Source organism: Colossoma macropomum, unplaced genomic scaffold (assembly GCF_904425465.1).
Source record: "Colossoma macropomum unplaced genomic scaffold, Colossoma_macropomum, whole genome shotgun sequence".
NCBI classification, from domain to species: Eukaryota; Metazoa; Chordata; class Actinopteri; order Characiformes; family Serrasalmidae; genus Colossoma; species Colossoma macropomum.
In genome coordinates, this window is record NW_023494785.1 from 20,010,667 (window position 1) to 20,082,755 (window position 72,089).

General features: G+C 38.1%; 3 protein-coding genes across 7 annotated transcripts in view; 1 reads left to right on the top strand and 2 right to left on the bottom strand.

The window, feature by feature from the left end:
- Positions 1-16,132: 16,132 nt before the first annotated feature.
- Positions 16,133-38,070, bottom strand: hace1 (HECT domain and ankyrin repeat containing E3 ubiquitin protein ligase 1). Of its 3 annotated transcripts, XM_036586381.1 has the most exons (24): positions 37,786-38,069; positions 37,263-37,317; positions 37,060-37,149; positions 36,762-36,866; positions 36,399-36,474; positions 35,964-36,095; positions 33,639-33,721; positions 31,145-31,241; positions 30,965-31,066; positions 30,761-30,867; positions 30,518-30,668; positions 28,453-28,769; positions 26,937-27,005; positions 26,748-26,835; positions 25,930-26,041; positions 25,712-25,809; positions 25,409-25,496; positions 23,874-24,023; positions 23,581-23,777; positions 23,019-23,150; positions 19,191-19,289; positions 18,759-18,829; positions 18,133-18,246; positions 16,133-17,802 (listed from the first exon to the last, which is right to left on the bottom strand). In XM_036586381.1, exons 1-24 carry the CDS (start codon positions 37,874-37,876, stop codon positions 17,700-17,702), a joined length of 2,727 nt encoding a protein of 908 aa, XP_036442274.1. In that variant the 5' UTR covers positions 37,877-38,069; the 3' UTR covers positions 16,133-17,699. The 3 variants fall into 3 exon arrangements, with proteins under 3 accessions (XP_036442274.1, XP_036442266.1, XP_036442282.1); XM_036586373.1 differs by having other exon boundaries at positions 30,965-31,241; positions 37,786-38,070; XM_036586389.1 differs by lacking the exons at positions 33,639-33,721; positions 36,399-36,474; positions 36,762-36,866; ... (1 more) ...; positions 37,263-37,317; positions 37,786-38,069 and having other exon boundaries at positions 35,964-36,076.
- Positions 38,071-38,166: 96 nt separating this feature from the next.
- Positions 38,167-60,270, top strand: LOC118818873 (protein lin-28 homolog A-like). 3 transcript variants are annotated; one of them, XM_036586402.1, is made up of 5 exons: positions 38,167-38,805; positions 42,220-42,271; positions 45,707-45,894; positions 52,826-53,013; positions 59,324-60,270. In XM_036586402.1, exons 2-5 carry the CDS (start codon positions 42,238-42,240, stop codon positions 59,643-59,645), a joined length of 732 nt encoding a protein of 243 aa, XP_036442295.1. In that variant the 5' UTR covers positions 38,167-38,805; positions 42,220-42,237; the 3' UTR covers positions 59,646-60,270. The 3 variants fall into 3 exon arrangements, with proteins under 3 accessions (XP_036442295.1, XP_036442305.1, XP_036442313.1); XM_036586412.1 differs by lacking the exon at positions 38,167-38,805 and adding an exon at positions 39,035-39,250 and having other exon boundaries at positions 42,223-42,271; XM_036586420.1 differs by lacking the exons at positions 38,167-38,805; positions 42,220-42,271 and adding an exon at positions 45,109-45,264.
- A 2,961-nt stretch (positions 60,271-63,231) lies between these two features.
- Positions 63,232-72,089, bottom strand: part of bves (blood vessel epicardial substance) — a 13,277-nt gene continuing 4,419 nt past the window's right edge. The window contains exons 4-8 of the mRNA XM_036586432.1: positions 70,156-70,343; positions 69,157-69,265; positions 68,799-68,966; positions 67,155-67,296; positions 63,232-63,850 (exon numbers count right to left, since the gene is read on the bottom strand). Of these exons, the coding sequence (XP_036442325.1) occupies positions 63,723-63,850; positions 67,155-67,296; positions 68,799-68,966; positions 69,157-69,265; positions 70,156-70,343 (735 nt within the window). The 3' untranslated portion in view covers positions 63,232-63,722. The remainder of the gene's footprint in view (positions 63,851-67,154; positions 67,297-68,798; positions 68,967-69,156; positions 69,266-70,155; positions 70,344-72,089) is intronic.

Sequence of the window (72,089 nt, forward strand, 5' to 3'; positions counted from 1 at the left end):
AATATCGCAAAAAGGGGAGAGAATCATTCCTAATTGTCTAATTCAAAACAACATGCAAGATTAAATTTATATTTCATTCCTGCTGGTGCCATGGTAGCCAAAATATGACTCCAAAATGTTTTCATTTTAAAATCGTGTTATTGATGTCCCCACCTCTCCTACCAAGTGTGACTGTTTCTATATGTCTAAGGGCTTGAACACTGTGATTTGACTCTATAAAGTGCTTAGCCACTGGTGAATTAAGGTACTTCCTCCTGATGCAGCTCTCATGTTCTGACAACCTGGTTTAATTATTACACCTTCATTTTTTCCTACAATTTTAATAATTTTACCTACAGGCATATTTTTGTCTTTGTGAAGTTGTTAATTCATTTGCATTTTAATAAGAGTGTTTTGATTAATTCATTAGCATCTTTGATAAGAATGTTTTGATAAAAGATTTTTGATTGTACTGGTGTTTAGTTCAGTGCAACAGATAGATGAACAGCACCTGTGGATTTAATGTATTCGTTTGTGTTTTGAAAGCAAGTGTTTCATTATGAGCAACAATCCCACACTATTGACTCAGTTGTTTGCTTTTGCTAGAAAGAGATGCATTTTGGTGAATTTAGTTAAAATTTTGGGATTTGTGTAAATAAATAAAGTAGGATTTCAGGGAATGCGCTGTAGCCATTGTAAAAACTGTAAATACAGGCACTTCATAAAATAAAAACACAAAACAAAAATTTGTCATCAAAAATAAAAAAAACTGAGTAGGCATTGAATTTAGTTTATCAATCCATCCTGCTAAAAGAAAAAGTTTTCAACATCAGGATTTATAATAGCACACGAACACAATTCATATGACATTTTGGACAAATTCCCAGTAATTAAACCCTAATGCAATCATTCTGTGGTTCAGATGTCAATAAGATGCATTAAAGTAATCATATAATCACTCTAATGGTCTCTCCAGAGCATTGCTGGAGAATATTCAGAAACGTCCTTTGTAATGATAATGCTGACCTGAGTGGTAATATAAGAGCATAATATCTGTATCTCAAATCATTGGGTAAACACACATGATCACTGGCATTTTTACTTTTTAAGGTTGGAGTTATTCAACCCCGAAAAAAGAGCAGGACTATAAAGTGTGATCATGGGGTGAGGTGCTTACTCCAGGACAAAACTTGCTTTTCAACTTGATGGATTGCCCATTTATATATCATATTAACATATTATCAGTGTACAGCTATTTTTACGACGAAAATAAGTGTGTCACATACAAATACTTTGTAACTCAGAAAAAAGCAAGTGCATTCATCCCAGGGCAGTGTTTAGAGGTGATGACTCACCTGGGTCCACTGCACGTTTAGCCCTCCGCTTTAGGAATGTGACCAGCCTGCAAGCACTGAATAACTTTCACTGTAAATGAGGGATCGTCTTTTCCCCCCACTTTTTCACTTAATACACACTTTATAGAGAATAGAGCCTTGGCCAGCCCGATCTTTGTGCAATTGGCTTTTTGTTAAAAAAAAACAAAAACCACCATACAAAAAAAAAATAAAAATCTGAGCAGTCTATGGATGTTCCTGAACTTCCAGAATTATTTTTGTTTACTAATCTGTTGTCCCCAGTTTCACTAGTCATCACAGTCTCAAACTAACATGATGTCACCTTTATCTGCTGTGTGACGGAATGATGAAGGCATTCTAATTATCCAGCTGTGGCACACATCAATCATGAGTCTTGGAGACCTTGCAGAGCTGCTGAGACGCAGATGAGGGAAATCCGTTTGACCTGTCCGAGGCTGAATTAATTATCCAATTACTCCTCTCCAACTGACTGTGCTGCCCCGATAACTTCAGAGCTATTTACAACTGACTGCCTCTCCAAGATAACAAAAGGCCCATTTGCCGCATAATCACCTTGAAGAGTAAACGACTGGCGAAAACTCCACAGACCAAGGCACCTTCATCAGCATTTTTTTTCACCAGCAACACATAATAAATAAAGGACATGAAAAGTTCAAGGAGTGAGATCATGAGCCAAAAATTTCCTATCTTTCATGTGTCAGGCTTTAATGTTAAATGTTCTTGAACACTTTGTGCTGCTATAAATAATTGAATTAGAGTGGCCCCTAGTCGTGTCTGTTCTTTTTATCTCCTGGGCCCAGTTGGGAGAACTTTTTTATCCTTTGCACCTGTGTCTTGTTTGTTTGTGTATAAATAAAGCCTGTATTGCTTTCAGTGGTATGTTAAGTTTTGAGTGCAGTAGAAAGTGTTTTCTCACATGTTCCAGTTTCAGTCTTCCTGTGTTAATGTGTTTGAGTACATCTTTCTGCAGCTACCTGCTGCTGCCTTGTTTCACTTCCATTGACCAGCTGCAGTTATAATGCCACAGCACTGCAAAGCAGCAAGTGAAGAGGAACACCTGTAATCATCTTGTACTCTTGTACCAGCATTCAAATTATGGGGCAGCCAACTCTAAAAGTAAAACACAATTTGAAGCTGGATTATCTGAATGTAGTCTTGGTTTATGTAAAAAATATAACTTAGATCAAATCAAACTCGAGACATCCATCTCTCTCGCATTTTTCTGTATGGGCTCTTCTCCAACAAGGCAGTTGGAGTCACAATTCCAAGCAGAATGTGAAATAAAGATGTGTGCGACGTGAAGTTCTCTTGTTCTCTTTATGTGAGTAAAGGTAGGGAGATGTTAGATTTGATCATGCTTGTGTTTGTAGGGGTGGGTTCATATATGATGTATTGATTGTTATTGGGGAGCAAAATTGTGCAGTGGGCAGCACTATAGCTTCACAGCAAGAAGGACTTGGGTTCAATTCCCTGGCCAGGGTTATTTCTGTGTGATGTTTGCATGTTATCCCTGTGCTGCGTGTATGCATTTGTCTGTGTGTCTGCGCTCTGACGGACTGATGGCCTGTTTCGGGGTGCTTCCTGCCTTCTGCCTTCTAGGCTCCAGCACTCCGGACCCAGGAGTGTGTGTGATTACTCAGTGGTCAGGTATATTGTTAAGGTTTGGTTGTTGCCTTGAATTTCGTTGATGTTCTGTGCAGTGTGCTGCACAGTCACTGATAAAAACAATATAATGCAAGCTAGTAACCTCAGTGGCTAAAAGTTAGACAAAATATGACAGTAGTGTAGAAGTGACATGGCCACATTAAAGCATGGTATTGACATTGTGACATTGTGTTCCCTCGCAAATGTTTTGCATTCCCTCGCAAAATATAAGCTTGTCAGATAGCAAGCAAACATAGGACCAGAGGTGCCCAACGACATTGCCTACATAAGAGCTGTGTTTTTAGCATAGCTAACGTTAAAAGCTGTTTTCCCAGTTTCACCAGTCTATGCTGAGTTTATTCAGCAATTGTTCTCTGCAGTCTCTGTAAATGTAGCTTTTACTGTATGATGACACTCGATCTCACTAATAACATGATCGTGTTTAATTTTGAGAAGTGACACTATGTCTTTATATTTCACTCCAAGATCAACGTAAAATTCAATGAGCTGCTTCATGTCTGAGCTTAAGCAAAGCACAGCTTTTGCAAGCAAATGCAAACCGTTGCATCGTAATGCAAAACATTGCATCGAACGCAATGTCAAACTTTTTTTTAAAAAAAATTTTATACCACCGCCCCTTAGGGGCTCCGTATTTTTCAAAACCTTAAACACACATTCAAAAACTCTAAATCCATCAAGCATCTTATTCCACCTAAAGCAAACAACTGAGTCAAAAACATCTTCACTCATAATGAAATTAACCATAACAGATAATCAACCAGACACTAGTGCAATCAGATGAAAGCATTGTTTTCAAAGATGCAAATGTATCGGAAACAACAAAAAAAAAGTATACATTTACATATAGAGAAACTTTTTATCTGTGTTTCCTTAAACTAAGTGGAGTTTTGAGTATTGAATGGCAGAGCTCTTTGCATTATAATGCCTTATAAAGAAACTTATGGCATAAACTTTTGGCAAAAGATTTTTCCTTTTGGTAATTGATAAAAAGGTTTGGGGAACTTTTAGACTATCAGTTCTTGTGTGTTAGCAATTAAAAAAAAACTGTAAACAAGTAAAGAGCTAAATGCTCTGCAAATAAAGTCAACTTGGGAATTATAGGACATTTCAAAATAAATGTTATAAAAGTGTGATTAAGTCTAGATCCTTTTGTGCAGTAGAAGCACATCAGAGCTGTCACATCAAAACCATGCAAAACCATAAATTGATTATTTTAATTTGATTTTTTTTCTATTTATTTATTTATTTATTTATTTATTTATTTATTTATTTATTTAAGACCAGCTACCCATACATTGTTTATAATTGAATGATGAATGGACCAAAGGACTTGGTCTAAAAGAACATTTATCTCCACTCCTTGAAAACCTTTTTAAACACATAGAAGAAGGTTTTGTTGAAACAGGGCCAATATATTCTCCACAGTCTCCCACTGACACATTCTCCTCTACATTAATTTCACATGCAATTACATTAATTTATAAAGCATCTTTGCAGAACCTCACTTACAAAATGTGGAATTTCACAGCAATCTTCGACTATCTATGGACCCTTTGTTTTTTAGCCTTGCTTCTGTTTATCCAAAGTGGATCACTCATAGCACGAAGAGTTTTTTTCCTGCACACTGCAGAGGAATTTGATGTAGAAGTGTTTACTGACAACAGTGTAATCTATGCTACTAAACTACACCTAAAGGTTAGTTATCCTGTTATTGGGGATTCTGCTGCCCTCTGGAACTGCTCGGCCATTTTTGAGCTATCTGTACGTGCCATCACCTTCATGCTGCAATCAAAGCCTCAGCTGGATGCCCCAGAGATTATAATGATCATCACATGCTTCTTGAACTTCACATGATTTGTAATTAGATTCATGACTGCCAATCCACGCAAGAACTCCAGACCTGTTTCTTGCATTTCCTTACCAATCATGTACTCATATCTCTAACATCCTGCGTGTCTGGAACAATAGTAGTTCATCAACAGTTTTCAGTTAGACTTGCAACAATAGATGATGTAATGAGACTTTCTTCTGTTTGATTGGATTGCCTCCATTAGTCTCACTTGTAATTCGGTGCTGTTTGTGTTGTGCCCATTTGAGGATGGGTCCCTTTCTGAGTCCTGGTTCCTCTCCCAGTTTCTTATTTTCTTCTTCTTAAGGATATTTCCTGCCATTTGTACCCTTGTTTGCTCATTAGGGGCCTGGAATAGGATTTCTGCAAAATTGCATTATGAAAAAAACAAACTAAACAAATGCAACAAAAGATAAAAGATGATCATATAAATTTCTAAAGCACCTGAATGTTGTACCTCTCTCTTTCTCTCTCTCTCTGCCAAGAGGACATCACCATTATTATTCGTTAACCTTAGTAAATTCTTAATCAGTAGTGAACAAGAAACAGAAACAGGGCCATGTTACAGATGTTTAAAAGCTCTTAATGGTCTATTACATCTATACCCATCAGATTAGCATATACAGCAATCAGCCATAACATTAACAATCCTTGTTTCAAATCTCATTGTCCATTTTATTCATTCTACTTACCATATAGGAGCACTTTATAGTTCTACAATTACAACCTGTAGTCCATCTGTTTCTCTGCATACTTTGTTAGCTCTATTTCACCCTGTTCTTCAATGGTCAGGACCCCCACAGGACAACCACAGAGCAGGTATTATTTGGGTGGTGTATCATTCTCAGCACTTCAGTGACACTGATGTGGTGATGGTGTGGAGTGTGTGTTGTGCTGGTGTGAGTGGATCAGACACAGCAGTGCTGCTAATGCTTTTAAACACTGTGTCCACTCACTGTCCACTCTATTAGACACTCCTACCTTGTTGGTCCACCTTGTAGATGTAAAGTCGGAGATGATAGTCCTTCATCAGTGGTCACAGCAGTGGCACTGAGGTGTTTAAAACTGATAAAATGGACAATGAATGTAGAAACAATGAGGTGATTTAATGTTATTATGTGCTAAGTTGAGACATAATGTCCATATAGTGCAGACTTATGTCAAACATAAGCGGGTAGAAACAGCCTTTTGTTGCTACCCACATGGAGTCTGACATTCACTTTTTGTGGATGTTTGTCAAGCATCATCAGTTAAAAGATTTCAAATGCAACTGAAGATATATTTACAGAAATTAGCCTTCATTAGACTGTTGTCAACTGTTGCCTATTAGAGTCATCATTTACTCTCTTTTTTCTTTTTTTTGCCAGCCTCCTTAGTGAGTAATTTTTAGTTTCACTGATTTGTGTAATGAAATTGTTGCCCTTTTGTTGGCTGTTTTTCCTCAGTTATATTTAAAGCCAAATTAAACAAACACTGTTATATTACAATTTCTTCTCATCTCTCTCTCGCTCTCTCTCTCTATCTATCTATCTCTCTGGTCACGAAGAATCAAAAAGATAAGGGTTTACAAGTATTGTAATACACTATTATACCAAAATTGGTGATAAAAAAGAGGAGTTTGGTATGCTGTAAGACTCTCTGACATTGAGTTGGAGGGATAAAGTGACCTGATCGATATGTCGGGCAGGCAAGCAAAGCCCTTTTAAGCAAAACTCCAGACAGCAGTGAATAAAGAGGATGTAGAGCATAGCAGCAAGAGGGCCGAGCACTCAGAACTCAGCACATGAGAGCCAATGTCAAACAACGGTGCAACGAATACAAACATACAAACACATTTAATGCTTTGACCCTCCGACCTACGGACTCTGCAGAGCACTGATGTGTATTCATGAGTGATAGGCACACTAAACACTCAGTCTTTCTCTCTCTCTCTCTCTCTCTCTCTCTGATCTCACAATTTAATTTTTCATTCTACTATTTAGTACTTAACTAAACAATTAATACAAGGTTCCCCTCCAAATATTATGAATGGTACAAATTAGAATCATCTTCATATTGATACCTTCAGAAAAGATCCACCATCACATACTGTATATTCTTCTCTTAAACCATGCTGTGTTAAAATAGCAGCCTAAACCTACATAAACATTTCTAAACACTTTTTTAATAAGCGTCATTTGTCATAAAGGTTGTATTTGCCAGTTTTGATGTCAAGTTGACATAACATGTTTATGTCAGGTGACACTGATGTGTTTCTGACATTAACTTCAGTCAGGACACTTTCTGGGGTGAAATGACAGACTTTGTAGATCAGTGTGTGTCACACTGACACAATGCTGATAATATGACACAGCCTTCCAAGTCGGGCTGGTTAAACAACAGTGAGCATTTTCTGTGGCTCTTAGGTAAAGTTTCATTTTACAATTTATCAGATTTGAGCTATGTCACATCATCAGCATTATGTCATTGTGAGATATGCTAAGCTATAACAACAGTTATTATAATGTGCTATGTCACTTTAACCAGAAAGTGCTATGACACAACCTGAAATCAGGAAAAAACAATGTTACCTGACATATGTGTTATGTAAATTACTATGTCCATTAGAATAAGTCTTTACTGTAGGGCAGTGTAAAGTGTTATCAATAGGTAGTCATATATACCACACACACACACACACACACACACACAAAAATATACACAGCGCATGTATATGGATTCATCTGTAGAAAGTCTTGAGTCTTGATTTGTTGCCAATTTAGATTTTTTCCTACTTCATTGATTGCTTCTAAACCCTTATGCACCTGCACAGCTACCCACTGACAAGAAACTTCTGCCAAGAAAGTTATCTCTGGAGTATGCATAAACCATCAGGACGATTTGAGTTCTGTGAAACAAAAGAATATAAAGTGCGTGGTACAACCAAAGAATTCAAAACAAAATAGCAAAATCCTCATCTGCATCTCATCCTGTGCGCATGTAAGCATTGAGTTAAAAACCTGGATGGCTGAGAAAACAAGTGCAGCTGAAGAAAGAAATCTTTACAGCTCTCAGTAAAACCCCTTTGGGTGGTCCGTATACCTTACTAGCAGTACCAGTAATGCACAATTACTGATGGAAAACTCTCTATCTGATGGAAAACTATCTATTTATCTATGCACATAAATACTGAATATCGGACTGCAAAACAAATGTGAAAACAACATATGGACTGGATCTAGACTGGAAGCAGTGGAGTCAAGAAAATGTCAGCTTTACTCAACATTAAACTATACAATGCATCCGAATACACAACAATAAATCTGACAGAAAGGACAACTGAATGACTAGAGAAAAACAGACTGGGCAGCTCTGTGATTCCGTAAATGGATGTATATTTTCCCTAATTATCTGTGTTATTTAAGACAAAGTTTACATTTTTGATTCAAAAAAGAGTCAAACATTTCTGATATACCTGTCTTAGAAAACTTGATGTAGAAAGTGGCCAATAACATTATTCATTCGACAAGCCTAATGAGAGCTTGACAATTCTGCTTAAAGATGGCCTTTAAATGGCATATAAAGTTTTTTTTTATAGCTAACCAGCTATACTCTGAGTAACAGTGGCTTAAACTACCTAATGTTATCTTACAGAATTGGTATGCTTTGATACAAAGGGTTATTCACCAAATGTACTGCTTGCCATTAAGTGAAAGTGATTAAAACATCAATCATTAAGCAAGGGTCTCAACTATCCACTCAAAGTCTACAAATGTAGCACTAGAAGTAAATTACACAACTGACCTGATACATTTCCTTTATTTAAGTACAATGCTGTAGTGCTTAAGCAAGTTTTTTTTATTAGTATAGTGAGTTAAATATTATATAGGCCCTATAGAGATAGTTCTGAAATATTTCATGTGTTTAATATTTCATGAAAAGTTTATGTTTTATTTTTTATTAAGCAGTGCTTAAGTTAAGTTGCTTAAATGGAGGATCTGCACCAAACATTTTCTGTCTGTGCTGAACTACAAGCTTTTGTTATCTGACTATTATCACCCCTTTCATGCAACACACTTTCTCAAGTGAGAGTTTTATTTTATGAGAGGGAGGTCATCTGTGCAAGGACATACATGGTGATAAATATAATGGACATTTTCTTTCATAGCAGCTCTGGTGCACTGCCTCAGGACTAAACAAATCCAGATAGTGATTGCACATTAACTAACATTACATTCACATCCATTTCACATATTGAACATTTAACTATGGCTTTGTTTTAAAATAAAGTCTGTTGTCGGGACTATAAAAATGTTTGTAGGATGCTTTGCACTAGTTTAAAAGAGCAAAAAGAGCTGCATGTGTTGCTGTTGGTTAATTTTTGAGTAATCACTCGTATTTCTACAATTTAAGTGAGAATTTAGAAATAAGTAAATTTGACCAGCTTACAAGGTCCAGCTACTAGAACCATACTGGGTTTCTGAATCATTTTTATATTACCCAGTGAATACCTAGAAAAACAAGCTAAGCTAAGAAACATTTAAAAACTAAAGTGACTCGAAAGAAGGCACTATGTTGTTTCAGCATGTTAAAGGTTACAGTCATTGACTTTATCCTGGAGCTATATACACTCTAAGGCCAAAAGTATGTGGACACCACTCCTAATTATTGAGTTTAGGTGTTTAAGTCAACTGTTACTAACAGGTGTATAAATGCAAGCACATTGCTATGCAATCTTAATAAACAAACTTTGGCAGTACAATGGGTCATATCAAAGACCTCAGTGAGTTTAAACGTAGCACTGTCAACTGTGTCACAAGTCAGTTTGTGAAACTTCTACCCTGCTAGATCTGCCCCAGTCAACTGCAAGTACTATTATTGTTAAATGTCTAGGAGCAACAACCGCACAGCCATGAAGCGGTAGACCACACAACTTACAGAGCAGAGCCACTAAGTGCTGAAGTGAGTAAAAATTTCTAATCCTCCATTGCATCACTCACTAAAGAGTTCCAAACTGCCTCTGGAAGCAACATAAACACAAGAACTGTGCATCGGGAGCTTCATGACATGGGTTTAGTGGCTGAGCAGCTGCACACAAGCCTAAGATCACTATGTGCAATGCCAAGCATCAGCTGGAGTGGTGTAAAGCACATTGCCACTTAAAAAACTTAAAGTTTAGTGGAGGAGGGATAATGGGTTGGGCCATTTTTCAGAGTTTGGTCTCGGCTCTTTAGTTCCAGAGAAGGGTAATGTTAATGCTACATCATACAAAGACATTTTAGATATGTATACACTTCTTATGTACTTCCAACTTCATGGCAATAGTTTGGGGAAAGCTCTGTCCTGTTCCAGCATAACTATGCACCTGTACATAAATCAAGGTCCATACAGACATGGTTTGATGAGTTTGGTGTGGAGGGTGTGGAGGTCTGCACAGAGCCCTGACCTCTACCTTGCCAAACTAACTAATTATTATGTTATGTTATGTACTTTATTGGTCCTAGAAGAGAAATTTGTCATTTTGCTGCCTAACCATTCCTAGTCTTGGAGCAGCACAGCATCGTCAGCAGAGCAATGCTGTCTGGTGTAGCTGGGGATTAAGTTCCTTGAAAAAGGGCACAACCAGGCATACCCAGTCAGTCCTGGGGTTTGAACCCTGGTTCACCTCTCTTACAACTAAGCTACCAGCCACCACCGATTATGCGCCAGGCCTTCTTGTCCAGCATCAGTGCCTGACTTTACAACTACTCTTTTGACTGAACGGGCACAAATTCCAGACACAGACACCATCCAAAATCTTGCTGAAAATCTTCCCAGAACAGTGGAGGCTGTTATAGCTGCGAAGGGAGCTGCATATTCAACTCCATATTAATAAACATGGCGTGTTAAAAAATATACAGCCTTTTGTTTCCAAACAAAAAAAAAGAAAAAAAGAGGAGTATTTCTACAATACTTACAGAATTTATACATATACATTGAATTAAAATGATAAAAATGAACTAAAAATTAAAGACATTCTTTTTTTAATTACCAGAAATTTTAATATTTTGAAAGTTTTTAGTTAGCATAACATTTTATCTCACTTGTAGTTATATGTGGTGAAGCAATCAGTTTAGTCTAAGAACATTTTCTCCTGAGATATTAGGAACTTTAAGCATAAGCGGCTATTGGGATAGCTAAGGTGACCAGAAATAAATCTAAGTTAGTGTTGCAGCCTCAGAAATCAAAATCACTGAGCAACATGACAGTGGATTTAAGGGTTTGACAGTTTTTCCCCACCTGATAACATATTGAGGTGAAAACCTACAGAGACAAGTTAGAACTGGGTATATAGTAAAACGCTGATTTCAGTAAGACTGCCGTTGACACACTGCTCAGGCTCAGTCTTCTACTGTAGAGGAAAGCTCCTCCTCAGTCAGCAAATCCTGTACTACCAAAGTGATACAAAGCTGACAGAACAAAACGATATGTATGGTGCAAAAGGAAACATTGTGTCGAATGAGAGAACAACACTGGTTATTGCTTTTTGTTCCCTTTCAAATGTGTTTGTATATCAGAGAAGGAGAGGAGAGATGTGCATATGTGTGTGTGTGAAGTTACCCTTGTTTAAATAACAGCGTGACACTGTGAATTCCTGGATGGCAGCAGAAGATGGTCTGGGCAAACATTCACTAAGCATGTCAAAAGCAATTCATACAAGAGGACGGACGGTGCATATTCAATGGCGCTGCAAACGATACAATCTGGCACCGTTCTTTCCCCTGTTCCCTCTGTCTGGCCCCCAGCACCCAGCCAGCCGGCGAGCAGGAGCGGGCGAGTGAATTAACGAGAGAAAGCAGCTCCTGTAACGAGGATGCCAGAGCACGTTAAGGCTGCTGTCCAATCACAGTAACCGTCTGTGAGCGCTGCAGTCTGCCTCCGCAGGGCATCGCAGGCGGGGAAGGTGAGAGGAGCTCCTGCATCTGCGGCCCATCGGATCCTACTCACCTAATAGTGTTCATTACCACATTCCAAACAATGTAAAGAGGAAGCAATTTATATTACTGAAATCTGTTTTGGAGAGCTGAATTTAATCCCCTCATTACTAAATTGTCATTGCCTCATGTTGCCAGATACACTGCGTTTCATCTGGACTGTTTTCGCACATGGATAATTTTGCACTGTCCCCATGATTTGAATTGTGCCATCCTTGTAAGTCACCCCACGTTAGGCCAGCTGCCAGATCACTACAAAGGGCAGTACACAATACAAATGGGATATACTGGCTCCTGTTGCCAACCACTGTAAGCTCTGCGTCAGTCCAGCCAAAATGCAATCTGGTACCTTATTTTCTGGCCTACTGATCCAAACATTTGTTTTCTTAGCTAATGGTGACGCTGTTGTGAGAACTGACCCTGAAACAGCGATTAAGGACAATGGATGGGCAAGAGCTGGGTGGTCAAAGATGTGCCACTGAGCTATGTTTAATGGAGACGCAATAATCCGCACACAGAGGAATGCTGACTAACTTTCCCATTTTAAAGTAACATTTGATTCAAATTCTGTCAAGGAAGTTAAGAAGTGAGAGCTAGAACGCTAGAAGTAATATGCATAATTCAAATTTAGGGAAACTAGCTTTCACTTCTTATTAGCCATGTTAGCATGCATGGCAAATTTGATTTTGGTCAAACTATAAATGCTTACTAAGCTCCGAAGTATCCCTAAACGCCCTTCCGACTTTCACCCATAATTTGATCAAATGGATTGCAGGGACAAGGTGAAGCTTAATAGCAATTTATCCTCCCCAGTGAGAATTGTGCTGGCTGCAGCAATAATTAGGGGGGACAGAAGAGGTGTGATAGTGACAGCTCACCATGATGTCATTAAATACCATTTCTGTATACATTTAAAGTGATGCCGTGGGTCACTACACTTTACTCTAATAAAGTGCTCAAATGCTTACAGAATTCTTTAAGAAATACAAGAAGTTGGGCTTGGGTGACACTTTATTTTGAGTGGTCCTTTTAGATGGAAAAAACATTCTCAGTTACATGTCCAAAACATATGAGGGTTAGGGTTAGGTTTTGGGTTGAGTTTAAGGTTAGGGTTAGGATTAGGGCCAGGGTAAGGGTTAGGTTTTGGGTTGAGCTTAAGGTTAGGGTTAGGATTAGAGCCAGGGTAAGGGTTAGGTTTTGTGCAATGAAGGTAACACATTAGCAATACATCTACTTAATGTGTGTATTGTGTCAACAGAACATCTTCAAGATATTTACTTCAATGTATTCAGATGCTTCACTACTGCTGCTTCACTGATATGTTGTTGATGTGTTACTGATAATCTGTTAAGAGTTTATTAATCATCTACAAAGGACCACTCCAAATTAAGTGTTCCCTGGGCTTGTAGCATGTTTGCATTAAATTATGCATTCATAATCAAATTCCAATGTACTGCATTTTGATGCAAAATTTAATGTGTCAGAAATTTCTTTCCCATAGGAAAGAAAAATTGGAAACAGATCTCTTTAATATCTGCAGTTTGCAAGTTTAGTCATATATTTTGCTGCTGGAACAAAAACTTGCATCTCCAAAATGCTAACCTGACAGAAGAAGGAAAAAACGTTCTTAACTTTGAATGGAAGTCGAGTTTTTTCATGTAATTCTGGACAATTTCTATTGGTCCATTCATCATGAATATTTAACACAATAGGCTGACTGGCCACCTCAAATTAAAAAAAACAAAAAAAAACAACAAAAAAGACAAAAATGGAGATATAAGGTTTTTCACACGACACCGACTTTTTGCAGCTTCACATACACAACAATGAGATGAGATGGAAAGACAAAGGAGACTTTAGCTCAGGTCTCCTCTTGCTCAGATGTTTCTTCTGAACACAAGACCTCAGTAATTTCACATCTAAGGTTCAGTACAGATCCCAGTAAACTCACATACTGTGCTCAGATTGGCCAAGATAATAACACTCATTCTCTTTATCCACAACCAAACTCTCATCTCTCCTTCATCTCTCCAGTATTTAATGCTATTTCTCCTAAGGCATTTTAGGAGAATCACCATTAAGTCTCCTGAGCCATCGAAGAGCAACATTTGAGCAGGAAAATTCTCTGTGATGGAAACAGATCTAGAGTCGCAGTTTCATTGTGAGAACAGGAGAACCTTCGGTATAATGAAATGGAAAAAACATTTTCCTCTCTCTTTCCAACCTTCAGCTGCTTGTTATCCGAGCCTCAGTGCCCAGTGCCTGTCTCCAGCAGGCAGAGAGAAATCCTGCCATGGCCTTGAGTCATTTATCTGGACCTAGACCTACAAGTTTCAGCACATATAACACCCAGCAGCCACTGCATTCACAGCACACAGAATCAGGTGCACATTACCGGAGTGTGTTACGCACTGTAAGTGACACAGTGTGAGGGAAAGTGTGTGGGTGTGTATATAATAGAAAACAAAGGAGATCAAGAGCGAGCTGGCTGGAGGTAGTTAGAGAAAGAGTGAGCATGCATGAGATAGAGCTTAAAATGCTAGTAGCTGACTTTCAGCATGTCACTCAAGCATAGTGTACCTTATGATCTCTCTCTCTCTCTCTTGTTCTCACATGCAGAGGATGCGATCAGCATTTCCTGATAGAGAGGTAATAACTGCATGGGGTACAATAGAAAGGTGCGTTTACCTCTGTCAGATTGGCAGTTCAATCACACAGCTGATGAAGAATTAAGAGTCAAAGGTCATCCATAGCAATCTCCAGCACCATGGGAACAGGGCAGCAGCAAATATGAAATCTTCAGATGTTGTGGATATTAGCCTGGTGACAACAAAGTCACCCCCTCTGAGTGTGTTTGTACATGTGCCCTGACCTCTAGTGAATCAGGGACACCTGTGATTATAAAACAAACCTTAACAGAGAGAGCAACAAGATATCTCAATCCTCGGCGAGTCAGAATGGGGAGAGTGGATGAATGATTGTGCTTGGGGTCTGGGAGATACCCCCAATCTTTCCGATTTCATGGGCTGGGACTTCAGTTGAACTGGAACAGATAGAAATGGAATTGGATGCAAGAGTTAAATCCGCGTGTCTCGTCAGAAGGTGGGGACAGAGCGGAAAGCCCCACCAAACCACGATGACACACACAATACTGCTCTGATCTGCTGCCTGTATTCGCCTCAGCACACACACACGCCCTCTCTTGCTCCCTCTGCTTCTTGCTCTCTTTCTGTCTCTCTCTCCTCGTCCTGCCCATTGTCCCTTTCCTTTCTGTTTCTTGGCTGTCATCATGACATATGTTGAGCTCACACGGCTCCCTCAGCCCAGGGCCAGCTCCATGCTGAGTGGGTTTTGGATGCCGTGTTGCCATGGAGAGCCAGCTGTAATTTCAATAGCGTTGCCATAGTGAGCAGGTAATATCAAGAAAGTGCTCTCTCAATACTGAGCGCCAGAGCACAATATTACAATGGTGTACAAAACCTAATAAAAGATACAGTATTTGCATGGCACTTGAAAGTTATTCCTTTTTACCTACCCGAAAACACTTTTAGTAGAACCACTTCTTGTTGCTCTTCTTTTTTAACCCTTTTTCTTTTTGCAAAATCTCCTACGCAAAGGAAATATATTTTCATGTATTTTTCAAAATATGTCAAGTGTGTAATTTTGCCATATAAATATTCACACTACTACATATATTTTATCTATGTGCACAGATTGCAACATATTGACATACACAGTTGAATGTAAAAGTTTGGATATCCTGGTCATATTTTGTTTTATTGATTAAGTGAACTCTACAGTAAACTAATTCAAATATGGTAATTTTCTGTCAATTTTAGTGCCATTTTCTATTTAGTTGAATTTCATAAGAAAAAAAAATATATATAGTTTTTTCCAATATGTTAAATTCAGCAAATAGTGCATTAAAATGTACTGAAGATGTACTTAAAATGTTGTGAAAATTTTATTTTCACTTAGAACAAAAAATTAACAAAACATGTACTTTGATCAGTGGTGCCCAAACCTTTGCATGACTGTATGTGTATATACTGGTATATACTGAAATATTAAAAAATGGCACAGATTTATAATATATTTAGCACATATATTTTAAAATGAACAAATATATGTACATATATTTTTCCTCCATTTGGGATAAAAGATGCTCCATTTGCCTTTAACTGACATTCAACTAAACATCTATGCAATTTAACCTTTCTGTTACCTTAAACTTAAACCAAAATCCTAAGTCTACTGCTATGTATAATGAGCAGATACTTTAACATTTGCAGATAAGTTCAAAGGGACCATTAAAATAAAGCCTGTTTATTAAAACCAATTTCATAATTTTGAAAATAAACAAAATGGAGAAAAATGTTTTAAATGTGGAGAAAAAAATATGGGCGTGTTACATATATCCTATTTTCAGTTCAAGTAAAATTTTTTATATATTAAAAATTTAAATAGTGGCACATTAAATTGTAATGTGTCACTATTTACTCATTTATTTATTATTTATTAATTTGTTCTATTTTTCAGCTTTTGGCAAGTTGGCCAGTCCTTAGAGAGAGAAACAGCAGCCAGCTTTGGGCTGTAATAGTCACTCATAACATTCATGACCATGACCTTAAACAGAACACTACAACGCATGATACATGAGAGCGATAAGGCAGCTCTGATGATTGATTCCTGCAGTATATAACATGCTAAGTACACCATCTACCAGTGCAGGCTTGCCGGGCATGAAAGGCTTAGCTGACAGCAGCCCAACTGCAATTTAGTGCACACTTCCGTATGAACAGCCCCACGTCTGTGACCCATTACCCTTATACAGGGTATAACTGTCCGAAGCACTCATACACTCACACAATCAATGAAATAAAACTCTGAAAGTAGTAAAATACATACTTCAATATTTGAAATCATCTTCCCAAAGGTCCTTAAAGATTATGTATACAATTAGCAGTCTGTTTACCAATGAGAACAAAAAAAATATACAACCAAATTAAAGCGATCCATTTTAAGAAATATAAACCTATATCCACATTTACATATGACAGGATTCACTTAAAATGTAAGTCCTACAAAGGACACAATTTCTACATTCATAAAATGATATGACATTGTCCCTTTTTTACAAAAACCTTGTCAAGAAAACAGAATCTGTAGACTTGCATTCACAAGGAGTTTTTGGCACCATTGATCCAATTTGTTCTCTCAGTTTCACATGACAATTGGGGAAAAAAAACCCTACATATTGAATGATATGAACAAATGACAGTACAAAGGCTATAGCACAGCAGACATGACACAAGTAGGGAGGTTCTAGATTATTTTTCAAGGCTCGTTGCCAGCGCACAGGAGAAGAGGGTACATATGTATACGAGAAACCAGCACTGTCATGCTGCCTGACATACTCCTTGTTCTAAAATGACTACATTATTTCCAGCCATGTTTCGCACTCTCTTAGAACGGTAACACTGTAATATATGAGCGTGTGCGCACACACAAACATGTCTTACAGGTCTAACACAGCAGAGTAAACAGCATGTATAAATAAAACACAGCATATATCTTGGAATACAACTTAGTAAAGTAAAGAAACCTTTGACACATAACACTGGCAGTAGAGATTGGAGTCACTGGCACACTGATTTTTAGCGTTAAGTATTAATCCACTTTTCATGTTTGCCCTTAGTCTTTTGTATTTGCGTATCTAAAATAATGCCATATAGTCAAACGAAGGCTTTTGAGTAAGTCAGAGGAGTGTGAAGATATCCCTGAAGTTAGGTCAACACACACTCACGTGTGTGGGCATGTGTGTTTGTGTGTGTGTCTATGTAACAGGCGTCACAGCAAAAAACAGATGGGCCAGCATCATGCCATAGTGTAACCATAACTCCCACAATGCAGTGCAACGAGCAGTCGGTCGCGCAGGACGTCCTTGCTGGGGTATTCGGGGAGTTTCAGCATGTTGATACTGGAAAAGATGGAAAGACAAGTCAGAGTGATTCGGTTGCGGATTGAGGAGCAAGTCAAACAGGGTTGCATATGCTTGACTTGCACCATGACACAAAAACTGCCCTTTTAAGCACTGGGTGGCATTTTTTGTTCTGTGTCTTCCTGCTTTTTTTTCCCAGTCTATGTGATCGTTTCTCTTATATCCTTGTTCAGGCTACAGAGTAACTGGTGTTCAGTCACATAGCATGAGTGCTAGACTCTCAAAGAGCCACACTGCCCTCTGCTGCTCCTAGATGCTACAATACCAATTCTGGTGCATAAATGGACCGTTTGTCTTTGTCTTTCTCACCAGGTACTAGAGGTAGGCAATAAGTTGGATGTGTAGGGCACAGCAGCGATGGTAAACTTCTGTAGGCCGCTGCCCCCCATGAGAAAAGCAAATCCACCGTGTGGAACACGGGAGCTAGGAAGAGAGGAAGAAAAAAGAGAAATGAAATACAGAGAACTGAGAGATGGATTTAACCTTCTAAACTATGCCCATATTAATTTCACTGTAGTTACTGAACAATTTATAGCAGCTACGGAATAATAAGGTTGAAAGTAGGGCTGGGCGATATGGCAAAAATATCTTATCACGTTACTTACAGACATTTTCACAATGCACAATATGTCTTTTGACCCAGACACAACACACTATGCTACATTTAAAATCTAGCATTAAATAGTATCAACACAATGATTTTTATCCAGTGTTTCACATACTGCATTGCACAAAGCATTGTTCAATGTATATATGTACTGATGATATGCACAATACTCAAAAAAGTGTCAAAATGCATCACAACAATGATAAAACATGGTCAAATTGCCGACCTCTAACTAAAGGGGTGCAAGCTCACAAATTCTGTTTACAGTTATTTATGTAATTTACCAACACATTAATGGACATGAATAAGGCATAATAAGAACTCTTACCTTCCGGTAACAAACTGTAGTAGAAGAACCCTCTCCTCTTGAGTGAGACTCTCTACTACTTCCCAGAACCACTGCAAATCAAGAAAGCACACATTACTCCTCAAATGCACCTGTGATGTCAGATCATGTCACTCCTACATTCTCAAGGTGACAAATCTCAGACAAACTTTCTGGGCAAATAATTTCTTGTAAAAGGAATCAGATTCTAAAATATAATCCTACAAATAGACCCTAATTCCATCTACATCTGAATCATAAGTTCATAACTTAATCCTAAACAGAATCATGTTGATATACCCAAGTCCACACAGAATTTTTGGCAAAATTTGCCAACAAATCTGCATAAATTGTCTCATTGTCCTAAATCATTAGAGATGGCTCATTAGTTTAAGTCAGTGAGCGTGATGTTCATGTGGCATAGCAGCTGTTAACCTGGATGACTGGCTCCTCTGTATCATAGCCACTGGTGTACTCTGTGTTTCTCTTCCAGTCCATCACATCAATCTCCGGCATGCCAGACAGCAGCAGCTCCTGCATGCACACACACACACACACACACACACACACACACACACACACACACACGCATGAACACACATTCACGTTTAAAACCAGGAGTACAGCACAGAGCTACGCAGCTCATAACAACAGATCTAATCAATAACTCATCCCGCTCAGGCTGACTCATAACACGGCCATGGTTTTGCTCCCAAAGTGTTCGACATTTCCCACGAACTCCTTCATAAAGGACACGCACGCAAAGTACAGCATGGAGGAGAGCTTGGAAAAACGCCTTTAATCACTGAACATGCACTCTGCGTGAAGGGTTTCGCTGGTCGCTTGCTGTTCCGTTTAGACGGGTAAGAGACAGATAATAAAGACACAGAGATCACGGGACTAAAAGCGCTTTGAAACACAGGCCCTCATTAGTTAGCCCCTCTGGGCCCTGTCAGTGGGCTTGCTGAAGCTGTGTGACCAAGGAATGGGCCCACACATATATGTGCACTGGAGGCCCGCCGTGCGGTAATGGCCCTAGGAGAGCATCGATCTGGGGCAGAGCAGGGGGTGAGAAAAAGAGAGAGAGAGGGAGAGAAAGAGAGAAACTCAGAGAATGCGAATGAGAGGGAAACAGCACACCTGCGTTCTGGAACATACACAGAAATAGAGGCGTGAAATAGAATGAACGGAAGGGCCCTCAAGGTGATGCCTCAGAGAGAGAGAGAGAGAGAGAGAGAGAGAGAGAGAGAGAGAGAGAGAGAGAGAGAGAGAGAGAGAGAGAGAGAATGTCTCTCCACAAGACATCAGACATAGAATGAAAAAAATAATGAGAACTGTGTTTTTATTAAGTCTGATAAATACTAAGCTGAGATCAATAGTTTCTCTACACAAAGCTGAAAACCTAATTCATGCTCTTATAGCCTGGCATCTTTCTAAGATCTATGTATGTCTGGCAGATGTTCCACTGTACTCAAACTGACTCCAAAGTTCCTCCAAAAAACAGCGTTCACAAACAAAGACTAGATCTATAAAGTTTGAACACATTAATTCCACTTCATTACCTTCCACTGGCTACCTAATCATTCTTATCACACCCATCATAATCCTGCACTCAGGATTCAATCAAAAGGTGAAGGCTTTAGCAATTAGCATACAGATAAAAAGGGCAGGTGGAAGGGCTTTTTCCTTTCCACTCTAGAACAGCTTTTCTGCTAACAGACAGGACTCATATAGATGCATACAGACTCTCATACATCCGGTAGTGTTTGAATCTCACATCTTTAAGTATATGCACATATAAAACAGCTTCTTGGTCAAGAAAACACTTATCTTTACTGGGGTTCTATCTCTGCTCAAATCTACATTAAAGCTAGGGGTGGCAAAAACATATCAACACTTAGAGACAGTTTCACAATACAGAACACCCAGCAATGTTTTGTTTTTTCTGAGGTTTGATAAGTTGGAACAGACACACCAGCAGAAAAGCACTGCCACACTTAAAATGCTATCAAAAGAACATAATGATAATATTAAACCCTCATGGACTTTTTCAGAATTTGGACTGGAATCTCAGTCAATAAGGCGAAAACTTAAATAGCTACACCAATTGGGAGTCCTTGTTAAAGGGGTATCCTGGCTCAAAACTAGAATTTATTATGTTATTTGTTATGTGTTATTTTGTAGTGCAGAAAATACATCCTTCAGTCTCATCAGTTTGACAGAATTCACAAATTTGGTAACGCTTTATTTGGAGTGTTCCATTGTAGATGATCAATAAACTCACTAAATCACTAAACAGATTATCAGTAACATATCAACAACAGATCAGTGAAGCAGCAGCAGTGAAGCATCTGAATAAACTAGTAAATACTTTGGAGATGTACTGTTGATACATGTCTTACATTAAGTTGATGTATTGTCAATATATTACTTCCACAACGCAAAACCTAACCTCAACCAACCTCACCCAAAACCTAACCCTAACCCTAACCCTAATCCTAACCCTAACCTTAACCTCAACCCAGAACCTAATCCTAACCCCCATATGTTTTTGACATGTTATCGAGTCAGTTGAGTCTTTGTTTCATCTAAAAGTCTTAAAAAACACTCAAAATAAAGTGTCATGACAATTTTGTATAGTTTTTGTGTTTTTGCCCATCAATGTTCTCTGACTACAATACCCAGCATGCATTATGCAAATACATCACACAACCAGTGGGTATCTCTAAGATACTCAGCAAATCTTGGCTGCTAGCCACATATCTCGAGGCTAATAAATATATCTATATTGGTAGCTAGCGTTAGTGATGATACACAAACCAGTCTTCTTTACACTGAAGGAATAGTTCAGTTGAAGAAATAGCCAGTGGAGGGAAAAACAAATCCAACAGCCTGGCCTCTAGTATCCAACCCAAAGGTCTGTAAGAAGGAGGTAGGCATGTTTACAACAGGAGTTTCCCTTTGAATGTCTTTTAATGAAGTATGAGGTTGATCGATGTTCCTAAAGTATTGGCGACATCAACGAAATACCTGGCTTAACATGCTAATTTACCATGAGTATGATCATATAGTCATGTTGCCCACCCCTAAATAAAGCAGTGATGTTGGACTTTTGTTGGATATTTCTGGTGAACTGAGTCATCAGTGATGTTGCCTTCACCATTCACATGCACTGATTCAAGTTTGCGGACAGCATACAGAGATGCTGATGTCTCAAGGAGTCTGTAAACCCACACTGGCCTCTAGATCTCGCTTTTAATTATGTCATCATCATTATGCTTATCCCTTCTAATTATGCCATAAGCCTGCTGGAGTGGCTAACATAAGGTGCGCATGGTGGCCTAAAAGCTCCCAACAGATGTAACAAGCTATCTGTTTCCTCTTTCTTATGTCTCCTCCTAGTGGACCCAGCCATGTCATGAACCAGCCACCCATACCTTAGCATTACCCACAAAAATGCCGGCACATCCTGCTTATGTAGTTGTCTGCCCACGTATCCTCAGTCGTGGCCCACTGAATATGCCCCAGCACTGCCTTGGAGCTTCATTCATCATACCATGGAGGTTCTCACCACACTAAACCCTGTTATTTTTTTCCCCACAGTATCATTTCCTGCCTTTGCAGATTCATGACTAATGCATATCTCATCTCCAATTCCTTATCCGTGCCCTAGGGTCATGCCCATGAGATTTAGATATGCAACACTGACAAGGGTTACTCAGATATCTTCATTTCTTCAAACTTACCCTGCGCAAATACAGCACAATATAAAAACTAGTAATCCTCAGTATACATCTCCTAATATTTAAAATGTATCCACCCAGACTGCACTTTTCAATTTAATCTTTACTGACTAAATTTAATAAATCTGTCTGCTTCCAGCATGAATCTTCTAATGCCACAATATCTGGCTTTCTGTATAGTCATAGCCAGAGGAGAATGGATTCCAACTTCTGAGTGCTGCTTCCACTCAAGGTTTCTTTGACTCTCTGCGAGAAAGATATTCTTTGTCATTGCCATCTTTGGCATGCTCACAGAAGATTTTATCCCTAAGAGTTTGTAAAAGTGCTTTGTAACAAATGAAACAAAATTAAATCGAACTCATTAGAGTGAAAAAAATTGTGAGAGAGAGCGAGTGAAAGAGAGAGAGAGAGTGCATAAGAAAGAAAAAAGTATAATAAATAGTGTGGAAATTAACTAGAAGAAGAAGAAAAAAAGAACTGAGAAGAGAATGGAGCAACCTCGAAAGAATCAGCTACTGACCAGCTCGTACTCATCAAAGAGCTGGATGAGTGAGGGAGGGATGAAGGTGTGGAAGCCCTGCAGGAAAGCGTTGATCTGAGGCTGAATGGCACGAGTCATCCTCAACTCTGTTACCAGCTGCACGTACTCCGCCTGTGCAAGCGAGAGAGAAACGGGGACTGAGACAAAGCCGGACAGCGTCGTCACTTTTCCTGAGGGTGAGGGTTGTGTTCCGGAATAAAACCTAGAGAACTGCATGTACTGCATTAACATCTGGATAATACTGCCCTCTATTGATCTCTCGGTTAATTACAGCTTTATACAACAACCACAGGCTGACATTTTCCCTCAGTGGGAATACTGAGGCAACCTTCGTCTAAAGGTTTCCGCTAACTCAGCTACTGTGCAAGCTCTAACGTCATACGTAAATGCTGTGCATGCAAATACATTCACATTAGCAAATAAAACCAATTGAGAGATTTGGCCAAACAGTGGGATGTCAATATGTGAACTGCCTACGTTTTTATTTTTCCTTGCTTACTGGGGTTGGCAGTAACTGAAGCATATCTGTTTACAGTCTCACCTTGTTTTCTTGGGTGACCTGAATGCTGGTTCCTCCAGGCTTGAGAGGAACCTCTTCCATGGCTCCAAACACATCTGTCTCTACAGAAAAAGTGAGCTCCAGGCCCAGGTCACTGATGTCATTGTCCAGTATCCACTGCAGGTTCTTGGCATACTCTGGATCAATGGAGGACACGTCCTGGTAATTCACTGGGATACCTGCAAATATGTACACATACAAGCACATCCTACTGTGGTCTTTTACTTCAATATTTCAAGAATATTACCATGTCTTTGTGTTTTTGTGTGCATTACCCAATATGTGCTTATAGAAGGAGCGGGTGAAGTAAATGTTGACCAGCTGGCGGTGATACAAAGCCAGTCCAAGGATTTGACCAGCAAATCGGAAATAGTTCAGATGGTCTGGGTTGACAGAGGAGTTACTGTTGGGTTGAAATGTAGTGCCTGTAAAAGACAGTGTACACAAATACACATGCCCAAGTGCCCACGCACACACACACGCACACACACTCCAAATGAATAAGAACAAAGGACTGTAATCATGCAGTGGTGTATTTCTGAACAATCACAGGAAAAAGCTTTGATCTGTAGCACTCCTTTCCCATCATATGTAATTATCTATTACCTCTAGGAGAGACAAAGATTCAGAGGCTCAAAGTCACTGACACATAACCATCAGTGACCCTATAAATACACGCCAAAGTCATAGCAACAAGACTTGCAAACTTACATCAGAACAGAAAAATATCAAAGACTCAAGAAAGGGAACACACAAAAAAGGGAAGGTAGGACAATATGGCAAAAATATAACTTCACTATATAAATCAAATATTAAATAATACTTCACTATATTCAATTTTTAAAGATAATGTCAAAATATACAATGACCAAGAGCCGGCAAAACAGCAGCGCTGCATTTAAAGTACAAGAACAAAATTCAGAAACCCCTCTTCTTTATTTCCAGTCAAAATGGCCACTGAGTACAAGTTATTCATTTTCCAGCATCAGAAAAAAAGCTGAAAACATATATTTAATAGAACAACTAAGTATAATATCATTGTATTCAGCATTTTGTCTGTCCGTCCTTTACCTTTATTACAGTTTCCATTCTGTCTAATTTCTGATTTCAGTTTTAGAAGAAATCTGCAGGGACATTTTTCCACACCTCCAAAGTTCAGCCTCAGAAGTTGCATTTTCTGCTTCTCACAATCCAAGTAATCCCAAACACATTCAATGATGTTGAGTTCTGGGATCTGGAGTAATCAACCCATTGTTCTGAAAACACTATCCACGTCATCGTTTGGTTCTTATCTGTTTTTTTTTCTTTTCTATTTCTTTTTCTCACCAACATTTTCATGACAGCTACACATCCTTTCAGACTCAGTGTTGAGTTGGCTTTGCACAGTGGAAGCATGGACAGAAACACCTGTGGATTTTTTTCCAGATGTAAAAAATCATTTGAATTCTAGTTTTGGAAACTCTACTTTTTCCAGTTACTTTCCTTTGACTTTCCCATTTCTTATAACAGTGGATTATCTTCTGTGTAATTTCCTCATTGTATGTAAATTAAGTAGAAAAATAAAACTATTGGTTAAAATACATTAATGAAACATGAATCGGTGTTCAGTGTTCTATAAATACTAAAGGTTCTCATGATATACATGATAATCTCAATATGATGATGACATATTGCCATGTTGCCCATCTCTACACATACACACAACACTCACGGAACAAACAGAAATACTGCATTAGGCTAGCACAGAGCTCAACAAAGGTTCATATTAACAGTCAGCACGTTATACAGTTATGGTTACAATGTTGCTTACCATCTGCTGATTGTGTGAAAAGAGCATAGTCTGGATTGATGATCTCATTAGAGAGAATGTCAAACCACTCTCTAACCACCCCCTGACCCTGAGAGAAAGAGGACAGTATGAGCACCATCTGCCAATGTCACCAGCAGAAGATTGTTTGTAAACGCTGCATCACAGCATGAACAGCAGGCTCTGATTATTCTGATGGTGCAAGCATTCTGATGTACAATGAAGCACAGCAAAATTGAAAATAGCTGAAGAACTTAAGATAGGTGTGTCTGTTGATGACTCGCAAGCGATGTGTTTCAGACTGACCATTCCCTCTTCACCATGGAAACGCACAGCGATGCCCTGCTTGAGCTTCTCATTGGCAGACTTGGACACAACCTCACAGCTGCTGCGGAATATAGACTCTGAGAGAGGGAGGATAAAGAGGGATGGATTAAAGCTCTTGAGCTCTAGAGAGTGAGTACGTAAAGGGAATCTGCTCAGAGGCAGAAGCCTTCAAACACAAACGGTATAAATTCCAGCACCTCTGTGAATCAGTAGGATGTCGTTCTCATTAACCGGCCGATGGACCATATCCGAGTCAGGCTGCCCGGCTAGAAGATGCTCGTAGAACCACTCACACCTGTCCTTAAAGGGCTGCGGAGGAGGTGAGCAAAAAAGGTAATTAAAACTTCCTCATATTGATTAGACTCTGAAGCCCTATACCTGAGCCTTAGAGAAGTCTGGTCTATTAATCACCCACTCATTACACTATAAAGCACAGAACCTGCCTGAGTAAAGGAGAGATGATGGGGAAGAGAAACTCTTCAGCTACATGGAGGGGGAAAACTGCAATCCATTTGCATAATATTTGAATGGCTTTGTTCTTGATGCAAAGAGGGAGAAGTCTGCAAGAGGTAGAAATTAATCCGACTGAAAGGAACTCCTTCCCCCAGGGGCACCAGGAGCGCAAGAAGAGGAAAATCAGGAGATGAAATCGTATTCGGCAGGTTAAAATCTGTAATTAAAACGGCACCGTATTCCCCAGCGGACTATAATCTGGAGGTAACGAGGCTCAGAGTGCTGGCGCTCAAATATGAATACTGAAAACTCGGCGAACACTACACAGTGAAGCGGCACTTAAAACTTACAAAGCTATATAACGGGACTTAAGACAAGTGTTATCTGCGGCATAATAACACAGTTAAATGATCCTGGCAGAGAGAGACAGGTGTTTGAAAGTCACTCCAGCACGAGCCCCAAGAGTGCTGTAGCATAGAAAGTCACTTCAGAGAAATGAGATGAAGAGCTACACTGGAAACCAATCAGAACACTGCTTTAACCTGCCCGTCACCCAGTGTACCTGGCCTTTGATAATGTGCATGAAGCGAGACATGAGCTCAGGACACTCCAGCAGGAAATGGAAGTGGTTAAAGATGATCTTGGGGTTCCTGTGGAAAGAGAATGAGACAACAGAAGACGCAAAGATGAAACATTAACAATGTGGTGGACAGGGAGACTTCAAAGTCACAGAAAAGCAATCTTCACTTACCTGGTGACAAAACACTTGAGCACCTCATCATGTTTACACACAAACTCAATGAACCGAGGGGACGTCATGCTAGGCAAGTTAAGAGAGAAACAAACCAAGAATAGATTTTTACATAGACAAAAGGCTGGTGCACAAAGTACTAGGAAAAATAGCTTGTCTGAGGCCTGAATCAACGCAATGGGCCTCTAATTATACAGATACTCTGCACGGTCTCAGTGCAGCCATTGATCCCTCAGCAAACACAGAAATTAAAATAATAAATAAATAATAAATAAAGAGAGGAGACATCTCACTAGAATTTGCCAATAAAGAAATCAGCAATTTCAGTGTTAATTAAAGACCTATTTAATGTTCTAATTGCGTGCAGTTAGAAAGCTTCAGGGGAAACTTGTGGAGATAAGTGAGAGAAGACATTATTTGCTCATTTATTTCAGTGATTTTTACACAGAGGGGAACTCTGATGAAAAGATTCATGTTGTTTAGGCGAGAAATAACAGTGGAGGAAAATCTCATTTGTGTTCACATTCTCTTACTCCAAACAAAACCTTTTATTTTACAGTACACTTCACAGTTTTTTTTTTTGGTCATAGCTTTTCTGCTGCAGACACTTTAAGCTGGGAATGACCTTAACACAGTATTAAGCCTGTAGAATTTTGACAAATACAATATATGTGCTTTTTAAAATACCTAACGAGAATGGCACACATTGCTCAGCACACTTACTGCACACTCAACAGAAATGTCTGTAATTCACTAGCAGCCTCATCTACATATATTTACATTCACATCTGTATCTATTACACCAAATGAAGTACATTGGGTCTGTGAGCAGAAGGCTCCTATAACATCAAAATAACCATCAAACATTGTTATATCTTTTGTTTATGTACGAGATCACAAATTTGTCCAATTGGCTTATATTTCCTGCTGTAAAAATAAGCAATTTGCACTTTCTTGCTATCTATTACGCAAGATCTGGCCTACAGTAGCATCCCGGCCCCTCATCTGGTAAGCACAACTTCCAGGAAAAACTGGAGGCAGATTGTTTTGCTGAGCACTGGTGGAAACAGCCTGTGCTTGCTGCACTTTTGATGGACATTTTGATACCTTTTGGAGTTTCCAGTACAACACAACAGATATGTATATGTATAGGATAGGAATATAATGTATGCCAGGTGTTCAGTAAATATGAATGTGAATAAAACAATGACCTTAACACTCAGAAAAGCTGTTATCCTGTTAATCATCAACACATTTAATTGTGTAACAGATGGTTCAAAAATTGAGCAATAACACTTCCATCTACAATAGAAATGTAGATAATTGTATTAAAATGATTTGAAATCTAGTATCACTTTGGACTAATTTTACACACTGCCTTCTTGGTTTAAAATTTCCTGCATATCTAGATCGATTAAGATTCATGAGGTAGCGAATGTATGCTTTAAGCGGGTTAAGCTAAGGAATTAACTCTAAGGTCTAAGGGTGAGGGTGAGTAGTGAAGGGTCACTCTTACCCCTGTGGCATCTGACATGAGCAGCACATGTAGAAGGCTTGGATTACAGCACTCAGACGATTGGCGGTCATAGAGATGACATCCTGACCATCCACATAAGCCTCCGGCGTCTTCATGACAACCTCAGGGTCCAGCGAGGGGGGCAGCAGGGCAGGGGTTTCCGTGGAAACAGAGGGGTCAGTCTCCCTTTGCTTCAGAAGCAGTGAGGCAATTTCACTACCCGGAGAAGAGGAGGCGGTGTCTCCACACTTCCTGTCCAGCTCTGTGGAGATGAGCACCAGCCACTCATCCAGAGAGTGCCACAGCAGCTCCAGAGGCTGAGGAACAACAATGATATATCAGAGGCAGGGCAAATCTGCATGTTTCTCATCTTAAAAACAGGTAGAAAGGAACATGAGGTAATTTACTCTAGACAAGCAAAAAATAAAAATGTCTGACAACCGTGTACTTTAATGATCAGTTATTAAAGTAAAAAGAATTCAGTCAGCTCAACAAAAAAGTAGATTCCTAAAATACCTTAGTATAACCTCATAATGAATAACTTTCAGCAAAACTTCTGACAATTCTGTTGTCAGTTTTGTCAGATTCTGCCTGTTAGACCACCTCTTATTTTCTTGTCTTATTTCAGGCCATTTTTCTATGTTAGATCATCAAGACTTCCACTCATCTAAATTTGATTGCATCACCTAAAAGTAAACATTTCAAGGCAGCTGAGTGGGACAGGTGTATGAATATTAATGATATAACCAAAATCCATCCACAGAAAGTATACAGAAGATATTTTTTTCCAGCATTGATATCTTTGATGGGGAAGACCGATAGCTTCAAGAGGAGAAGGAGGAATATATAACACTACTGTAGGACCTTTGAAAATGATCCTCAGAAATGGCAAATGTTTGCTTAGAGTTTAATGGGGAATTCGAACCATTTTTCATAATTTCCATAGTTATCATTGAGATGTAAACAAAATCATTCAGAGTGGTTTGATGTGAAATGGTTCATTGTAGAGAAACGTACTTATTCAGATTCCTTTACAGTGGTGGGGTGATAGGAACTAGCAGTTTCTGTGTCTACAACACAAATATAACTATTTTGGTTACTATGAAAAACTACCTGTGAACCTACATGTGTCTTCTGAGTTTTATATATATATATATATATATATATATATATATATATATATATATATATATATATATATATATATATATAAATAAAATAGTCAGATAAAATAAAATAGTCAGAAGTGTGGGTACTATTTTGCATTGCAACATCCTTAATGTACCTCTCCATCATGCATGGGTTTTAAAAATACATTTCATAATTGACACATCAGGCTATGTATTTCTTTTATGATTTCATGTAATAACTTTCTGCAACGTAACTTCCAGAGGCATTAAACTGATATGTCTGGTTCCTGTCATCACCGCTGTGAACAATTCTGACAAGTTTCTCTAGAAGAGCAGCTAGCACCCTCTTCAGGAAAAATTGCTCCACTGCACCTCTGATGCTAAAAAATGAGTTAATGTTAATACACTACATCTCCAAACATTTGTGGACACCCCTTCTCACTAGGGTGTACTCACTGCTGACTCAGGGGTTCAAATGCACACAGAGCTTGTACGATCTCCAAACAAAAGCATTGACAAAACAACAGGAAGCTCTGGCACATGAGCCTAAGGTCACCTTGTCCAATGCCAACCCGAAGGCTAGAGGGGTATGAAGACCTCCAGCATTGAGCTGTAGAGTAGTGGAACTGAGTCATGGAACAATGACCAATACCTTTGGAGTGGCATTTGTGATCCAGACCTAATCATCCAACATCAATACCTGTTATCACTAGTGCTCCAGCTGCTAAATACAATCAAATTCTCACAGCCATGTTCCAACATTTAGTGTAAAGCCTTCCCTGAAAAGTTCAGTTACTGCACCAGAGGGGGACAAACTCCTTTTTAATACTCTTGATTTTGGAAGAAACATTGGATGGACACTAGATGAGCACAAACTTTTGGCCATATAGTGTAGCTCCTACTGTAGTAAAGATGACAATGTGTCACACACTGACCTTGAAGACCTGACTGCGTGGGGTTTTGTTCCCATTGTATCCCATGTCAATCCCATTGTTAGGGGATGATGGACCGAGGCGAAACACGTGGCAGAAGATCCGCACGATTCTCAGCAGGCTTTTCATCTGGGCCTCATAATTACTAGACAAACTAAAACGGAGAAAAATATGCAGGAGAAGAATGCTTTACAAAAAGCTTTGAGAGCAAGGTAAAGAAACTTTAGGCAGAGGGTAAAGCCTTACCTGAGCAGCTTGTGTCCATTGGTGGTGGCCACCTCAGCCAGGCTGGTGAGGATTCTCTGATAACTGGAGTCACTTTGCTGAGATACATGCTCAAGAACCTGCCTGAGCTGAATCATACACATATACCACATGTACACACATATATTGTTGTTGTATATTGTTATAAGTATGAAAATATTAAAAAAGGCAACATAAATGTCTCACCATGTTCTCCTTTATGTCATCATTTTGAGTCATCTGAATAAGGGTCTGGAAAAGCCTCCCGTGATGCTGAATCAGAATCTCACATGTCTCTCCATAACCACCCTTAATAGGGGCAGAGGATGATGAGATTGTGTGTAAAAACCTATATCTGTGTCTGTGTACACTGTATATGCTACTCACCTGCACGCAAAGGTCAAGTGGCGTGATTCCATTCTTGTCTGGCAAGTATTTGGCACCCCTGAGGAGCAGGATTTGGGCTGTGTCCCTCTGGCCATGGCTGTAAGACAGAGAGGTAGATGATATCTTGTTTAAGCATGTGAGATGCATGCTATCTTGATGCATATAATATGTTCCAGATACCAGCATCACCTACAGTTGTATGCAAAGGTTTGGACCAAATTACACATTTAGCTGATTTTCTTAAGTGAAAAGAAGTATTTGAAAAAAGGAAGAAGACTTTAAAAAAAAAAAATCGTGGCATGTGAGTCTCTTTGTGATAAGTCTCGTTGTGGTAAAACTCATTAGGCCTTAAGTGACTTGTTAGGACTGGTCAGGCAGGTCAAGAATTGTCATTAGGAACTGAGGACAATTCCAGAGCATAATAATCTCTCTTAACCCTTCAAACCTTGTGCAAACACTCAACAACCATGGGTTTCCCTAAGCAGCAGGCTCTGAGGATCTGAAAATGAAACTTTTCGATGCCTACAACTCAGTAGACAGCTATAGAAAGGATACCAAAGTGCTTGCACCTTGCAATTTCCACTGGAAGACAAAGAAAGCTCAGACAGAATTGCTCGTACGCTGGCCCAAAAGGCAATGTCAAACCCCCATATGAAAACAAAGGTTTTAGCTGACACAGGAGTGGTGGTTCTGCTGTGCAACATTGCTTGGACAAACATGATCTACATGGAAGAGTCATCAGAAGAAAACCATACGTACTTCATCACAAAAGTCAACATCTGAAGAATCCAAAACAAACATCTACATAAGCCAGAGGTATTTTGGAAACAAGTGCTGTGGACCGATGAAGTCAAAATCCAGCTCCAACATTTGTTTAGAGAAAAAAAAGAAGCAGTATTTAATGAAAAGGACACCTTGCCAAGTGTTAAGCATGGGGGAGGATCTATTATGGTTTGGTGAAACATTGCATGGGTAGAAGGAAGAATGGATTTATATATATATACATATATATATATATATATATATATATATATATATATATATATATATATATATATATATACATACACACACATATATATATATATATATATATATATATATATATATACACACAAGAGAGAGTGAGAGAGAGAAAAAGAGACAGTGTTTGTATTGTGTTTTGCATATAACAATAGAATACACTTGATGCAAATTCAGGTATGGAGGGAGCACTGTTGCTCTTAACATCCTTTACTCTTATCCATATCACATGACAGTACTACTTGCACTGTTGCCTCAACCACATGAGTTTTGCATGATTTTATTATGCAGGATTACCAGGTGCCTCAACACGCTTGAAGGACCGTGCTAATATGGGCTGGCTATTGTGTGAACACCAAATCAAATAAATATGATGTAATTTGATACAATACACTCTTCATTGTCAGATTTATCTGAAATTTGTCTTGCATCACTGTGGCTCCACTACGTGAACACCCACATCCACAAGATGCAAAGAACAAACAAACAAACAAACAAAAAAACAAATTTCACAATCACATGACGCACCTTCTGACAACACAACAATACACTTTACACCATCTCCAAATTCCCCAGTGCTCTCCAAATACCACAGTATTGTGCAGTAATTATATACGTTGCTACACATTTACTTTTATAAATACTCTTTTATTTTCTAAATACTCTAAATGCTCTTTTAATTAAGTATTACAACTGACTGAGGAATAAAAGAGTACCTCTATTAAGGCTTGACTTCAGTTCTCTGAACTTTCTATATGAAGTGAAAATGCTGTATTCAACATATAGCATATGATGGATCAGACAACTACACACTACTACACTGTAAATGTTTAGTTTATATTTCAATATTTCATATAATTACAATACATGGATGGACTCTAGACAGTTATCATCATCCAATGGAGCTGACAAATTTACGCATCATGAATGACAGTATCAAATACGAAAGACAATGCAGGCCCTAAACCTTTCAGAACCCCTTTAATGAACACTGCCTCAATTACGTGCTTGGATTATCCATTTAAAAAGCAGCCTTTCTTGGATGTGTATAAGCAACTATAAGCAGACAGATATCTACTGCCATTTGTAACTGAAACAAGAGAATGGAGGAGCGCTGTTGCTCGGCAACGCAGCTCATCCAAGTGTGTCAGGCACGATACACAAGGAAAAACAAAAGCAGATTGGACATCTCGTCAGTTGCTGCATTCTCATCAAATGGCAGCCTCATTAGTCTACCCCTGTGGCAGAGATTGATAGGTTTCCTCCTGTTACTTTTAACTCACTACTATAAACACACAGTTGGAACAGGCAGCAGTGGGGATTACAGCACAATAGTAAGCATGAGGTCTTCAGAGGCTGAATTATACTTGCTTGCTACTTTGCTACTAGAGGCGTATCATTTCAAAGCACACAATACAGCAACCACTTTACTTTTATTAATAATGAGGACAATGAAGATTATCCTACAGACCTGCAAGCAAAGTAGAGAGGTGTTGCTCCAGAGACGTTGGGCCTGTTAATGTCTGCTCCACTGTCCAGAAGGCACAACACTGTCTGCGGAAAACAACAAACACCCACACTATCAGCAGACAGCATACATGGCTGTAGCGAACAGAGAACGAGCCTGTAATGGGTAATGTCTTATTCACAAAGCTTACACTAAGCTACAAATTGGTCATAATAATAATTTTTGGATTCTCCTACTCTGCTTTAATGGCCAAAGCTGCTGATTATATTAATGAAAAAGTAACGAATGAAGCCAATCACTAGATAGAGGAGAGTAGGGACAACCTAGTCCGAGTAGAACAGGCTTTCTCGTATTTCATTAGGAAAGTCTTCTGTGAATTTTAACAGCAATCAGACATATTTCTCAAGATTGACCCAGAAAACCGTTTTTGTCCTATATAAGTAACATTTTTCATCATAAGTGTTTCTATGTATAAGTCACGGAATTTACACCTATATTATTTCAATCCTCCTTTTGGTGTCTGTTACACAGCCTTGTTTTGTTTGTAACCAACAAACAGTAACAGCTAAAGTACGGCCTCCACACAGTGGGGTTAGGTGTGATGCAGTGTTATAACAAAGCTTTCCTAGAGAAACAATGGGAAAAGTCCACATTCACTTTCATATAAATTCAAAGCAGTTAGTTTCTGTTAAGTTTTTTTATACACAGGTTCATCAAAAACATAATTTTATATACATTACATGTATATTATATTTACTTTGATGCATATATGTTTTTGTTATTAGGTTGAAAAGCTTGTCTGGATCAAACAAGAAAAAATTGTATTGAATGAACTGCGCTTGCATCAATTCACTAGACTTTTTTTAATCAACAGTTACCACCTACTGTTACAATTAACCCCATCTTAGGTAGGTCTGTCACTATCACAAAATTTTAGCTGACAATTAATTTCCATATATATGTAACTGCAATTAAGAACCGAATTGTCTTTTAATCTTCAGTGTATGTACCTATTAAAGTACAAGCCTAAAGTGGCCAAATTAGCTGATTAGTTTGGTTCCTAGCTGTCGATACTTAGTAGCTCCCAACTGACAAACAGTTCAAGCTCAAATAAACACACACTCATTACTGCTCTCTAAAAGGTGTTCTAGCACCAGTCAGAAGTTAGAACTTTTGTTGTTTTGTAGGACCCATGATATGCTGTTCTTTACCTATGAACATTCGCTTCGGATGAAAATGCACCTAGTTCAAGCTGTTCGTTATGATATAAAAGTTTGATTGTGAAATATAAACATGACTGTAGAAAATAACTGTGGTTAGTTTAAATTAGTTCAAATAATTGTGATTATGCAATTACATAATAATTGTGACAGGCCTAGACTTGGGGGTAAATTGTAATATTTGCACTCATTCCACTTTTGCCTAAATTGTTCATAAATGGTGCTAGAAACAAAGCTCACTTTTCATTTTTAGCAGAGATGACTGCTAATATAAAGAAATTATCAATCTTCCTCAAATACCTTTAAAATTAATTAACAAAAAAACAAACTGTGTCTCTCCCTTACTTGTTCTATAGCACATTGAATGTCTTGCAAATTCCCTCAAATCTTTAATGCATTTTTTCTCTTAGAGATAAACTATGCTACTCTTTCCAGGAGAATCACCTGTACGGTCTTGAAACCAAACCAAGCCCCAGCAATAGAACCAAACAGTTTAGTTACAGAGTGATCAGCCTTATCTGGTCCTCACAGCAAGAATTTACATCACCTGATGCTAATACAGAACTAGCCAAAATGGCATAACAAATTTCAGAAAAATTACATTACCTTCACTGTTAGCTTACTTTACTTCAGCCATGCAAAACTGAATACTGTGTTATCAATACAAAAGTCAACATGTTTATTAGTCCTTAAGAATCAGACTGTAATGAAAAGCTTCCTGTTTAACTTCTACAAATGCAATGGTACAATAACAGAATTCATAAAATCTTGCATTCAACATAGTTTCTCAGAGATCTCACAAACCAAGCAAGTACAAACATTTGGATGGTACGCAATACCGATCTTTGATTGTTTGGACAATCTAGAATGTTCTCTCCTATTTACTTTGGTTCCTTTGGCTTGTTCGTTCCTTATCTAAACACTGTAATGCCATGTAGACAGCAGAATGTTTGTGTTTGTCTGTTGGGTGTACGCTGATCTTTACAGTGTAAACTGTAGTGTGGCCTGTAACAGTCTAAACATCATAATGCTATCAAGGTAAATATGTCCCTTAGAGTTCTTGTGTCTATTAAATTTGTCAGTTTGTAAGAAGCAAATATTTTCTTACAGTCTTGTGTCCGTTCTGACAGGCCACATGTAAGGCTGTCTGACCCATAGCATCCTCCACATCCACATTGGACACATGCTGCAACAAGTCATGAAGCAGCTCTGTTCTCCCATTCACTGCCAGCCAGTGAATCTACAGACATGGTGAATGAAAAAGAAAAGAGGAGATGAAGCGACTGCACAGTCAATACCACAACAGCATTTAGACCAATCACAATGTCAACAGCCAATATGTATGACACTAGAAACCTTTGCTGCTCTCTGTGACCTGGAAAAATAGTTTCATATTTCTGCCACACTGCAGAAAATGCCCTGCAACCTGTACTAGGAAATTTCAGTGTCTAATAGTTTGCAAACCCGAAATCCTTAATTATTAATAGTTCTTTAGATGTAAACAGCTAACAACAACAAAAACAAGTATCATCAGCATACTTACAGCAGTCAGGCCTTCATTGTTGCAGATATTGACATCCGCATTGTATTCCAATAGTCTACCCATACACTTCTTCTGTCTGTCAAAATTAGTACAAGAGCTATTATCATTGTCATGGCACCAATATCAGTACCAAGTAAAGTAAACGTTTGGCTGAGCCAGGGGATTGTTTTAGTCTTCTTCTTATTACTACTATTATTATTTTTATTAGTAGTAGAAGTAGTAGTAGTAGTAGTAGTTATAGCAGTCATAATACTACTAGTAGTAGTAACTAGTAGTGCTATGCTGGTAGGCTGCATGTTAAATTAGGAATATTTTGTGATCAGTAGATGGCAGTAGTGTATCACTCTCAGAGAAGCACTCTACCCATTTCTTGCTGCCAGATGGAGTGGAGTACATCCAGAAATGTCTTGGTAGTTGGGGTTTGCTCCTCGCTTCAGCAGCAGGACCAAACACTCCACTGACCCACAGCTGAAAAGAGATAAAAAAAAGAGCTGCAGTGAAATCATAAATGTAGCCACCCAGCTGATGTATGCTCAACACAGCGACTCAATTGACTCTGTCAGTGTCCAGTGCGACGCATTGGAGCTAAGAGGACTTTCAAATATTCTGCACTGAGGAGTAAAAATCACACACGCAATGACACACTCAAATAGCTCCTTACTTGGCAGCAATATGAAGAAGGCTTCTTTTTACACGTCCAAATGCATAGTTGACATCAAACTTGGAGTTCAAGAGCAATTCTGAGACTGATCTATAGGAGTAAACATTGAGTGTCAGTTTTACAACTCATTAAAAATACAGTGTAGTGCTATATTTTCACAGTCCAGATTCATCAACCAATTATTAGTTCCCATAGGTGCCTACCTGTGTTGGTCAGCCATCACCATAGGCATGAGTGTGTAGACAGCTGTCTCATTGTCTATAGGAAGTGACGGAACAATGACTTTAGGTGAGTCTCAACATGTCCAAACACAGATATTACATTTCCCTTTAGACATCAATGTCCAAAGCAGTACATAAGGACTATGAAGAGTGATGTTTATGAGTGCGGGCCCATGTTTGGACATCAGAGAGGGGGAAAGATCTCAGATTCTATTCAAAAGTGATGGTAAAGAGATCACTTCCACCACTTTCACTTGTGAGCCTTTAGTCTAAGTCTATAAAAGCAAAATTGCGGTGGGCCTTGCTGTTGTTCCATGACATTATACAGAAAATTACAATAAAAGAAAATAGCACTTGAAAGCAGTTTAATAAAGCCCTAAGTTAGCGTGTGTGGGCCTGACTGCTAGTATGAACTGGATGCCACAAACGGGGGCTTTGGTCACACTCCTATGAAAGGCAAAATAATCGGCTACACGCCATGTGTGGGTGTTTCTCTTGGTCTTACCGTCGGGGAGCTCCACTGTCCGGGCGCGGCGCAGAGAGCGCGTCAGCCGGTTCAGCTGCACGTTTAGCTGCTCCATCGCCCTTTCCATCATACGACAAGGAAATTCCTTGCTGAAACGGGAGTAATTGAGCTGCTGGGACGCGTACGTTGCCTACATTTGATTAACGGAGCCCGTTATGTTATCCATTTGGCCAAGCGGTTCGTTATCGGACCGTTCAACCTAGACATGTCGCTCCTCTCTGATTCATTTGACTGTTATTTCCTTGTAAACGCGTTCTTCCTGTTTTCGTTACTCCTGCTCGCAGTGCACAATGGGAAGTGTAGTTTTGTTATTTAGCAGCTCCACATGTTCTCTCTACCTAATTAATACACGCATAAATAAATGACCTTGTAGCACCGTTTTAATAGATTCTAGTTTGATTTTACCGGCGAAACTGTGTGGACAATTGCAACTACTAATTTACTTGGAATTTTTTTTCAATACAATCATTATGAAAAGTATTTTGCACCTACAAAAATCTCAAAACTTTTTGTACAAGTAGTTAAAAACCGAACCACCTGATTAATAAAATGTGTTATTAAACTCTTAAGTTGTTTTTTTATCATTTCAACATTTCTCAAGAGGCTATTTAATATCTATAGATTAGATCACAATACAATGATCAAGATTAATTTCTCGTGGAAATGCGGAGAGCCAGTTTGCCAGGTTTTGCTACGTTTATGGTGTTGATCTTTTTTTACAAACTTGCTCCGTATATTAGAGAGTCACTGACTAGTCTGTACATACATATAGAAGGAGCTCTTAAGTTAATCACAGCAGCTCTCGAAGCCACTGTTCCTGTAAAACTCCAGGATTTTTCACAGAAGCAGTTGGTGCTTCCTACCACACACACAGCCAATCACCCCGTGACTACACAGAGTGAAAGGATGAGATGATCAGGGGCGCAGGTCCAGCAGAAGGAGACAAAATCACTGCTCTGTCTACTCAGCCATACTAGTCATCACTGCGCTGTTATTAAGGTAACTATCTGGCGCAGTGTTGTTGTGGACTTGTTTTGTTTCTTCTTCCACGTCCATTCACTATTGTATGGACTGGATTGTGCTAAATATTGTGTTTTCTTGAGTTGGTTGTGCTCGGTACACATCGAAGGGCCCATATTTTGGTAAAGAAGGCTGTTGATACTAATTTACCGCTGCGAGAGGGAGAGAGAGAGAGAGAGCCTCCAGTCCAGTCCTGCCCTCCTCGCTCTCATCGCGCTGGCCAGGTGATCTGATCTTACTCTGCTGCTAGTAGAGGGCTGAGCAGAGAGGACTATGAGTGATCGCAGCACACAGACTAAAGCACAGGCGAGCATCGGCCAGGAAAGCCCACTACACCGCGCTGAGCTCGCCTCCTCCTCCTTCAAGACATCCTGAACGTCCACTGCTTAGAAACCGATTTATTTACCGCGACGATGGCGAACTGGTAAGCAGCGTTTACGCCTCCCCTATTTAAAAACAAACTGCCGACTCATTTACACACTTCTGCACGCGTCAAAGACGTTAAACCCGTTTTAAAAAATCCCAAGCGTAGAGTATTAGCAGTATAAACTTTAGTTCACAAAATTACGCAGTTTATGAAATGGTTTTCAGTGAAGCGGTGTAGGCGACTCTGCCTTCCGGGTTGCTACGTAACTGAGCGCGCGTGCGCTCATTGGCTCACATCCAGCCGTTTATTTATTTAATATTTCTTCAGAAAATAACACACACTTTCACTGATTTAGTGATTTATATGCATTACATGGACAGAAGTATTGAGACACACCTCTTAATCATTAATTCAGGTGTTTTATTCAGTCCCATTGCCACAGGTATATAAAATTAAAAAAAAAACATAGCCATGCAGTCTAGCTTAGCAAACATTTGTGAAAGAATGGGTTGTTCTAAAGAGCTCACTGATATTTCTTCCCTCCTAGGTATTTCAACTCAACTGTGAGTGGTATTATCAGTGTCTGACCTCACAAATGCTTTTCTAGATGAATGGGCAAAAAGTCCCCCAAACACACCCCAAAATCTTGTAGAAATCTTCCCAGAAGAGTGGAAACTGTTATAGCCGGAAAGTGGGGACCAACTCCATATTAATACTTATGATATCAATTTAGTTAATATGAATTTATTCATATTAATACCTTATTGGATTTAGAATGTGATGTCATAAAATACTTTTGTCCATATAATAAATATATATATATATATATATATATATATATTGGACTCAACAGGAAAAAAAAAAAAACAGAATTCTGACAATTCACAAACCTGATGAGAATGAACTCTTTCCAGTCCTCAGTATTTCAGTAGCTTATAGTCAGAGTGGAAGTTACCAAAGATGGACACCAGGGGGCGAAATTCATGATTAATGCATTAACAAGACAATACAAGAAACACTTATAAGTGTGCTTAAGTGCAGGTCTGCAAAGAACCTGCGTCTTTGTCCAAGGCAGTTCTTGAATGATAACATCACTGCAAAACTGAAATAAAGAATTTGGAAAACTCAGTCCTGTTTTTCCACATACAGCCACATATAGCCTTAGTAAAACAGGTATAAGCTAAACCTGAGATCTTAAGAAATGTGCTTGTAGTGAGGGAAGAGATGTTTAACAAATTGGGACACTTGGTAGCCTAAGTAAGCCTATTTCTGTAGAAGCTTTCTTCTATGTGTTAGCTTTCATGTTTTATTTACTAGTACTGGTTGGTGTTGCTGGGACTTTATCTCTCTCAAATTTTCTTTGGGGACTGTTGCTTTGAACCAAGTGATTTCATTGAGGCCGAACTTCGAAGTCTAAGCTTTTTATTATTATTATTGTTATTTTATTTTACTGCTTGCACTGAATACATATCACACATACTGTGTGCAGCTTATTATTATGATTTACCTAGTGTGTGTCTTCTTTACTTTAGAGGTATACCATACAGCCTACTGTGATTTTTCTGTCTTTTCTAGGCTAAAAGAGACACATGAAGTAGGTTCTGTGAGATCCAAATATACTGTCTGATATTTGAACACACCTGGTCAAATTACATTTTGTTGATTTTCTAAGTGAAAACAAGCTGACGTTCTCTACAGAGAGCACACTTAAATATGGCATTCTTTCTGCTAATTTCAGTGCACAATTTTTATTTATTAGCTAAATTTAACATAAGGGGGAATAAAAACATAAAATATAAAATGTGCCTTAATTTTTGTACTTGCCACATTTTATGTTTATTTTTTCCCCAGTAAGTTAAATTCAGTAAATAAACAGTACTTGTGCATTAAAATGTGCAGAAGTGTTTTATCTGTAGAGGATGTGTTAATTTAATTTCACTTAGAAAATCAACAAAACATCTCAATTGACTGAGGCACCCAAGCTTTTGTATACGACTGTAAACCTATGTTAGCCTAGTGCTGTACTGAGATAATTTATCATGACATTTTCCAAATATATCACAGTATTATGGTATTTAATACTGTGATATATTTATGATATTTACTTTTGCATTAACAAAGGCAATGAACCCATACATGCTTACAAAAAAGTGCCACATGGAATTCTTTGAGCGATGCCAGAAAAGAACCTCTTTTTGGTTCCCTATGTTTGAAAAAGAGATTTGTGAATGTGAAGAACCGTTTGAAGATTTTAAATAATGTCCAATAGATGTAGACCAATTTAAAGTTTTTCCTTGAACCTTTACATTTCGTCCTCACATTTACACAAATGGTTCTCTAAAGAACCGTCACTTGAAAGATTTTGGCACATTTATTTTTCACATTTATAGTTCAGAATCCTGATACTTCATGCTAAAGGACTGTCTTACAAACTTGACATAACCTGTTTTGATTAGTCTGTTTTGTTTTGTTCTATTATAAAAGTGCACCAGAAGGAACCTTACAGTATTTTAAATGTTAAGCAGATAGAAATCATTTCAGTCATGGCAAGGCAAGTTTATTTATATAGCACATTTATTACAGTCTAAAAAGAGACAATTTATTTAGTTGTTATTTAGTTGTTTTTTTTATCTGAAAGACCTATCACATTACATATATTGAATTTAACTACATTTTTGTTTTCTACCCATACTGCTAAAATTAAAAATCAATATTGTGTGATACTTATACCAGTATACTGGTATAGACAATGGTATCAGCCAGTACCAACAGCCTGTAGTCAGTGGTACCTAAAGCTCCTTTAAAAGGAACTCAAAATGAACAGTTATCTTGGTTAAGCTTATTGGTTATAAGGAGGCTGCTTGTTAGTACAAATCTGGAAAACAGATCAATAGTGGGGTGCAAGAAATGTGAAATATTGTTAACCCACCAGATATTGTGTTTAACACATTATGATACATTCCAGACCTAGAAAGCTGTCATTATGAACGTAGTAGTTTTTTTCTTCTTTCGTTTCTTGTCTCCAGCAGGTTTTGGAGAAGACTATGAGCTCTCCAGGATCTGCCTCCGCAACTTCAGGTGGGTGGTGTTCAGCCCTGTTCCACATCCTACAGTGCAGATCTGCTTGAATAAAGCTTAAATCTGCTCCTAATGTATTATCCTGAATGGGTCAGCTTTCTTTAGCCCATTCATGACTAGCAACTAAATTTAGTATGATAATAAAAATGGTACAGAAATTGTTCTGAACGTCTAAAGTGATGTTGTTGTGTAAACTTACATATCTCCTCTTTTATTATTATTTTTTGTATTTTTTGGATTGCTTGTATTTTCATACTTTTATTTACAGTCAGATTTGGATTTTGTTTTGTTAAAATCAGTAGTTCCATGTGAGCAACAGACTGAATTTAATATGATTAATTAAATGATAAAAACTCCCCTTTTGGCCATATAGTTTGAGGAATTTCTTTAGATTTGTGGAAAGCTCAGAGAACATGTGGACCAAGGGACATTTTAAATGTCAGATTTGGACATTAATGAGTTAAATGCTGTCTGTCAAATCATCTCTCACTTTAGCTGCTGCTTACAAACTCAAACAATGATAGTGCTGTTTCTGTTGTCATTGCCTGCTGTGGTTGGTTTAATTAGGCTGCAGTATTTCAGGTTCTGTCGATTTTCACATGCTGAACCCCCAACCCCCATTTACACATTTGTCCTTGGGACCTACAGACGCTTGGAGCACCTTAATGTAGTTGCCTGTCAGCACTGTATTTTTAATACAATACTGTGAATTAATCAATGTTTTTTAATGATGTTCATTAAAAAGCTGTTGCAATGCATTTATATTTCATTTAAAATGTATCTGAACTGTGAATACTGAAACTACACGGGGGGTTATTAGCCGGATCTCTGCTTCATGTTCGCATATGCAACCCCCCCACAACACTATTTCACCTTTAAAAAGCCCAGAGCTTGGGGAAAGGGGGCTGAGCTGCTGGAAACTCGGTGGAAAGATGAGTATACACGAGTGAAGCAGTTTGGGGCAAATCGCTTTTTTGCTTCTTTTTTCAAGATTTTTTTAAAATATAATCAGACAGAGAAAGAGAGAGAGAGAGAGAGAGAGAGTGACATAGGTGGTCCTCTGAGACTCTCCCACACTTTAACAACCCCCACATGCAGCTGACAGTCAGTGCGTGACACGTTTCCTTCACACACTGATAATATGCAGATAACAAAGCAAACCGAGTTACTCTGCCCTGAAGGGAGCAAATAAGAAACGGTTTCTGCCGGAGAACCAGACACCAGACTCCACTACTTCTTTCATCTATTATAGGGCTTATTCTCGGAACGGGTGTATTAACGCTCACTTATTCTGAACCTGCACTGTGAGAGTAAACAGTTGAATATCCCTCACCTCCGCCTGCTGCATTTCCTCTGTTCGTTCATTTATGAGAATCGTGTGATAAGCTGTTAATTAGACTAAACTGTTCAGGTTATTTATAGGAAATTCGGGAGAGCCGTGGCGAACTGTCCCGTAAACCGATCAATCTGTACACATGTGAGATGTTATAAGATGTTTCACTGTGATCTGATGGAAAATATGTACAGATAATTCACTGCAGCGCGGCTTTAATTTCAAACCGCTGTATGAAAACCTTTAGGCTGGAGGCTAAAGCAGCACATACGTTTAAAACATGTTGAACTGTCACTGGGAAACGCTACTGCGGGTACAGCGTGCAGAAAGATAATGCTGAATTAATCGAAAATAGCGTAAATAGCAGGTCTCAGTCTAATTATAGAGTGGATATGATGTTTAAAAACACGTCCAAACCTTTTTCTCAAACAGACAGCCGATCTTCATTTTCACTCATCTTTCAAAGAAGAGAAGCGTGTCTGTGTGGCGCCTTTTCCGTCTGCCGTGATCGGCACTTAGTACCCCTGGTTTAGCTCAGTGCTGAGCTCCAGTCCATCTGAGGGGCTTATGAGGTGGAATAAAGTCAGCAGGCTGCCTACAGCACTGACAGGATACATAAACTACATCACAAACATTTCTTTTTCAGACGCTCTTCTCTGAACAAGCTTGGTTTCCAAACAAAGGCTGGATGATTTTTTTTCATGTTTTGCATTTGCTAAACTGACCTGTAGAACATGTGGGGCTGGAAAAGGTAAAGAAATGCAAGTACACAAAAGTTCTGCTGAAGTTGTAAAAGTTCTCCTTTTACACACTTTTCAAAACGCGTCTTCAGTTTATGGGCTCATAGTTTGAACACTATTCTAGGAGCATTATAGTAGCAGTTACTTAAATGTTTAAAAAAATAGCCTATGCCTGAAGCTCAGTCATAGATAACAGAATTAATTTATGGTGCCCTCAGTGGGCTGCGGCATGTTTTAAGTATAGCTGCGTACGGTAACATCGCTAAAAATGTGTGATAAGACCAGACACTGGACTGTAGTTTTTAAACCAGTAGCCCAAATCCATAGTTCATGGTTTAGGCTACTAATAACTACTGGATACTGCTAGTACTGTTAACTATTTACACAGCGTTACTGTCAGTTTATCAGTAGACTTGTTCTTACATGAGTTTTCTGTTGCATCTCTTATTTACAAGGTAGCCATCAATTCACAAACTGAACATATAATTCAAAGTCTTTCTCTCTCTCTCTGTCTCTGTCTCTATCTCTCTCTCGCCTGATCCTTTAGCCTTTAGGAGAAGTTAACGTGTTCAGTGAATACTCCCTGTGCATGTTTCTCAACGACGATTGGCTGCTCCGAGGCCAAGGCAGCCCAAACCCCTCCTCCAAAACGCTCACTCGGAGAGAAATGAGATGCGAGTCATTGGCATAGGCACATGGGAAAGTGGACTGTGGGCGGAGAGAGAGAGAGGGAGTGAAAGGGGGGAGTGCACTAGAGTAAAAGGCCGTCTGTTGTACTGCGCACGCTAGATCATGCCCGCAACATTATGGTTTGTTTAAAGCATTGTATTAAATTTCTGAAGAGGATCAAACGCTTTCTAAGGAGGATTTACACTCTGAGAAGTTTGGAAGAAGGGAGTCCAGGGAAAACATGGCCGAAGGTATCCTATATGGTTGTAGCGACCGTCCCCGCCGCTGCTCTCGCTGGTGCTGTAGCTAAGTCCACTGGTGTGGCGCCTTGTGTTTGAAATGCACGGCTTTACCTCTGTTTACTCCCTGAGGAGATAACCAGACAGGCTGCGTTCGCCTGCCCGATACCCCGGGCTGGTGTTTTAAGACGCAAGGCAACACCTGTTTTGTTTCACTAGACTACACTAAGCTCGTAGTGTGATGCCTAATTTTGGTTGAGGCTACACATTCATTTTAGGATTACTGATAAGTAGCCTAGCCTGTAACAAAATACACTGTATTTGAAGTTTATGGCCAAATGCGCCTAGCAGAACTGAGCACCCGAGCGTGGAAACCCCATTGCTCCTGTGCCGGATAGAGAGGGGTTTATTAATAATGTAGCCCGTGCTAACTGTCTCTTCTTTCCAACCTCAGGAGGTGTGGGCAATGGTCGAGGGAGCCTTCGGACGTCTGCCGAGTCTGAGGAGGGAACTGACCCCTTGCCCATGTACGGCACAGGCCACTGTAAGTGGTTTAATGTACGAATGGGCTTTGGATTCATATCGATGACTAGTCGCGGAGGAAATCCTATTGATCCTCCATTGGATGTGTTTGTTCACCAAGTAAGTTTACCTCAAGTTTACCGCCGAAAACTAAAAGAGCTTAAGGGAGCAGATAACGCTGCTCTTCTACTTCTAGGCCTGTTCTTGTTTAACTCGTCAGAGGGCTAGGCCTAAGCTCACCGAGCACTTCGGTAGCACCTCTCTCACGCACATCTAGCCTCTGTCTAATCATACTTGTTTGTCCATTCTTGTACTTTTCCCCACCTTAATACTTTTAAGTTACAGTGACGTATCGTGTTGCCATGTTGAGGTTCTGTTACACCATCCTTGCTTGTTCGTTCGACAGCAAAACCATAGGCCACATCTTTACACTTGCCAGCAAAAGGTGGCGACGAACTTTGGTGTTGATGAACGTTGTTTTTTCTCGTTAGTCTACAGTGGACGTCGCCATTTGCAAGAAACAGGACTGGTCATTTGGCGGGTCTTTTTAGAGGCAGGTTTAACCACCAACCACCACGACAGTTGGAACGAGAAAGAATCCATTGACTCATTCAGCCGTACGCTATAGCCTAGGGTGGAAAAGATCATCAACAACACGAGCCTGGGCTTATTTCTTAATTATTCCAGTACTCACCAAGTTTTCTGAAGAATCTTTAGTGATCTTGTAGCACTGTTCAGGTTTTACTGGGTTTTTTGCCCTCCTACAGGCCCAGCTGTTACACTAGTGTTACAAATGTGTAAGGCCTAGCTAGCTGCACTGATTGTGTTTCACATCCAAATGTTGGGCTAACAGCACCAAACTCTTCACCCGTTTAGTACTGCTGTGTTGTCCAACTAACCAACAGTATTTTCCTTCACATCAGTGGGTACATGCAGCATTAGACTCTCAGATTTATTTGCACGTCTTGCTTTACTTTTTGAATTATTGCTACAGTGTCAGAAAAAAGGGTACTGTACAGGTACGTTTTGTCCGCCAAGCTACAGACAATGTAAATGCCCACAGAAGCACAACATGGTCATGAAGATTCAGCCATGTTAAATGAGTTTTAAAGATACACCACGTTTACGTTCACATAGAAAAGGTGCACCTTTTCATAGCTTAACTTTTTAAAAAGAAATATAAAAAAAGCTCTAGTCAGGACAGAACGTAAAAAAAAGTACTAAATTAGAAACACCTAAAACAAATAATTGCAGCAGAATATGGTACAATTATGTTCCCTAAAAAGATATAGAAAACATGCCTTAGAGGCTTCCACCTCAGGGACAGCATTTGTACCCAAAAGTAGTATCATACCTTTTTTTCTGAGAGTGTACAACACCCACTTGACTTTCTCCATCTTTCCATATGTGATGTTTGTATTGTAAGGTTTCCAGCATGGATATTCATATGATGTCATCAGGGGCCACAGTGTCTACAGATTTTTGTGTCCCAACATGCAATGCATCATCTGATTAGGTTCTCTTCTTTAAGCAGGGCTTGTGCCTGGAATCAGCTGATGTTGGGCAAGGTTGAAACAAAGACCTCTACACATGGTGAATCTGACTGTGTACCTTAACGTTTAGGATGCAAATCTCCTCATGGAAAGCGAGCCCCTTTTTAAATAGAGCTCTAGGGTTTGGTTGCATGTTGTGTGCATTGATTTAAGCAGTAATTCGCCCTTACAATCATCTCTCCCTTCCCAAAATGTAACCTGTATGGCACAGTGGGAAGATGTTTTCATAAAAATTGTAATATATTAAAGAATAAGGAAGACTAAGAAAAATGTATGTTGTGTAATGGTTGTGTGGACTGTTACATTGTGATTTTTTTTCCCTACAGTGCTTCTATTTAATACGTAAATTGAAAAATTAGAATATATAATAGAATATATAATATGTCCTGTTCTAGTTTCATGACTGGTGTTGTCACCAGGTAGTAATATGCAGCCTACAAACATGACATGAAATGTGTTTCTGATCATTGCGAAAGCAAGTGTCTACCACCAGAATGTCTTGTTGAATGTGCAAAGCTTGATAATTGAAATGTTTCCAGAAGATGAGCTCAGTTGTTTTTCCAGTTTTAAACTCACTGCTTGTGTTTTGATGCGGCTGATTATAATAAATATCATAATTGTTTTCCCCTCAAAACATGCTGTATTTGGAATGTGACACGTTCCACCTATTCTGCCTGTCATAACAAAAGTATATTGCTTATCAGGATGTTTCTTTATGGGAGAGGTGGCTGGTTTAATAAGAGATGGAAACGATTTTAAATGGGGCCTCTGGAAAGTGTCTGGTTATTGTGCTCAGCCCTGGTATATGAGTGTGGGGGAAGGGTTTCTTTTGATCCATTCTCTGTGAGGTGAAACTATGGCAAAAAAGCATGCATGAAACATTGGTTATGAATTTTAGCTGTGTAAGATTTCTTTCTTTTTAAATTGTACCTGCAAATGCAGTAGGAGATTGACTTGGATGATTGCACTCATTTCCTGCATGTTTGTGTTGTCCTTTCAGAAGGTTAGATTTTGTTAGTGCGCTGGGAGGACTATGTGGGCCCCTGGTAAGATTAACTAGCAGCCCATTTCACCGTTTGGCATGCAGGCCCCACCCTTCTCAGCTAATACCAGGCTTTGTTTCTCTTGCTCATGGGCTTTTTTTCTCTTTTCCTTCAAAAAAGAAGAAAGGATGAAAAAAGCCACCTTCTGTTCACGTGACTTCCTCTTGTGAGTCATCCATAGATGCTTGATCTCTATTGGGAGGAGCAGAAATGCCTCTGAGTGAGTGGCCTCTCATGCTTGCCAGAAACAGTTTGTAATCTCTTGTTGTCATTATTCGCTTCTGTCCTGAAAACACTGTCATTTACAATCAGTTTCCAAATACGACCATCAAGATCTGTTCTTGCATTTGTTCACTGTATTTTTTTCATCTAATTTGAAATTCTAATTTGTCTATTCACCTTTATGCCTGCTATTGTTCTCAAGAGACACACAGATTGTTTTTAGTCTGTTGAGGAACATATAAAGGGATTAGTTTTTATTATAGACCACTTTCAAGAGTTTTAGATCTTTTTTTATGATATATTTTGTTGGGAGTGAGCTTTACACGTGCAATCTATATCAATGCTATGTTATGATTAATACCACATTTATGAGAGAAATAAAAAACATCTTTTTTGCATTATAGGTCAGCTGTTACGCTTTTCAAAAACATATCCAATATTATATCCAAAATTAAAAATGGATATAGAGCATTTTGTAATGAAACTCGTCATATAGTACTGTGCAAAAGTCTTGGGAAGCCATGAAATAATTGTCAAACTATTTCTCTCAGCAGAAAATGTATTATCACCTGTAAAAAAATATATAACACTAGAATACATACAGATAAACAAGAACAAACAGGAGTGAAAAGTTATCAAGACATTGACTAGAAAAATAGGGTTAGAAGAATGCAGGTTTGGTTTCTGATTTTTGGAGCACTTCATTGCATAGATCTGTTAAATTCCATCAACAGATTTAATTTAATGAAGGTTTGATTAGGTAAACTACACAGAGGATGGTAACTGTAAATACTGGGCTTCCACGATGAGAGCTTTGGAAATGGAAATGATTAACGCAGTGAAAGACATAAAATCACAATTTATTTTTTATTTGTTAGTTACATTTTTTCTAATATTAGTGGGATTTTTTATTTTATTTATTTTTTTTAAACAAATAAACACCTACTGCCCAGAAAAATAGCTTAAATAGCTGTACATTTTCATATGGTCTAAGAAGTTTGTACTGTATGTATATATACATCAGTGGTGTCATAACAAAACCACGTATCTCCAAACTGATAACTTTACAGCAGAAGGACAAAAATGCCCTTAATTTTTAATGCCTTAAAGTTTTAAATGTTGGACCATTTCTGTTGGTCCATTCACCATGAAATGGACTTGAGAAGTTAATGATTACTGGTGTTTCTAAATGACATTGTCAGTAGTGTTTTTAAATAAATACAATAATAATAATAATAATAATAATAATAGTTGTGATGTGACAGTGACAATATTTCCCAGTTGAAAATGTATGTGCTCCTTAAATCTGTTAAAGGTTTTCATGCTAATCTTCTGTTGGTGTATCAGTGTATTCATATGTCAGGGATGGCTGCTCCCTCTTTCAAGCTACCCTCCTTTGTTACACATCCTCTCTTCACCCATCCTTCAATCCAAAACAGCCAAGATGGCTGCCAGTCAAGCTGCTGAAAGCTCATGACTAAGGACAGTTAAAAAGAGACAGAGCAGGACTAGAATGTTTGTCTCAAGCTAAACTAGTGTTTTGTATTCATATTCAAGTTAGTTGGTTAGTTAAAATGCTCTGTGTATGTAAAAAGCACAAATTCTACAGCATTAGGCTACAGATGTGTTACCCAGACTGTTAGCATTATTAGTGGATAAGGGGGAATGGACTGCAGGTCGTGGATCCTCGTTGTAATGTAGGTTGTTGATTCACTGTAAAATTCTGTTAATGTGTAGTAAAAAACATTTTTTCTTCCACTGATACAGAATGGAGCTCTGAATGCAATGACCGCTAATTAAAATGTATTATTATTATTGTTGTTGTTGTTGTTGTTGTTGTTGTTGTTGTTAGAGAAGTATGTTTTATTTACACTCTGTATAATAATTGAGTGTTATTGATTAAAATATTTGGTTCTTTGCCTTTACAAACTGATATTTGAATGATTCCATTGTGAAGTGTGATCATTGTAAATTGATTAAAAATAGTACATCAAGATATTCTCATCACTTAATGCATATATATATATATATATATATAATATTTCAATTTATTTAAATATATTCTATGTAAGCATTTAAGCATTGCTGATGTTTTTGTGTTCATAATTGTTTTTTATTGAAATCAGTTTTTTTTACTGGAGGTGTAACATTAAAAGCAACTGTCTGAAAACTCCCCACAGAAATCAGTAAAATAGTTTTTAATGTGTGTATGAAAACATGCATTTTATACAGAATATTTGCAGCAGAGTTAGCTTTTTCTAATTCTTCTAATAAAGATGTTTCACATGTTTTTGGTGCATGAATTGTTAAACTGAAAAAAGCTTTGTTAGTTATTTTAGAATAACTGTAGGATTGTGTCCTTCTAAAATATTATTCTTAAAATAACATTGCATGGTGTTTGATTTTTAAAAATATATTTTTAAAAATATAAATACAATTAAGTTTACATGTAATCTGGGATATAATTGTATTCATTACATGTTTATCACATATTCAATAAATATGTGATAAAATATTTGTAAACTGTCAGATTCAGACCATGGTTTGAAATAGTTGCATTATTGTAATCTTTAATCTGTAATATTGTTATATTCTACAGCATGTAAAAAGATTGATAGAGCATTGTTCACTTGGACTTTTTATTCTACACTGTAAAAAGTGTCTCGTCAGATCTAGTTAAAAAAACTATTTCATGTGGTAACAAGTAACCAAAAGCTTGTTTGAAATCTTTTCATTTAAAATGTATTTGTTACTTGATTTGTTTTTACAGATTTTGTTTTACTCTGAGCAGTAAATAATATTAATTGTTTATGCATATGCATTATTATTATAGTTTAAATCAAGACAATCCAGATAATAATATTGACAGATAAATGAAGCATTGTAGCATACAGGGTTATACTCAAAAGTTCATCATCTCATGAATTGCTTAAATCTTAAGAATGCTTTCTTGATGATGGTTGTTATTGCAGTGTTTTTTTGGTATATTGTAATGTTTGCAGAACAATGATTACATATTTGTTGCATCTGTGCAACTTCAGAGAGCCCACATCCTACAGTTTTCTTGTTTTGTTTTTATTATTATTTTTTTTAAATAATGAAGTCATTTATGACATTTGGGGTTTTATGTGCCAAAAACAGTTGTAACAAATTTTTATTTGACAGTTTTCTAACCTTTCTTTATCAATTAAACAAGCCTTTTTGGTCTCTGTGTTTTACAGACAGATTTATGTAAGTGAGCTCTGTTCTGATTTAATGCCCTGTACTCATTCAAAATGCAGTTCATCCTGAAACGCTCCTTATAACTTCAGTGTGAGTGGGCAGAGCTAAACTGCTGTAGACTGAATTGGCGAATTGATGTAAAGGCATTGATTTTCGTGACACTGCAAAAACCGTTCAGATGGGTTGTTTTTGCAGCTCAGTTTTCAAATACTGGACTGAAAAAAATTTACAAAATAAAGTGGGGGAAAATTGTTTTCCACATTAAGAGTCATTTTACTTGTCTTTTAGAGCACAAATATGCCTTTTAGAGTCACACATACTGACTGCAGCAGATATTATACATGGCACCCCAAGCATTTTGAGAAATTTTTCCTATTGTTGTATCAGATGGCATGACTATTCCATATCATCCAAGACTGGTGTATCTAAATGTGTCTTTATAACTAATTAATGTAACTAATCATATCCTCATTTATTGCTGAATTTTTAGTAAAGGATTTTTTTTACTTATTTGTTTATGCATACATTTGTTGTTTAACAAGTAAGTGTTGTAGGGATGTAAAAAAACGAATTTCACGATACAATATTTATTGCAGTTTTTGCACCGTGATATGATACATTTTCGATACAGGAGAAAAAGAAATGACATGTAAATGGTTTTGGTGTGCAATAAAGGAAATTTATTTAATTAATCCTTTATTTATTCACAAGGTTGTCTCTTTTATAATTATCACAGTGTTGTTCTTAACAGAACAATGGAAACTATTCCCATTTATGTTAGTATGTCTGGTATGATGAATACATTTTATCTATCTGTATCTTTAACCCTCATATTGTTACAAAAATATATTCATGTTTTTCCTAAAGAATGCTGTTACATTGGCATTCAAATATTCATAATTCATAAATATATATACATTTGATCAGATGGTGTGAAACTGCCTGGTTGTCTTTTTACTTTTCTTTTTGTTTATCATGCAGTTTGTGATGCTCCTTTCTGCTCTCTCTCAGAGTAAGCTGCACATGGAGGGTTTTCGGAGTCTGAAGGAAGGCGAGGCTGTAGAGTTCACCTTCAAGAAGTCCTCTAAGGGCCTGGAGTGTGTGCGAGTAACGGGGCCTGGAGGAGTCCACTGCGTGGGCAGTGAGAAGAGACCCAAAGGGAAAAGCATGCAGCAGAAACGAAAGCCAAAGGGAGACCGGTGAGTGGGCAACAGTGCCTCAGAGCTCTTTTCTGCAGGTGCAGTAGTCAGGATTTTCTTATCAAGGCCATGGTGATGTGGATTCTTCTGTAGGCTGGGACTTATTGGTGTTGCATGATTGAAAAATAAAGAAGAAGTGGACCAGTCATTGGTTAGTCATAAAGCTGTGATGCATCATGTTGTTGAGCTTTCAAATGTTTCATTTGTTTGAGGAATACGTGGCCAGTAGTATGTATACTGTATGTTTCATGTTATTTTGAGTAGTGATGGGTGGTCCCTTAGAGTCCTTTTGAGAGAGGCTGCCCTGCCTCTCAGGCTGTTGCTCTGTGGGTCTGTGTCTGTTGCCATGGTTTTATCGCAATAGTGTGTGAGAGCTTTTTTTTCCCTGCTAAATTGCTGCTATTTTTGCTGGGGTTTGGGTGAAAGCACAAGTTGTTATAGCATCGTGATTTTGGTTGATACATGTACAGCGCAGCAAAGCTCAAATTTACTCACGATCTTACCTAGCTAGAATTACATTTTGCTAAAGGCTAACAGCCACATTTTATCATTAGACATCAGTGCTAGCATTTGAAGACATCATGCATAGATATTGTTGGTTTTCAACCTAATCTTATACCAGCTGTGGCTATTTGCAATATTTCTGACTCTGCTGTAGCCCATGGAACAAGGTATTATATACTTAACAAAGAATTCTTAACATAAAGGACATTCTGTCGTGTAAGCCTTGGTTTTCTTTGACCTTAATATCCTATTAATATGGCAATTTTTTGTTTATGAGCTAGAACCTTTAAAGCTGAAAGAAATTGGCTTGGAACCTAAACATATCATTAAAGTGCATTATAGTGCCACCTCTAACCAGGGTAGACTAGCCTATATAATAGAGATGCACTAACCATGAATTTTTATGGCCGATTTTTAGCACAATGAATCATGCATAATTATTCTTTGACATGTTGGTATAGATGTAGCAGCAGCATTTAAATACAGTGCAAGTGCACTTTCTTGGCTCATTTACACCATAAAATTGCAGCACAGTTTTGTAGAATAGGCTCGTTTATACACCAAACTCTTTAATTTAAAATTAAATAAAGGGGAAAACTGGTTGAGGGAACATTGACTTTCCACAATAAGATCCTTTAATTTAACTCTTTTAGAGCACAAATATGCTTTTCAGAGTCACACATACTGACTGCAGCAGATATTATACATAGCACACCAAGCATTTTGAGAATTTTTTCTATTGTTTGTTGTCTCAGATGGTATGACTATCCCATATCACCCAGGACTTGTTGATTTCTAGCTGTGCCAGCCATGAAATCTGAATCATCATGTGGTTAAGTGGGTGGAGATGGTATGATTGTGGTTAAGTACTTAAGTGCCTAAGGCTGTGTGCTTTGCCAGTGTATCCAATTGTGTCTTTATTCACATAACTATTCATATTCTCATTTATAATTGAACTTTCAGTAAAATATTTCCACCAGTGTTGCTCTGATTTTACTTATTTGTTTATGTGTGCATTTGTCTTTTAAATATCATGGATGTTGTAAGGATGTAACAATACATAAATGTGATACTGTAAGCTTTTGCACCAGGAAATGGCATGTTTTCGATACAGGAGAAAAAGAAATGACAACATTCATTGTGCTTTTTTATTTTGGATAAAAGTTTGATTGCCTATATAAGGCTGCAACGTCAGGTACATTTCTAGTACTTTATAATTACCAAATATGCAAAATAAACAAAATACTTGCTCACTAATGGGAAAAACATTTTTGTAATTTTTTTTTTTTTCAATTTTCAATTGGTTGCATGAATCAAATAAAGTGCTACATTACAAGTGAGAGACAACTGGCTGTTTACCACAATGAGTCATAGATAATTATACTGACATTTTGGTATAGATGCAGCAGCAGCATTTAAACACAGTACAAGTACACTAAACTCGCTCATTTACTTCATAAAATTGCAGCACAAATCTGCCAAAATAAAAACAAAAATTGCTGATTTTGTATTTTGAACAAAAACAATGCCAATTCCAATCTTGACCGATTCTGATTGTGCATCTCTACTAAATAACAATTTGTCATCAGGTATTTAAAGTACAGTGTTGGGAAAAGTCACTGGGCAAATCATACTGATGTGAATGCTTGTCTTTATAGCCACAACTGCATACTGTGACTATGCAATGGCACACCTTCAAGACAATGTTATAACTTTAAAACTGCACCTTAACTTAATATCTTGTCAAAAAATCTACAGCCCTAGAGAGCAATTCTGTAACTCTTCTTTTGATTAGATTCTTTTCATGATTACCAGAATATGGTCTGTCTGAGGTGATTAGAAATATCATCACTGTCCAAAAAAGTCTCCAAATGGCTTTTTACTTTTAATGTAAGTTAATGGGAAGAGATTTTATTTCAAGCAGTTTTGGAGCATTTCTGTTGGTCCATTCATCATGAAATTTGCACACAATGTAGGGGGCTGCTGCTGTGCTAAAACAAAAATCAACAAAAAAGAAGATACTTGGTTTTATTTTTTTATTTTATTTTTTTTTCTGACAGCAACAATATGCACCATGTTTTTTCCACCTACACCTCTTATTTTCAAAGCAAAGGACTTTTAGAGGGTCTGTGCAAATTAGAACACAACCTACTGGAGCTATGCAGACTGAAAAGGAATCAAGGTATGATAGGTAGGCAAGAATGAATCCCAAATTCCACTGCCCCTCCCCCTTCCTGTTCACACTCTAATTGAAGATGCTACCATGCAGGACCCCCCACAAGCCTCATGCTCGATCACTCAGAAGTTTGTTTCCTTGTAAAGAGCTGGTGAATGCATTGAGTATGCCACCTTTCTAATAAAGTTAGAAGATTTTGTTGTTCATACTGAAAGGTCACATACAGCTCAAAATATATGATAAATGATCCACAATGTAGGACTGAGGGACTTGAAGCTGAAATGTGTGGCATGTTGTAAGACAGTTGGGGGAAAAATGTGGGAAGTGCATTCCCCCTGTTGCCTCTCATCCTTCATGCCTGACCCTGCATAAGAAAGTGTAGGTCATGTAATTAGGTATATGGAAGACATATTATCAGAACCTGTATTGAAGCCTACAATAATCAGCAGTACAATAGTCAGCATAGTTCAAAAACCTGTTAATTCTTTGTAGCAACAAAAACATCTAAATGTTTGCACAACAGTGTTTTCTAAACAAGTGGGTAAAAAAAATTATCTAGGTCTTTAGAAAATCAAATGTGTTGCTTTGAGAATTGGTAGGAATTTAGATAGTAGCATAGCAGTCACACAACACAGGACAGTTATAATAATAAGGGTGATATGATATAAAAAGAAGAATATGTACAAAAAATATCTACAGGCATATATACAACTAGAAATATACAAAAATATGCAATAAGATCTATTCTGAGATAAAAAGGTAGTGCAATAATGAATGTACAAGAAAGCACGGGTAATGGCGTATAATGACAATACTGAATAAATATGTGCATATATTGGTACTGAAATAAAGTGTCTAGGTGTGGAGTGTCCAGATGTGCAAGATGTGCGATAAGGTGTGCAGAAGTGCAATCTGTACAATAAGGTGTCCATATGTGCAGATAGTTAAAATAAACCTATAATTTAGCATGAGAGATTCAGTCCTCATCTGTCCTCTTCTCTCTTCTGGCCCCACTGGGAAGAGTTGAAGAGCCTAATGGCTCTAGGGACAAAGGATCTCCTAAATATTTACCATATTCTGATATAAACAGAAAGTATTATAATTGCCCGATTGACTAGCTTTGACAATAATTCACCACAGTTTCAAGAAGTTCCTGCTTGTAAAAGGCTTTTCCACAAAAAAAGTTGGATGCAAACAGGGACAACATATGCAGGGTAAACTCGGCCCAAGTGGGACACTTTTTGGTAAATATACCAGGAGACCCTCATAAAAGCTATATGTCTGCATATTTTTTTGTGATTTTGTGGCTTTGACATGTCTCGTGCTCTAGCAAGCAACCACAGCTTAGGCTTCGTCTGACTCAGTTTGATATAAATATTAATCTGTACCACTTTTCATTCTGTCCTCTCAACACCTATTTCACCCCTCTTCTTCTGTCCTCTCTGCCTTTTCCCTGGTCCTGGTTTATGTACCATTTTGCAAAAAAAGATAAATATTTTTATAAGGTCTACATGCAAAATAATTCCACACAATAGGTTATTAATTTGAAGCATGTAAGCCTAAAAAATGATGTAATATAAAATAATGTAAAAAATAATGTATATACACAGTGAAGCCCGAAATTATTCATACCCCTGGCACATTTTGACTTAAAGTTATTTTTATTCAACCAGCAATTTTTTTTTGACCGGAAATGACACAGGCATCTCCCAGAAGATAATAAGACAAAGTACAAGAGGCATCATTGGGGAAAAAAAATATTCCTCAGCTTTTATTTACATTTGAACAAAAAGTGGCATGTCCAAAATTATTCATACCCTTTGCAAACTGTCACAGTCTATGGGAAAATCCAAAGTTCTGTACCATTTTCAAATAGTCCAAGCTGTTCTAAAGCATTCTAATTACGCTCATTCATTGGGAACAGCTGTTTTAATCAACTCAACAGGTCAAAAACAGCAGCTCTCTGCAGTTGGTTTGTGGACAGTCATGGCTAAGACAAAGGAGCTCACTAAGAACCTGTGGCTGCGCATTGTGGCTGCTCACAAGGCAGGAAAGGGCTATAAGGCCATATCTAAATGTTTTCCAGTTCCAGGGGCTACAGTGCAAAGTATTATTCAAAAATACAAGACATTCCGCACGCTGGAAAATCTCAGAGGACGTGGTCGGAAGCCAAAAGTGACACCTGTGCTGGCCAGGAGGATAGTGAGAGAGGTGAAAAAGAATCCAAGGATCACCACCAAGGCCATCCTGGTGAATCTGGGCTCTGCTGGTGGCAACGTCTCAAGGCAGACAGTCCAACTGACACTGCTGGGTTCCACAGACACAGACCAAGGAGGACGCCACTTCTCCAGAAAAGGCACACAAAAGCCCGCTTGGCCTTTGCAAATGCTCATCTGGACAAAGAAAAAGACTTCTGGTCTTCTGTTTTATGGTTAGATGAAACAAAAATGGAATTGATTGGCCACAATGATGTATCCTTCATTTGGCGTAAAAAAGGAGAAGCCTTCAACCCTAAAAACACCATCCCCACTGTCAAACATGATGGTGGGAACCCAATGATTTGGGGATGTTTTTCAGCCAGTGGACCAGGGAACCTAATCACAGTAAACGGCACCATGAAAAAAGAGCAGTACATCAAGATTCTCAACAACAACATGAAACATTTCAGCACGACAACGACCCAAAACACACAGCAAAAGTGGTGAAGAAATGGTTAGCGGACAAAAACATTAACGTTTTGCAGTGGCCCAGCCAGAGTCCTGACTTGAATCCAATTGAGAATCTGTGGAGGGAGCTAAAGATCAGGGTGATGGCAAGGAGACCCTCCAATCTGAAAGAGTTGGAGCTCATCGCTAAAGATGAATGGGCAAAAATACCAGAGGAGACATGCAAAAAGCTGGTCAGCAATGATAGGAAGCGTTTGATTGCTGTAATAGCCAATAAAGACTTTTCTATTGATTTATTGAGAAGGGTATGAATAATTTTGGACATGCCACTTTTTGTTCAAATGTAAATAAAAGCTGAGGAATATTTTTTTTCCACAATGATGCTTCTTGTACTTTGTCTTATCTTCTGGGAGATGCCTGTGTCATTTCCGGTCAAAAAAAAATTGCTGGTTGAATAAAAATAACTAAGTCAAAATTTGCCAGGGGTATGAATAATTTTGGGTAATTTCGTGTAAATATATACATATATATGTGTAGTGTGTGTGTGTGTGTGTGTGTGTGTGTGTATATATATATATATATATTATATATATATATATATATGAAAAGTACATTGTGTTGTTCCATTATGACCAATTATGCCCAAAACATGATGTTGATCAATGACAATTGCTAAACAACAAGAACCCTTGTGGTTAAGGTTGAATAATGGTATTGGAATCATATTGGTATTGACAGATAAATGCTTAAAAAATGATCTGATAATGGATAGCAACCACAATTTTAACTACTTGTAGTAATTTTTCAAGGTACTTACATTTGATTGTCTTCAGCAGTGCAGCGTAAAGCTTATTTGTCCCACTTTACCTGATACCCTGCTGTTTCTGCCCTGTTTTGCCATCTATTTCTATTTAATTTGGTTGGCTTATGTTAGATTGCTGATCAAGATTCTCTCTTCTGTCAGATGTTATAACTGTGGTGGTTTGGACCATCATGCCAAAGAGTGTTGCCTCCCTCCACAACCCAAGAAGTGCCACTACTGCCAGAGTGCCGCCCACATGGTGGCACACTGTCCGCACAAAGCGTCCTCAGCTGCTCAGGGAAGGTACAGCTTAGAGCCGCCTGCCTCCAGCTCAGGCCAAGCCCCAAGCCCTCACAGCTCAGATGCAGGCCAAAGAACCTCCTACTCGTCTCAGGACTGCTCCGCCTCCAGCAAACCCTCCAGCTCCCCTGAAGACCCCACAACAAAAGCTGCCTCATCACAGAGAAAAAAGAGGAAAAAATGAAGTCCCTCTCTCGGTACACCTTGCAATCTCTCAGGCTGCCTCATCTTATCCAGGTCCCCATTGTAAGCATACTGCTGCACGCACCCTACCTCAGACTGATAAGTAAGGCCCAAACTGATGTCTCTGGAACTCTTGAGCCTCACACGAAGGAGGAAACGTTTGCTGCTCTCTTTATTCATAATCAACTGAACTCCGAACAGGATTTGGAAAGCCAAAAGTGGGTTTCCAGTGCTTTAAAGAAACTTATACCTCATGCACAATGTACACCTATGCATCATTTTGCTCATTTTTGTTAGCTCTGTATTCTGAATCATGTTGTCTAATGTGAATGTGGTCCAAACAATTGAAGAAATGCAGTGTTTTTTTAAACCCTTGATTTTTGTAGGCACACTGAACAATTTTGAGCCAAAGAATCCAAGAGATTTTTTGAGGTTTTGAACAAGCTACTTGTCTTTCTCAGCAGCCTTATTTCACTGCTTCTCATCTAGTTTTAGAATGGCGGAAGGAAATCAGAGATGATGTCTGATCAACTTCTGTCTGTTAAAATAAGATGTTAATAAGAGCAATCATGGAACTGCACTTCAGACTGCAGAGATTTTTCGTTTACATCCTTTCCGTCATGTTCTGAATTGTAACCATCAAAGTATTGACCCACTTTGTATAAATGGTTCAAATTTTAAAGAATCATAACAGGTGTGTCATCATAATGACTCTAATGTACTGTTGTCTCTTGATACTGTTAGATTGTTTCTATGATCTCTGTGACATTTAAATATTAGTGGGATGAAGCCTTTCACAGGCCAGTCTAGACTAATGTGCTTTTTTGCACTAATGTTAAGGTGTGCCAGCACAATTTTAGACTACATTATCAGAACATAACATATGAGCTGACAAATCAAGTAAATAGTTTATTATGCTAAATCAAACATATTAGACAGCTGAGGGATCTGAGCGATATTTAACTGACCCATTTGAGTAGACAGGAAGAAGTAATGTGGTTTTCATAAGTGACCAAGCGTTGTCGCATTAAAGCTGTGATCAATTCTTAGGCTTAAATATGATAAATGTGAGTGTGAGCAAACGAATAAATGACAATAACAGTGTTTTTTTAACATTGATAATTCAGTTAGCTGTTTGATTAAGGGGGGGTACATGTAAGACTACATAATGTGATGGTGTACCTTAACAAGGTTTTACTTAGTCTCTAGGTCAATTGTGTTTTCATGAGCACATATTTGAGTGTACATGATTTTTTTTTATCCTTACAGTGTTCAAAAACAATATTTGTCTCATGCTGATGTATTTTTGTTTGTTGTATTTGCTCTAACCCAGGGGTGCCCCTTTTTGGCTTGGGGGGCTAGAGTGCAATGTTTGTGGTAGACTGAGGTTTTTAAAAATATATTTTATAACATTTACGCTATACTTTGTTGCAACAATACTGTATACTGTTTGCAACAATGTATTTTTGTTGCTAAAATACAATTTTAAAAGGTAAAAAAAGAATTTGATAAGTTAGGTGAGCAGGAAAGGGTAGGGTAAATTTCTGGCCAAATCAAACTTCTTCACGGGCCAACTTTGGCCTGCTGGCCACACTTTAGACACAGTTATGGCACTTACTTAATTCAACTTATTAAGATCTTCCATTGGTCACTTAACTATATTTAAACATTTAAGTCTTACATGTACTCTCTTAAAAAGTGTGGTTATACTGATAAAATCTAAATGGGTGAGCATTTATTTTTATTTTTTCCTACATGCAGCTATTGAATTGTACGTTGTATGTGTGTGTATGCGTGTGTTTATGCATTTGCATATTTCCTGTGGCTCCATAATCAAACGTAAGCCAAGCTGAATCCCTGACTGTTATTAAGCCATGTACACATGACTGAACAAAAGATTCTTAGTGAGAACAATTTCTCTCAGGGACGTATTTACCAAAAACTAAAAATGTTATCTGTTAATTTGCTGTTAGACAGGGTTTATACCTAAACAGACTTATTGTATAGTGTTTATCTATATACATATCTGTATAGGCGCTATACAGTTATCCTGGAGTTCTGAGTTCAGGCAATATTTCTAGGACTGCAAAAAAAACTCTAGTACTGGATCTGCAGTTTGAAAAGTTTAGTGCCTCCTAGTGGACATGGAGGATGTTCTTCTGAGTACTGTGGTGGTGATAGTGATTTTTTTTTTTTTTGGTAAGTTTACAGTAAATCCTACCTCATTGTTTTGTTTAACTTGGTCATGATGTCAGATTACTGCTCAAAAGAGGGATCATTGCCTTTGACAAATTATGTTTTAGAAGAGCATAGTAACAGACATTAAAGACTTACTGTGACATGCCTATAACTTAATTTGCAATATGACATAGCTACACCTAGCTATGCAGATATCCTGTATGAATGCAGACTGAATATCAGATGTTTACAGTGTTTATCTTAAAGCAAGTCAGGCTCTAGCAAGACAACAACCTAGCTGCTGCAGGAGTGCCTCTGATTCAGAAATCAGAAAATGGCATATATACATAATGTACTCTTTAGTGGGTGCATTTCAAAAGCTGTTTTGGTGATTCTGATTGGGAGTTTAAATATTGCATGCTACAAAATAATAATGTCAGGAGACATGTTCTTGTCTCTCTATCTTTGACGTTTTTCACTTTTTTCATAATGTAATGTTGGCTCTTGCTTGTCTTCCTGTGAGTCGTTTCACAGCTGTAGGACTCACAATCAGCTTTAACCACCCTGATATTTGATGATAACCAAGCCAGAACAGTGATAGTCCAGACATTTCTCTCTTTTCTAAGTTGTATTAGACAGCAGAGTTTGTCTCCTTGCAGCAATGATAAATAGTCTAAACTACTGATCATTTTTCAGTATAAACAAAAATATTTTGAGTTGTAAATATTTTTACAAAAAAAAAATATTGAATGAATCTGAGGCCAAACACTGATAGAAGCTGATGACTGTTAATGTTTTTTTTTTGTTGTTGTTTTGTATTTTTTTTTAAAAACCAAAGAATTTAATAGCCATTTTGGTGTTTTGTTATCGCTATGTGAGCTGTAATTTCTTAATGTCAGTTAAATGTGAATGAAGCACTGGTTTACTTGGGTTTGTTTTTTTTACACTTTCTAATGATGACTACAAGATTTTCAAAGGTTTTGCTGGGACTATAGTGTTCTACATTTACTGTCATAATTGTCTTGATTGTGATAGTTATTTTACCTCAGTACCATTTATTTCTGTTTGGATGAACATGCTTGAAGATCATGGGATTCATTACAGACACTGATGAACCTCAGGAACTTTTCAATAGTGTATGGTCTTTTCTTGCACTTGGAATATACCAGTGCATTTTAAGGCTTTCTTTAGGGGGACCACTGAAATAAAAGAGTTTGCAACTTGCATTGGCAAAATAAACTTGATTGTGATCTGATTATGTTGCCACAGTGCCTGACATTTAATCTAAAAAATGCATTACTGTAATTACAGCACAGTTGTCATGATCTATGACAATGTCTATAAAAAAACTCTACATTAAACATTGTGAAATTATACAGATATTAATAAGCATATTTGAAAACACAGTATAGTGAGTGACAATACATGGCCATTTTATTCATCTACATTGTGTCAATATGGCAATATCTAATTATTAACAGCATAGACATGCATACACAAATGAATTATCTTTAAAGGAATAAAGGTCTGCCACCCACTGGCAAAATAAATCAAAATAAACTCTTAAAACATAGACATTGCTTTTAACTTGCAATCAGAGATGATATTGAGCATAGCTACACAAGTGGAAATAATCTAAATACTAATGTCAGACATATTTTTGACCAGACATGATATGAGTATTTTTAGAAAATCCTCTTAAAAAGCACAACATAGGCCTTGAATTTATCTGTAGTGAAAACAGGCCATAAGATTTCCAATCCAGATTTCGTGACCTAAATCTCTGCAGGGATGTACTGTATACTGTTTATATTCCATGTTCCAGGATAGATGGGATGGTATTTTAGAGCAAACGGTCACACAACGGTCCACTAAATGTCACTTGAGGCAGGGTGTGATGCTACACCTCCTCTGGAGTTTTGGGGCTGGGTTGGGAGGCAGTAGGTGAGTCAGCTTCAAAAACATCATCTTCCATTGCTTCTTCGATTGGCTTCATAGTCGTAGAGGCCTTGCTGATTGGTTTTTGTTCTGAAAAATTAGAGATTTACTGTGAAAAAACATGTACTGTGTATACGCTTCTCAGGATTACAACTGAATTGTGTTATTTCAAACACATGCAGTCACATTAACCAATCAAAGTGACATTTATTTTAAAAAATACACTCTTATTGCACTGTATCAAGCTGTCTGGGAAACACGAAGTGAGGTTTTTTGGGGAGGTGGTGGAGGTGGTGTGGGGTGTTCTTCAAAGCAATAAGAATTCGACCGAGAGGTAATTTAATCAGGATGTTGATATACTATATACATTTTTCCAGATATTACAGTATGTTCTTTGAAGTGTGTTTAGTGTTCTCTGCTTGAAGAGACCACTGTCATGGACCAAGTTTTTCACAGTAGTATTCACAGCTGTTTTAAAGATATACATTTAATACCTTACAGATACCTCAGTAGTCACTAGAGCTAACAACAGCATTACCACAGTATTAACTTCACAGCAGGTCCCAATATCAACTTTTATTTTTACGTTTCTGTGTGTGTGTGCACTGACATCTTGACTGATCTCAGATGCTCTGACACATAAAAGCCTGTAAATACTGCAGGCTGTTCTTTAACCATGTCACATTGAGAGTTCCTAAATGTATTTTTAATACATCACAATTGCTGTCCAATTGCAATATGGTATATTGTTAGCAGAAAATCAGTAAAACTAGAGCTAGGTATCTTTTCACCTTACTTCAATACTTTTGAGTATTGCAAATGTTGTTCAATACCAAATATTAATATCTAAGTAGTCTGTCTTATCAACATCATGCCAATGAGCATGCTTGTTCCAAAATCTTGACTGGTGAACATTAATAAGTACAAATGCAAACAGTAGCAGCATCTCCTAAATACCCCCACTACACACTCTTCAAAATTCAACACTGCTGGGTACCATGCTGTGACTACAGCTTTTGTAATGTACTAAAAAAAAGAACTTATGTTATTTCTTTCTTTATTTATCTAATTTCATTTATTTTTTTGTATTTACATAGAAATATGTTTTAGATAGTGGAAATCCACAAAAGAGCCCCTGTAAGGCCACGTACACTTTTATTGTAAAATAGCTTTAAAATATGGAATAATTAAAATGATACATAATACTGTCTCATACAATAAACACTGTTTGATCACAGGGCCAACTCAACATAAAGACTTCGCATTAAAATGCCAATATCCTACACTTTAATTGTAATTAATTTCCCCCTGAGGTCCCCTTATAAAGTTTGTGATTTTATTTACCCAAAACAGTCAAAATTAATTTTTCTTAGACTATCTTCCAACTGTACTGTATTTCATAGAACAGGACATTTTTGTTACTGTGGCTCACTGATTAATTAATTTAAATGTGCTCTGTTCTGATTGACTGTCCTGTATTCTGTCTCATTCAAAAAGCAATCCGGGCCAAAATATCAACATTTGTATCAAACATTTTTGAATGATACCCAGCCCCAGAGCAGGTGTTTATATGCACTTTGAAAAATACACAATATGGCCAAAAGTATGTATGCACACCCTTCCAAATTAGTGAATTCAGGTGTTTCAGCTACACCCTTTGCTTACAGGCGCACAAAATCAAGCACATAACCTTGCAATCTTCATAGACAAACACTGGCAGTAGAATATATAATACTGAAGAGCTCTTTAAGCATGGCACTGTCATAGGAGGCCAACCTTGCCCAATTTCTGTCCTGTTAGATCTGCCCCAGTCAACTGTAAGTGCTATTATTGTGAAATGTAAGCGTCTTGAACAACATCAGCACAATCATAAAGCAGCTGACCACGCAAACTCACAGAGCAGGACCTATTTACATAGATTTACAGAAGTCACTGCAGAGTTCCAAACTGCCTCTGGAAGCAACACCAGCAAAAGAACTGTGCCCTAGGGACTTCATGAAATGGGCTCCTGCCACTGGAGGCTGGAGCAGTAGAAACATGTTGTCTGGAGTGATAAATCATGCTTTACTATCTGGGAGTCTGATGGATGAATCTGAGTCTGGTGGATGGTGAACGTTACCTACTGGAATGCATAGTACCAACAGAAAGGTTTTGGCGGAGGAGGGATAATGGTCTGGGCTTTTTTTTTTTACAGGGTTTGGGCCCCTTAGTTCTAGTGAAGGGCAGTGACATTTTGGACAATTATATGCGTCCAACTTTGTGGGAAGGCCCTTTGCTGTTCCAGCATGACTGCTCCTGTGCACAAAGCAAGGTCCATAAAGACATGGTTTGAAGAGTTTGGTGTGAAAGAACTCCAGTGGCCTGCACAAAGCCCTGACCTCAACCCCACCAAACACTTTTGGGGTGAACTGGAACATCAATTGTGAGACAGGCCTTCTTGTTCAACATCAGTGTCTGACCTCACAAATGCTCATTCGACCGAATGGTGCACAAAGTCCCACCGACACTCTCTAAAATGTTGTAGCCTTCCCATAAGAGTGGAAGCTGCGAAAGCCACAAAGGGGGGACAACTCCATATTAATGCTCATGTTTTTAGAATAAGATGTCCAACAATGGTTGCGATGTATAGGCATCCACATGCTTTTGGCCATATAATGCATCTATATGCCCTAATTTTGAACTCTAATAGTACAGATGCAATTCTTCCAAATGTTTTAAGCAGTCTTGAATCGGTTACAGGGTAAACATTTATGGAAACATGTTTATGATATTGTGTGTAATGGGTTTCTGGCTTGCAGAATCTTGCACAAAACAAGCCCATTTTGATGTTAATGGTGAACTCTGTAACAGGTCAGGTTATGAGAGGAGTCACGCTATCAGAACACTGAGAGAACGTTAGGAATTCATATGAAAAGTCATTCAGTGATTTGGTTATATTTGAGAATGATATTTGGGATGATTTGGGGGTGGGGGGGAGAAAATGACGGTGAGAGAATATAAAACGTCTTACACCCCCATCAGGCGCGATCTGAGGTCACAGCTAGAGGAGGGACAGGAGGAAATAATATCAGAGAAACACTGATACAATAGCATGAGCTCATATGGAAGGAGTAGAGCAGCAGACATTTAGTTTATGGTAATGGACCAAACCGGAAGAGATGATTGGTAGGGTGGAAATGAGGCAGTTATATGAATGCAGACAGAAATTAATCTGTGTGTATAGTAGAGAGGGACAATCAGAGACAGACAGGAAAGTAGAAGGTTTGACAACATAATGTTGAACTCGGCCTTTTTATAAAGAACCACAGAACACACACATGCACAGTTAGTAAGTTGTAGTTACAGTTAGCATTGGTGCTAAGTGCTCATTAGCATGGGAACTAGTGAGACTTACGCAGTGACGAGCCACCTGAGCCCCCTCTCAGAATCTGATTAAGCACATCATCTGTGTCGCTAGTGCTGGCCATGCTGTTCCTCATCTGCATCATGGACAGCTGGGAGCACAGACTCGGCTGCCTCTCCATCTTCTTTACAGCCTGAAATTCAGTCATCATCATAATCATTGTCATGGTTATAATCACTGCCATCGTCTACATCCATCTCATGCCCATCAACGTTGTCATAATGATCATAGTTTGTGGCACATAAACATCATCCTCATACAAAAAGAAATGTACTGAAAACTGGGGACAGTCTAGGCCTATGCAGAGATATTTTGGGGGGCAGAGGAAAAAAGGCCAACCTGAAAGTGAATTATATTTAATTTACTTTAGAGAATATTGCAACCACTCTTATCAAGAGAGAGAGTGTGATCATGTTTCAGAGGAAACCAAACATAGTGTTAAGGGTTTCCCCAAAGCAGCCACAAATACTAGCTTTACCCTCTAAACAGGCATTTCCATTCCAACCCCCAGCCTACAAGGCTGTATAGTTACCCACCATGCTATTTTACTGCTATAAAACTCTGAGTTACAAGTCTGTTTAAGAGCACCACAGAGCCTATCATAAATCCCTGTTTTTTAACGTAACAAAAACTTGGTTTAGCAAGTCATTAGTGCCCCTTACTGTCGCTTGTTTGTTTGTTGTTCAAAATTACCACATCATGCTTTCCTAAAGATATTTTCCGAAGCTTCGGAGATGTGTGCATCCGTGACATGCTCACTGAGAAATGGTCATATATAAGAAAACTGTTATATACACAGACTAAGAGGCCCTCCCAACCCCACTCCCCCAAGAATTTGGTCCTGTATTGGAGGGAAGGAAACAAAAATTGATATGAGAACTAAAATCAAATATATGTTTATGTCATGTAGAGTTAATGCATGCTTTGGATTAACAAAGTATTTTGAGTCAAAAAAATCATAAACACCTTGCACAGCACTAGCTACAGGTTTTAGAGAGGGTGAGTGAGTTAAATTAAGACACTGAGGGCAAAATGAGACATTTTGTGTTCCCTTGCAAACTTGACTGGTAGATGTAGAGAGTTACTTTTCAGGGTTCAGTAATGTGCTGTTTATGGCACAGCATAGGTTATATTTTTGCTGTTGTTTTTGATTGTTTTGTTTATTTTTTTTGTTTTAGTGTTCTCTAGTCTACATTTCTAATAAACACAGTGCTAGTTTGTCAGTGCTATCCTCTTACTGACAATTCTGATAATGTTTGCATTGTTTTTACATTTCATTTGCCATAAATTGATTAGTGTGCTACCTTATATGAGCACAGCTTAATTTACCCCCCCCCATACCGTGATCAGTTTACCCTACACTTGGTGCAAGATAAGCTAAATTACCATTCTAGAATTTAAAAATGACAATGTTTAAATCTATTTTTCTCACATCAATAGTTGAATTACAGCCTACATGTAATGTATTCCACTTTTCAAAAACAACCATTTGACTAATGGTGATATGACGTGATACACAAAAGCTGGGCGTGTAACCCCTTGCTCCCCTACATCACATATTTCATTTATATTTTGTCATATATTCACAAAAGTTTCTATTATATTTCATTATCATATGGCTCATCAGGATCTTACCTTGTCACTAAGCGTGGGGTCATTAAGGGAGTACAGCTTGTTGGTGATGTCTTTACCGATGAGATATCGAAACACTTCGTTCAGAAATGAGTCCGACTCCAGAAAGTAAGTCAGCCTCTCTCTAGACCAGCACAGAAACTTGCAATTTTCCTCAGCTGTGATTGTCACCTGGAGATAAAGTGTTCCACATCACCAAACATGTTTCCAAACCTGTTTCTAAATCTTCAAATGCAGTAACCCTGCCAATATGATCAGTAGTGGCTCTGTATCCTCTTATTAAAGTTATATTGCTCTGAATTGTACTAAATACAGATGTATATGCTGCAAGTAATTAAATCTTCTATTCTGAAGAATTTACCTGGAACTTTTCTCCTCTGTTCATCTGTGTTGATCTGAACTCCGGGGAGTCGATGAAGGCATTGGTGTAAATATTGTGAAGGAAATGGCCGCGATATGACACCTTCAGTCTACAACAAACCCAGGGACTTGGTCAGGAATGTAAAAACATTGTTGAAAAGTCTGTAGTGAATATACAGTACTGTGCACAGGTTTTAGGCACCTGGGGAAATTATATTAAAAGGCCATTTATCTGGGCAGCAAGTGTTTATTTGCTCAGAAAACAATATTATAATAAATACAAATAATATTAATACAGTCAGTGGTGATTTCATGATTTCAGCCCAGTATTATTTGTAGTTATCATCATCCACCTGGTTTGGCTTGATCAATAGTTTATGTAGTTAAATCAGGTGTGCGGCTGATGTAATTTAATAAATCTATGTAATGGCTGGGGCCATCAAGGAGAAAACTGGAACCAAACCTGCATTCTTCTAACTAGCTTATATCACCTATTTTTTCTGAAAATTCTTCTTACGTTTTACATTTGCATTAATATTTGTTTGAATGTATTCTAATGTTCCATTGTGTTTGTACAAGCCGGAACACACTTACTGCTCAAATAAATGGTTTAAAACTGTTAGTAGGATAGTAGGTATGAAAATATGCAAAAAATAAATCTAAGCAAACAAAAATATTTAGAATGCAAGGAATGTAATATTTCATCTGCAAGATAAATTGTCTTAAAAGCACTTTGCAGATAAGATTCATTCATTTAGCCTATTTCTAGACATTTTAACTGACATTTTGTCAGTGAAACTATCTTACCCTTCTGGCAGAACAGTAGAATTGTAACAAATGAATGTTTAATATCTGTCAGGAGTATAAGACAGTTGTATGTGCTAAGTATGGAAACTGATCTAATAAAGAAAAATATATAAACTTTATTGATAATATTCAAGACATTTAACCTGCTAATCTGCTATTTTTACAATGACAGTGCTCGCTGTGAGTCACATACTTTCCCTTCAGGAGAATGCTGAGACGCTCATCCACTGAGGTCTTATCCTCGGCAGCGTACACTTGGCCTTTCTTAAGGGTCTGGATGGTGCAAAACTGACCAGTCAGCCTCTGGAACAGAGCTTCACGCACATGCAGCGGCTCGAACATCCGCTTATATACTGACCTCAGCTCACGGTCTATCTTAATCTGAGGTTAAACAAAAAAAGACCACATGAACATTGATTTTCAGTATGAAGTGAAATGCCATGAAATACATATCCAAAAAAATATATTTGTTTTAAATATATAAGCATACATATACATAAAGCGTCAGAGGAGGGAGCAGTAGAGTGTGAAGGACACAGAGAGCCATGCCTGAAGTAACGTCCCAGCGGTCTGTTCTGTCCTGGTTTTACAAAGTGCTAGAGCACAAAGATTAGCCTCAGTTTCCAGGTGACAGTATAACTTATTTCTGGTAAAGTGGAATTATTCTTTTTCTTTTTTTCTAGCATTTAAAATAATCAAATAAGTTTGTCACCGGAATATTAGGTACTTCTCCCACATAATGTTGCACAACATCTCAATAATTCAGTGCTGTTTTAGTATGTACATCATGGTAAACAATTCAAGTCTATTAGCAAAGCTTTACATAGAATACAAAAAAAATACACCACAAAACAAAGGTTCCCTTTGGTGTAATCATGATAGAAGAAAATGGAACAAAACATACATATCAAAATAAACTGGTCAGGTTTGTAAGACATTCTTTAAGCATTCAGTACCAGCTCTGAAAATATAATATATTCACTGTACTAAATCATAAAATGACTATGATATGTCATCAGAGATTAAGAAAACATACTGGCTTCTCTAACAACAGTGCTACAGCCAGTATGTTCTCATTTGTATTTTCTGTTTTGGAGCATAAAGTCTGTTTGTGTTTTTGCCTGTGATCCTGCCCACTGCCCATTTCCCAGTACCATTTCAACACCCTGGGTTGCCAGATATGAAATAAACTGGCAGGCAAACACAGCATGCTTCAGCCATGGAAGCAAGCAAACAAACTGGATCCTGACCTAAAAGCTGGTACTGTATGCTAAAAGAATGTCTTAAAAACCTGACCAGTTTATTTTGATTTGCATGTTTTGTTCCATTTTCTTCTATCATGATTACACCAAAGGGAACCTTTGTTTTGTAGTGTATTTTTTTGTATTCTGTGTAAAGCTTTGCTAATAGACTTGAATTGTTTACCATGATGTACACTAAAACAGCCCTGAATTATTGAGACGTTGTGCAACATTATGTGGGAGAAGTACCTAATATTACAGTGACAAACTTATTTGATTATTTTAAATGCTAGAAAAAAAGAAAAAGAATGATTCCACTTTACCAGAAATAAGTTATGTGCATTCTTCTTAAAAGCTCCATGACCAGAGACGTACTAAAATGTGAGTAAATACTGATGATTCATTTGAAAGATGGAGACGTCTTAAAGCCCAGAAGGACTTTATGATGCTGGACTTTCAGACGCTGGATTTTAAAATGCTGAGTTTGCTCATTTTCTCCTGAACAGGTAAGCAGTGAGCTTCTGCTAAGGATAGCTAACCTTAACTAATTTATCATGGCTACTAGTAGCGATGGTCATTGTAAGCTATTTCAACATTCGAGTACTTGCATTCATACTCTGTGGTCTGTGTGCAGCTGGGATATCAAGGCGGATGAGGCAGAAGTTAGCTTCCTGTTGGCCAGCTTCTTGCTCAAATTTTCCTGTTCCACCTTGAATGGTAACTCAGGCGCCAGAATGTACCTGCTGCAACATTTAAGGTGGAACAGGAAAATTCAAAGGAATTGAAGAATCTGGTGAATAGGCTGTGGCGGCAGAATGTAACTGCTGCACCATTTAAGGTGGAATGGGCAAATTTGAACAAAAAGCTGGCAAATAAGAAACTGACT

Coding starts and splice junctions, on each gene's coding strand:
- hace1 (XM_036586373.1), bottom strand. CDS start 37,876: ATGATGGAAAGGGCGATGGAGCAGCTAAACGTGCAGCTGAACCGGCTG. Junction 26,042..26,747: donor TGCACATTATCAAAGGCCAG/GTACACTGGGTG, acceptor CCTCCTCCGCAG/CCCTTTAAGGACAGGTGTGA. Junction 25,810..25,929: donor CATCCTACTGATTCACAGAG/GTGCTGGAATTT, acceptor TCCCTCTCTCAG/AGTCTATATTCCGCAGCAGC.
- LOC118818873 (XM_036586402.1), top strand. CDS start 42,238: ATGAGCTCTCCAGGATCTGCCTCCGCAACTTCAG. Junction 42,272..45,706: donor ATCTGCCTCCGCAACTTCAG/GTGGGTGGTGTT, acceptor TTCCAACCTCAG/GAGGTGTGGGCAATGGTCGA. Junction 53,014..59,323: donor CGAAAGCCAAAGGGAGACCG/GTGAGTGGGCAA, acceptor CTCTTCTGTCAG/ATGTTATAACTGTGGTGGTT.